General features: G+C 32.9%; 1 protein-coding gene across 1 annotated transcript; it reads left to right on the top strand.

Moving 5' to 3' along the window:
- The first annotated feature begins 40,585 nt into the window (after positions 1-40,585).
- On the top strand, positions 40,586-41,404 carry LOC108909924 (uncharacterized F-box/LRR-repeat protein C02F5.7-like). Its single transcript, XM_018714398.1, has one exon. It carries the CDS (start codon positions 40,586-40,588, stop codon positions 41,402-41,404), a length of 819 nt encoding a protein of 272 aa, XP_018569914.1.
- The last annotated feature ends 30,685 nt before the right edge of the window (positions 41,405-72,089 follow it).

Here is a 72,089-nt window from a genome sequence, read left to right as displayed (position 1 = left end):
CAACATCGTAAGTTTTGCTTCTAAAAAACAAGTGCTATCGATTATTATCAACAAATCATTAAAAATCAGTATACTCACGCAGCCATTTTGGTGATTGAATGTCATGACTAAATTTGACAGTCAAAAGTCCGAAGGTTACAATACTGGAAGTGACATTAGCCCGAAAATACGTTCAGTAGTCTCTACAAGCAATTAATAATACAACAACAAATTGATACGAGGTGAATTTGTAAAAATTAAAAACAAAAAAGTGACAAGTGTAATTTTAAAAATATAGTGTAGTGTTGTTTTCACTTGGAAAAGTTCCTGTGGCACCACAAAGGATACTTCGGCAGTTTCCGCTGCTTGACGTCAAACCAACGAGATAACACTGGAACAGCCCGACTACATGTAGCAGATTTCGCAACACAGCATAGTTACATGCTGATGGAAAAGTCAAAAACAAATATTTCACTGTAAGTGACGACATGTACTAAGCAAATTTAATAAACAAAGCGCTATATAAATTTCATATCAAAATTTCAATTGAACTACAGACATTAGAAATACACTCATGCACTGTTGTAGTATAAATATAAAGGGGGAATTTGTTATTAATAATTTAGTATAATCATTATAACAATTATTGTACATTGTGACAAAACCATAACCTGCCAAATTCTGTCAATATATTGAAATTTGTTAAATTAAATACACCTTTTATTTAAGAAACTTAAATTCAAAATATATCAGGATATAAAACGAAACATAGGAACCCACACACAGCATAATAAAATAACAGCAAAAATAATAACGCACACTGAGAAAGTCATTCATTCAAGAAACTGTACACAATCATATATAAATCCGAAAAATTACAGGAAAATTAGATGTTACAAGACCATAATCTCATTTCGATACTGTTTCAGATCCATTCCAGATAGAACCTTCCTTATAGTTTCTATCTTCAAGTATTCCAAACACAGGGCTTGAGCGAGTACTTTATGGCAACATATTTGAATTTAAAGTGTAAGCCGTGATGAAAATTGGGAATTTAATTTATACATTAAAAGTAATCCCTGACAGAGAGATGCCTATGGAAAAGTAGGAAGCCTACAGTAATCTCCTAGCGTGGCGAGATCCCTACACATATTTACCTTTGGATGCATTCGGCAGCGTTTCCCGGAGCCGGGATTACAGCCGCTCCAGGCAGAAAACGAATAAAATAGTTTTTCGTAAATGGAAGTGACTTAACCAAAGCAGGAAAGGGAGAAGTGGATTCCTGCGGCGTCTGCCCCTGAAATACGGCATTTCCTGCAGCACTGTATTTCCTGCTTTCTTAAGTAACTAACGTATAATTCTAACTCGTATTGCCGCATTTGTGTGCGCCTTTTAAGAGTTCCCTAAATCATCGAGAGAAGTAAACAGAAACACGAGGGGAGGAAATATTAGAATGACATCTTCATCATTACTTGTTTTTTAACACATTTTTTATTTTTATAAAATCAATTCAGATTACGTAGTAAGTAGTATGGTGAATGTATAGTCAAATTCTGGTAAATTTAAGAAAATAATGTTTCTGAAGTCAAAGTGTCATCTCTTTACTGAGACAAGACTTAAATAAAGCAAAAAAGTTACAAATGTACACTACTGGATGAAAAAATAAAATTATAATCAAAAATTTTTTGCAAAATTACGCACCATATCATTGGTTATTTTAACGCCATTGTAGGTAAGGTAAAATTACATTATACAAGTACAATGTTGTACTAAGCATGTAATTTTACACTTTTTGTAATTTTACTAATTGTAAGACGCAGGAAAACTACATAGTTTTTTTAAGAAGAAAAAGAAGAAAAAAAATGTAGGCATTATTATTTAGTAATATTTTTAGAATGATTATCTTTTTTACATAATTAAATATTTTTCTAAGGCAGGTTACGACGTACCTAAATGAGGGGAAACTTGGAAAAATAACATTAAATAATCTTAACGAACGAAAATGAGTTAATCGATGATCCCTTATTAATAGTAAATGCCTTTAGTAGGTTCTTCAAAAGTGTTTATTCTCTCCCTGACCCCAATGGTGGAAACTTAAATTTTCGAAATGATATTAATTAACGTAATTCAAATTAATTGTGATAACCGATAACCGATAACCGAAAACGAGATTTTGGAGGCGGGAAAAAAGTTGAAAAATAAAATGATTGCAGGACCAGATAAAAAGATTCTGTCTTTTTTTTTGAAAGATTGCTTAAGAGTGCTGACTAGTGCCTTGCAAATAATTTTTAATATAATTTTGAAAACATCAGTTTTCCCTGATGCCTGGAAAATTTGCGAAAATTTGCCCGGTGCATAAATCTCAGGATCGTACCTCGGTTAGCAATTATAGGCCAATCTCCATCTTAAACAATGTTGCAAAAGTCTTGGAGAGTGTACTTTACAACTGCATATATACAGCAGCAACATGGATTTATGCATTACAGATCTACTACGAGTAACCTTGCAGTTTTCAGAAAGTTTTTGTGTGAATAATGGAGGGCAAGCGAATGCGGTGTACACGGATTTTTCTAAGGCTTTTGACAAGGATTGATCACAATATACTTCTTTGGCAAACTTTTAAGTTTAGGATTCAATAACACTTGTTTAACCCTGCTAAATTTATATTTACACAATCGTCAACAATATCTGTATTACAAAGGATTTTGCTCAAATACTTACTGTTCCACAAGTGGACTCCCACAGGGATCAAACTTGGGTTCCTTGCTGTTTTTATTATCTGTAAATGACATAAGTGATATATTAAACTGTAATGTCTTAATGTTTGCTGAAGACTTAATGCTGTACTCATCTATTTCTTGTTTTTTACCGTTTTCGAAATATTCAGTTGTTTGGACAAAATCACGATTTTTAGCTTTCTAAATGAGGTTAGATAGCATCCAATCCGTAAGAGTTAGGAATCTGCAGTTTTCACAGTTCGTTTTGGCATAAATTACTCTATCTTGTCATTTGCAAGCAAAACATGTACGTTATTCAGACTCGGAAATACTGAGACCCATATTTAATAATCCTACGAGTTGAAAAACTTTTTTTTTCAAATGAAATGACCCATATTAATTGTTATAGGTGAATGCAAAATTGAATGCCCTTTCGACTGATATATGGTTGTCCATACTTATCTTCAACAGTTTTCCAGAAAAATAAGGTTCTTTTCTAAAGTCCGAAAAAGTAGCTGTATAACAGCGTCAAGAAAGCCCTGCAAACAATGTTTATTGCACTGTTTGACATACTAAGCAAATTAAATGTCACTCTAGTTTCCTGTATTTTCCGGTAAACGTTTTAATGCGGTTTTCATTTATGATAAATTTTTCTGTATAAAAATTATGCCTTAATTGTCGCATCCAGGTAGAATCTTTGAACCATTCCGAGAGCAATGTCCAACATTAAACTGAAAGCAAAGTATAGTATAAAACAATGAGAAAAATGTGTCTTAAATGTTAAGCTACAATCTGAATGTCTGTGTATACGGTTATAAGATGTACCGAGAGATTTTAAATATTTGACAACGATGTTGTCAATGTATTGGAGTATTATTCCTAATAATTTGTTACTTTTGTTTCAAACTGTTTTACTAAATTAAATACATCCCTACCGACAGAATAGTCATAACGCTGAAAATAAACTTTTGATGTAAGTTACATAAGTTAAGCCCATTTTCTTACTCTGCTAATTAATTTAATCGCATTCATTTTAATTAGGTACTCCTAATTTAACATTTATATCAATTGATGCTTTTTTATTATTTATTTGTTTTATAAACATTTTAATATTAGTGTTTTTATATATTCTACGTGCTTTCTGCGTAATGTTTGTAGTTTTTCTGATTCACTTAAGAATCATGAAGATGTTTCAATAAGGGGCGAAACATTGACATTAAAAAATTTGTTCCTTTTGGAACTTGCTTTCACTTGATTCTATTACTATTATACTTTCTAGGTTTTTTGCGTAAAGAAATAGATGATAAAAATATTTAAAAATGGCTATAAATATAGGAAGAGTAGAATATATCTTACATTAAGTTTTTTACAACATATCCAAGATTTATTCTCTCGCTCAACTAATTTATAAGTAAAGCCGATCTTGCACTTAGTAATCTGTGCTACCTAATGCCACTTTAGCATTCAATATTTGCTGTTGGCTTAAGGTTCAAGCAGCACTGTAAACAGATCCTTATTATTGTTTATTAGGTAAAGTAAGACATTTAGTTTCTAAGATACACGGCATGAATATCGGCCCTGTCTGGTCATCAACAAAGTAAATGTTTACTTGGAGAATTACCCCTAGCTATGATGCTTATTAATTTGGAAGCATTCATCGTAAATACGAGCGCAGTATTATAGATCTGGTCACGTTTATTTACTGGAACAAATATGGGTCGAATATCTCCAGAGAAACTTCAAATAGCGAACGTTAAATATTATAGTATGTCTAGAAAACTACAATTTTAGATTTGTGAATATTTTTGTACAATGTTCTCATAACGATATATTTTGTATTGTATTAATTTGACTGCAATTGGATATTTGCTTGTTTTGTACTTTGTGTAAATTAACTAAAATAATACAGTCGTTTCTATAAATGAAATAATATTGAAGTTGGGGAATAGTGACGTTTTCATAATTGTCTTGTTCCCAGTTGACAGTGCCAACAGCGGCCAATAGTCAGGGCTAGTTTTTTAAATGCAAATCTATAATACTGTGGATTTAATCACACACACTACTGCCGTGAAATCAAGGATATATTTATTTGTCAAACTTTTCTTCCATCAGGATTTATCTAAGAGAAAAAATGGTACTTATTTCAAGATTATAATTAGACCAAGAAATAAAGGTGAAAAATTATGGACAACTCGTAAAAATTACTGGACGTGTTTCCTGGTTGAGAGGAAGATCCCCCCACTATCACTCCCTGAAGGGCTACTGCCGCGTACCCTTACTTTGACTGGCTCTGGATCAATTATGGTCAAATTCAATTAAAATTAACAGGGTAGAAAGTTTAAACCTTCATTTACAAAATGTTAACATTTCAGGTCTTAATGTTAATTACTCTGTGATTTAAAAAAAATTGCTAACTCTGGACCTATTGGTCGTAGAAACTTGTTTTTTTCTCAATTTGTAGTTTTTTTACGAGCTTTCGAATGGTGTACATAACTTCTATTTGGTATCAATTATATATAACTAAATTTGAAAAAAAATTAAATTCTTTTTAACTAGAGGATACTTGGTGTCCCTTAGAAGAAAATGAGCCCAAAAAGAATGTTTTAGTCATAACCCTGCCCCCGGAATAGTCATTTGAAAATGGGCCTTTTTTGCAAAAATGGGATAAATATATGTATTTTGTGAATGTTACGCCCCTGTAATATATAACATTTTTGTTCATTTATGATTACTCTATCTCATGCTGAAGTAGTCAAACTTCTTACACCCTGTATATCTTTAAAGTTGCTAGAAAAATAATTGTATTGTGCAAACTTTGACAAACTACGCTATTCGACACTGTAATTCGAAATGAATGTTTTATCCATTTTTGCCTAGAACCATCGAATATCAAAAAATGACATTTGATAAACTTTTTAAATCTTTTAGAACTACAGACGACTTTAATTCTATAGGCAATATTTTTGGAACTTAGAAGAATTCAATTAGAATATATTAAAAATGGATTAACAAAAAAATAAAAAGTAGGTTATAATTATTATTGTTACTTCGATGTTGATTCGGGAAATGGAGAAGATTTTGTGAATTTTAAATCAATCCAGGTTTTTTGGAGTACCTACTAAATATTGGCAAAAAGGTCATATACATTTTTGAATATGGTAATTTTTGTAATTTGACATTTAACGACGTTTTAATGACATTAGAGTACTTCTTTATTATAAAAATATTAGGCTAATTCAAACAAAATCTACAAAAATTTCCTAAATAGGTATTAAGGTAATTTAAGTTAATTAAAATTTTTTTTTCCTAAAGATATAAAAATAATTCGCGTTTTAACTAACTTAATAAACTTATAATACGAGAGTTAATAATAACATATATTTTTAAAACAGAATATTACATTGTAGCATATTTTTAATATATTTATACGAGTTCCATAAAAAAATTGAGATTCTCTTTGTTTACGAAAAACTTTGATTAAAATTTATTTGCTATCAATCGCTAATTGTGTTATTAATTATGTACCTATGTACGAGAAAGTTAAATCTAACACGATCTATTTCTAAAATACTTAGGAGGTTTTACATTTCCCTTTTAAATTTATGTTAACAACGAAACATTTTGAATACATTTAATATTAATTCTAGGCAATATGAATATTATTCTGCCATAATTGTTAAATAATTTATCTGCTCAAATTATGTTGTACAAATTATTCTCATACCTTTCGCAAAAATATATTTTCGTGTAAATTATATATAATTTCACCTATATTTTCTCCTGCCCAATGGCTGACAATAATGAATTCTTGATTCTGGATGTATGGTGTTTAATTATTTAATTCGCACCGAGTCATTTATTACCAGATCTGGATTCAACCTCGGAATGAAAGATAATAAGCTATAAACTTGTATAAATCTTTATTTTTACATTTTATAAGTTCGCTCAAAAGTCTCATAGAACCTCGTGTACGCCAGTCAAGATATTCAAGGCCAAAGGTCGCAAAACCCGGTTTTTTGTAAATACTTTGTTTCATTTGCTCTAAATGATATTTTAGAGCATAAAATTCTCTACAAATTTAGTCTTGGGCATATTTTATACAATTAAGCGTTCTTGAGGCAAAGCGCCAAGAGTTGGAAGCGCTTGGTATATATGATAGGGTTATGTCGTTTCTAGAATCTAGTACATAGTACACTTTATAAATTATTCGCTAAAAATATAAGTACACCTATACACAAAAAAAGAAGTGGTCTGTACCTTTGATTTGACCCGATAAACTTAATGTATTTTGACTTTTATTTGTGCTGAATATGAATCCGTTTAGCTCAAACACCCCCTAAACTTTGAGTAATTGGCAAAAAATAGTGAACAATCGCCGAAAATCACGTTAGTGAGCGCCAAAAATTCGAAAAAATTTGTTCTGCATTTGATCAAGTAGGTTTCTTATGTATCCCCTCCAGATTTTGCAAAATTTGCAAAATAATAGCAAAAAATCCTCAAAAATAGCGAAATATCGGCAAATATCACGTTAGTGGCGCAAAAAAATTCGAAAATTTGTTTTCTGACCTTGATCAAGTATGTTTCTTATATATTTTGATAGCTGAATTCAAGTCTGAAGTCTGTTAGCTGTATCCTCCCACAATTTTGCAAAAAACGCAAAAAATTGCTGAAAATGGCAAAAAATCATATTAATAAGTGTGAGAAAATTTCAAAAGAGGTTTTCTAGATTGGGTAAAGTGTTTTTCTCATAAATTTTAATAATTTTTATTATACTTTAATTAATACGTGGGAACTTAGAAATGTTGTATGTTCAGAGAATGAATTTCAGGCACTTTATTGCTTACGTAAAATGTAATCCAGTGGCTGGCTATACAGGGTGACACTGAAGTTGACAGAAACAGAAGGAAAAACCAAAACTTACATGAAGGGTTTTAATAACAATAAACAAAATAAACAAACAAAATAACAACACAACGGGCTCGGAAAACATTATTAATTACTTTATTGACTCCATAGCAAAATTTGGAAAAAACTTTATCCATTATTAAATTTAATTAACTAGCCCGAGACTCTAAAACTAAGTCGACTGCTCAATGTAGAACATAAGGAAGAACTGCCTTTTCGAGATCTTTCCTGAATTCGACACCTCGCTTCGACACGCCCATTTATTGGGTCCAGAAGTTTCTGTTCTTATCTTATTGGCGGGAACCCTGAATGTCGGGACGCTTTGGCATAACTATGCCATGTTAATAGTTACCTAATTGACTGGACTTAAAGCAACCCTATACCTTCCTCTTGTGACTCCACATAGCAATACGGGACGGATTAGCCATCTCATTTAATATATTCTTAATAGCTTGGAAAATCCGTCTAAAAACCAGCTATTTTACTTTCTTTTCCTCACAACATTCTAACAACCTATTCTTGGAATTCCTACGTTCTTTGGAATGCATTTTGCGTGTTATTTGAAATATCGATTTTTCTCTTTCTACTAGATGCTCAACACATGGCCCCAACAATTTAAGTGAACTTGTTAAAAAAAATATGGCTAAATTTCTCCGAAGGACGACACCATACCTACTTGAGAGCCATTAACTTTCCGATAAATTAGTGTTGACTGAAATATTGTACTTTTTGTCCCCTCCGTTCCGAGAACTAACAAATAAAATACCACGCGTCCCGACTTTTGGTACACTTTCATTCAATTTTCAATCAGTTATCGCTTGAAACTTGTCACCGTGTTTGTCCAGAGTTTTGACAAACTGTTTCATCAGACCGAGTTTGAAAATTCCGTTCTCGTTCGCCACTGTTTCTGAACGTAGTGATTTTTCCTATCCCTGCTATCCCATAAACATCTCAACAGAGCTCAAAGAGACTTTCGAGAATTTGCAGATAGTGTTGGAGAAAATAAACTACTCGGATCAATGGAAAGTATGCGACAAAAGTGCAAAAAGCTGTTCTATTGCGTAAAAATTTGCACAACGTCAATTTACTTACTGCACTAAATTTTTAATCCACACCCAAATTGTCAAGTCACCATTTTAGGTACAATTTGGAGAATCATTGTATACTAGAGGAGGAGAACATAACATACATTTCTCATTATGTAACAATGCATAGATTCAAAAATTGTGAAACATATCCTTTTAATTATTGGGCTAAGTCTTTCCGTGTCCGGCGTGACGTATTAAATTCTGATCGTGTAAACGTACCGCATAAATATCGGGGGTGCACATAAGTGCGTCCAGTGCAACTGGATTATGGAAATTTATTGTGTAACAAACCTGGTTAACCCTATGCCGATTATCCATGTATTAACATTCGACTAAATTTGCACATCAGATAAGGCTAATTTATTACCAATTAAATCCATCAATATACTTAGAATAATTAGTGCGTTTTGTACATATGGCCATCGATAAATAATGGCCGCGGTGACCAGCAGGACGAGGCTCTTGTTAATTGTCTAAATGTACAACTGTCGAAAACTATCTGTGTGAAGTTTATTAAAAAGTAAAATATATTACTGCAGTATAATGGAAAGTACCACAACTTGGAGCCTTGATCTGTTAAAATAAAACTACATTTTCCAAAGAAATGTCTAAGAAGCTACATAATTTTTTAATGTAAGTTGAGGAAATCTCACATTTTGTGTTTTTCTTGTTTGAAATTCATGTTTATTTTATTTTTTCCTTACCAAAAATACTTTAATTTAATTTCACCCATGTTTCCAATCCAAGAAATCGTCCAAAGGAGCAGTTACACAATATCGGTCGAAAATCAAGATTTTCATTGATCTTTAAAAGCTTCAAGGGTTTTTGGGTTTTTTGTTGGATATGATTTTTTTTAGGTTAGTGTGTACATTAATCAGTAAGACTTCATATACAGACAAGAGCGGGCGTACCCTTTCCGATTTACTGGTTCATGTGCAATTTTAGAGAAGCTACTATCAAATTTCAAGACACCCAGAAGGGCTCTTCGACAAGAAAATAAAATACGCTACTGGTAAGTCATCTCCAACTATCTTCTTTTTTTATTTGTATTTTAGATAGGAATTCATACAGTCCACTTCTTTCAACTAACCATAGCGTGAGAACAATGGCAAAAGAATTAGCGTCATTAATTTCTTTATCCATGACGGCAAGTATTAAACTCAGTATTATTTATATTTTTAAGTAAGACTGTAACCGTTAATTTTTTGAGTTGAAAAGAAACGGACTGTTTTAAATACGTATAAACAATTAGGTACCTCATTACTAATTTTGAATTATTCGCTACTTAGTGTTATTCTAAACAGAACTTATACATATTTTATGACTGTATATAGTAATACCTTTATTTTATTTAACAGGAAAGAACTCGTTCTAGAGGGAAATAATTAATTATATATGAAGGTTTAAGTTTATTACATTTAAACGCCATTTATTTTAAAACAAAACTAATCTATTTGTTTTGTTGAGATTTGTAAGTCAAGTCATTATTCTGAACCTGCGTAGTTTTTAAATCTTTCTAACAATCTGTATACCTACTAGAAGTAATATTAAAAACGGATTTCAGATAAAATTGAAAAAGATACTTAGACTTTGGTACATAGTAAACAATAAAGTAAGATTTCTATAGACAGATCATAAATAAATTGCCCATTACAGCAACTATTACAATACAAATAAGCTTCAGATGGCATTTATATCAGAATACGAAGTTAAGCACCAATTAAGAGACATTTTTAAAGTATCTTTAAATGTATTTTCATTTTCAATTTATAGAGCTTTAATAAAATTCAATGTTAACGTTATGCTTGCCTTATAGTCAATTTACTCAATTGATGAATTTTGAGACAAAAAAATTCCCAATTCATTGTTGATTCGCGACAGTAAAATATTTTATTCACAATCACATTATAATTGGACTTTTATCCACACATATGAACCATCTAAAGTGATACTTTATATATTAGTGGAATAAAGTAACTTTATTTCACTAATAGAATAATGAAAAAAATAATAAACCTATAATATATCATATTTAAATTATTTGCTTATTTACACATTTACATTTTGTTTTATCACATTTAACTTCCTTTCCGTTAATAACAACCCTTGTAGCATTGTTGCCATCATTTTCGGAACGCATAACATCTGCCGAAATTTGTGAAGAATTTGCACAAGTTGCGGATGTCTCTTCTTGTAAGAAAAAGCTTCCTTGCAATAGTAATGTATCTTAAAAAGAATCTGTCTGTTAGGCGAATAGGGCGCAGAGATTTTCTGCATATTTCAACAGCATTCACGCAAAATCCTTCTTCTATAATTGTAAATTTTCTTGAAATGCCCGCCTCGATGTCAGGTATTGAAACAAGTACGTAACTGCCAACATCTTGTACGTCACTAATTTTCAAATTTGTCAATTCGCAGCATCGACAGGCACCAGAAACCCCCATTATTAGTGCAACTTAAAATAATTCAAAGTTCACTATATACCTAACAGGTAAAAGGTAAAGAGATATTACCTTAATCATTAAATGTTCTTTATCGGAATCCCAAGTAAAAAATTCTTCAATATGTGCTCCTTCCAACACTGCAGCTTTTTTGCTTTGTATTTTCTCGATTCACTCTTCAAATAAGCAGTACGCTTGTTATATTTTCCAATATCTACATTTTTGTAGATCTTTATAGTAGCCTTCAACATCGAATACTTCGACCACAGATGAAATTGCATATTTTTTCTTCAAATTTAAAAAATACAATAGCACGACTTCTTCATATATTGTCATTACTCTCCGTTTTTTCCTCCATTCGTTAAATTCGACGAACACTTTTTCATAATGTTCCCTACATTTCGCTGGCAATAAATGGAAAATTCAAAAACAGCCACAGAAACACAATTACTTACTTGTATTTTTACCAAATTCAGATAGAACTGTTTATTAAATAATTGATAATAAACAACGTACCATAGCAACAAGTAGGTATAGTATAGCATAGTGTAGTATAACAACCCCAGGTTCGATCGAAAAAAAAATCATACAAAGTTGTGGCCAAAAATATGTGATCGTCATAAGGAATACTTACGTTGTGTGTATCTATTACATGTTATTAACCGGAAGGCGCTGGCTACTAACTTTTTTAGAGGGGATGTATGGTTTAATTATATAAAAACAAAAGCAGAGTAAATACACCTAACTTTTATTTACATACAACCATCTTCAAATTAAACATGTGACAAATATAAAGAACAACAAAAACATCAACAACCATTTAACATAAAATGAGAGTGCCAGGCTCACCTAGAGCTCCTGCAGGGAAAGAGCATGGCAGAGAAACCCACGATCGTTGCTCTTACTACCCAAATATAAATACAAAACAACCACTAACCAAAGGCATACATTAAGAACCTTTGCTAATGATAATTAAAACTGAACTTATTTAATTTCTAACTATATGTCATCTCTAATAACACTTTAAACACTTAATTTTCTACTACTATATTTTTCGCACTACACTCATCGTTTTACTTTTCACTCCGCGCTGTTCTCACTGCAACCGCCTATCTTCGACTCTCTACGCTTCCTTCCAGAATTCCCTACCTAAGTGCTTGTTTTTTTTGTGCTTCCTTCTACCGACCTTTAATATTACTTTTTTATTATAGTGCAACACTCATGTAACAGGTGACGTCGAAGTTGATAAGATAAGTACGGTTTTGCACAGTATAACAAAACCCACCACGTTTCATTGAGTACTAGTAAGAAATATCAAGCCGTGTGCATATTTTTTTGTTAAATTCCAATGGTTTTAACTCCACAAATATGATTGTGATGTGATTATGGATAAAACTACGTTCTCGCGTTTAAACATTCTTGCGTGGATAAAATGTTACTTAAAACACTTATACAATAAATAACTATAATTTTACAAACCGGGTTAATGTTAGTTACATATTTTATAGAAATATAAGGCTGTTTCCTCTTCTATAACTATTTTTAAAGGTTTTGCCCATGTCATTTTTTAATTTTCGATAACTTTACTGTTTTAATTTTCGATTATTGGTACTCAATTGATTGTACTTAATCATATAGCTTTGTTCTATAGGTCTTTTAGTCAGGTTGACATGTTAACAGAAAAGCTAAATCACTGATCAGTTTATTTTAGGTTGTGTTAATCCGTAATTGGTTTTTCGTTTCCTTTTCTAGTAATGATGTGAGTCATTATTATTTTTTTCTTGTTCACACATGGTTATAGTTGTTACGATCTCAATTGGAACCGCATAAAACCATTTAACTCATAAATTCTACGGAATCCATAGACGTCCAGAAAAATGTAGCCCTGTCTCGTCTATATATATTATATTCCGAGCTATATTACCATATAAATACTATACGATTGTCAAGTTTTTTATGTTTAAAATCGCATTTGCTTTGATGACCAGCGCGCCGCCGTCAATTCTACATCAGGCGGACTAGTTTACCAATACCGGACTTGCCGAATTGCTATTCGAGTATAAATTACGAGACACATCATGGTCAAAGCATAAGAAGAAATTTCAGGAGAAGTGCATACGGTCCTGTGCTTTAAGATTTACAGGTTCCAATTGACATCGTAACAACTATACCTCAAAGGCAAATAAATAAATTAACATGCCATATTTCAAGGCATACTATCATTCATCTGGAGAACTAGTAATTTAGTAGTAGACGATTATCCCCATATATCTGTAACTGCATAATTCGCGAATAACTTTAAGGGGTGAAAGCGGATAACAGCCGCCGCAAGTCTGAGATTTACCCAAGTACAATTACCAAACCGCCAACCTGCATCGTGCTCAGAAATCCCAATAGGACGTGTATGCAGCAGGAATCGCAGCCAACTACGGTTCTGGGAGCAAGCACGGTGTAATTGAATGAAATGAGTACGTCTCGTATATGGAGTTAATAATGTCAGAAAATTTCGGTACTCAGAGTTACACAATACGTTCTTGTAATAACAGTCGGGAGAACCTCAGTTATTAAAGAGCTTTGCCAGAAGTGTATGTGTAATATGTATCTGCTTAATAATTTCCAAACGAATCGTGCCGCGTTGTACTTTAATGATGTTATATAAAGTCGTATGCATTAAAATGAAACATTTAATTCTGCTCCTGTCATAAATTTAGTATTTGTATTGTACAAAGGTCTTTGTTGCGCCAAATTCCGTCTAGAACGGCTAAGTTATAGGGTAAGGTAAAGTCGGAAGTAAAGTGGGACGATATGATGAATGGGGCGTCTGCATAAAAAAATGTGTAGCGTTTTGTCACTGAATTTTATTCTACAATGTGAACTGTACATGGTCTGACATGACATTCCACCATAATATACTCATCTTTCTTATGCAAGATTTAATAAATTTTCTTGTGATGTCAAGAACGTAAATAAAAACAGTTGTTTCTGTAGGATAAACCAAACTTTTGTTTTTTTAAATGGAACACTGTGTATATTTGTCATTTTTTCAAATTCCCCGTTTTTTTCTATTACAAAATGTATTCATATCATATGATCGACAGTTTGCAAGATATTTTGTTTTTTTTATATTAACTCTCCACAATGGATAAAGTCGAATTTTCTATGAAACCAGTGCGTATACATATGCAGGGTGCCTCACGCTGAGGGCAAATTAGAATCATTTCAGAGACTACTTCGAATTGAATTTTGAAAATTTGGGATACCGGGTTTTCGTGCATGCCCTTCTCAAGTAAAATAATAGCGTCCACGTACCACTTCCGGTTATACCTGAAGTCGCCATCAACTTGCTTATTTTAAATGGAACACCCTATATATTATTGCAATTTTGGATTCTACGTGTTATTTTAGGTGGACTTTTATGAAGTTTCCCTATTCCTAAAATTAACCGTTTTCGAGATATTTAATTTTTTTTTTTTTTAATGGAAAGAAACAGTGACTAGCTTAAAACCATGTCTATTTTATAGTAAGAAAGATAAAGCAACAGTATTTATAGGGGGATAGCTAGACCCCTAAGCTTTCCATCCATACTTTAAAAGTGGCTTAATTGCTAGGGTGCTAGAAATTTAATACCGAGTTTAGTTAACTTCAAACCCTCATAAGTCGGTTTTTTAAATAGAACACCCTGTATGTTTTTCTATATTCTGATACATTTTGTTCTCTTTCGAACGGTATCAGGGTTCTCTGTACTCTTCTAGTTTTTAAGTTATCTACTATTTTTTGTGTAATCACCTAAAATCACGTAATTTCCTGCGAGGATAGATGTGGAATTTTTAGAAGAACTTCAAAACAAACAACTAAACTGTCAATTTGTTGTTAGTCTCTTGCAGTGACAGTTTAATTTAGTGTTTATAAGAAATAGAAAACAATACATATTCAAATGCTGATATTTTAAATTTATTATTCATTCGGAAGAAGAATTTTAGCAAATCAACTAGAGTATGGTCGAATTTGTGCAGAAAGAATTTTAACAAAACCAATAACTAAATGAAAATAATGTCTGTGAATAAATTATAATAAATAACATTTTAGTTGTTTGTTTTGTTTTTACTAACAATTCCATAGCTTTCCTAGCAAGAAATTACATAATTTTAGGTGATTACACAAAAAATAGTAGATAACTTAAAAACTAGTATAGGGAATCCTGATACCGTTCGAAAGAGAATAAAATTGTGTATCAGAATATAGAAATACATACAGGGTGTTCCATTTAAAAAAACGACTTATGAAAGTTTGAAGTTAACTAAACTCGGCATTAAATTTCTAGCACCCTGTATGTAATTAAGCCACTTTGAAAGTATGGATGGGAAGCTTAGGTGTCTAGCTATCCCCTTTATAAATATTGTTGCTTTATCTTTCTTACTATAAAATACACATGGTTTGAAACTAATCACTGTTTCTCTCCATTTTTTTGAAAAAAATTAAACATCTCGAAAACGGTTAATTTTAGAAATAGGGAAACTTCATAAAGTCCAACTAAAATAACACGTAGAATCCAAAATTGCAATAATATATAGGGTGTTCCATTTAAAATAAGCAAGTGGATGGCGACTTCCAGTATAACCGGAAGTGGTACGTGGACGCTATTATTTTAGTTGAGAAGGGCATATCCGAAAACCCGATATCACAAATTTTCAAAATTCAAATCGAAGTAGTCTCTGAAATAATTCTAATGGGCCGCCCCGTGAGACACCCTGTATGCTCTTCCCTGTTAAATTTATTAAACAAACTTTTAAATTACTGGAAAATATCACATTATGAAATCATTGTGTTATACCTATAAATGATATAATGCCATATGGTAAGAGTTAAAAGAATGTCCTTTGTTTAGAACATAATATATGTTATATGTTTTATTTGACAGTTTACACAATATTTTGCTATAGCCACTGGCTATGCATAATGGACAGTCATGTGAAAGCCAAAACAATGGTAAATATAATGTGAGTTCTAATGAGGTAACAATGGTTGTGCTTGAATTTCTATTAATTAAGCTTAGTCAAAATGGTGTATTATATCTATAGTATTAATAAAAAATACATTAAATTACCAGTGTTGCGAGAAGCAACTACTCCGAGGGCTATATGCTCCGACCGGCATTGAATTATACTCGCAACACCTACTACAACAGCTGGAATAGTTCGTCAGTTTAACCCACCAGACGTAGACCGGTTTCGGACTTATTGGTCCTCATCGTAGGTGAGACAACCGAAGAACGATCCAGTTGACAAGAAAATATGTTACACTGAGCGCAAATGGCTGTATCTACTGGAAGTAGCGCGATAGATGGAGCCATTTGCGATCTGTGTATAAAAAAAATACATGGTGTTAATGTATGAATGTGATTTAAATATGTTATTTGCATGCGAGTCGTTACCCCTAAAGACAACAACCGAATCAAATAACAGGGCAAAACACTGTTTAAAGATAGCGGGACACCAGTAGGGTGTCAACTTACGAAGGTCCTGAGCCTGAGCCGCAGTACCCGCGACATTGCACGTGGAATGGGTGAGTTGTATGGCGTGTATTAGCAGAGCAGTTAATCGCACCCTTCCGTTTAGGGATAGAATAGAGTGTGTACCAATGTCCATTGTCGACGTGGCATATCTTCAATAGCGTATTTTCCCTGAAGACAATGAAATTGGATGCGAGGTAAATTTCACCGTGGCTTAGAAGTACGTTTATCAGCTCGCTAAAATAACTCCAATCAATATTTGTTTCAACCGGGAGCCCCTAAAAGTGTTTTAAAGTAAACATTTCGACTAGCAAAAAACGTTGTCAGGCGATATCATTATAGCTGCTACGTGCACTCTACACTGTAAGTAAATCGTTCTGAGTGAAAGCTGAATCCATTTTGATAATTTTACACGTTTTTTTATAGTATTTGAACTAAAACTGATAATTTCACTCATAAAATTTTAGTTCTACTTACTCATACTAATAGAGGAAACTTTCATTCAATCGGGTGGGCAGAAATTGATACATTTATTGAGTGAAATTGAGTGAAAATAAGTCCAATTTTTCTGTACTGTACACAATAGGATCGGTTTCAAAAGTTTCTCTACCTTCGTTTTATCTCAAAGATATTCTAGAAAACAAATAGATGATTTCACGTCCAATATCCTTTGAAGGAACACGCTCATTTATATGAAAGTCGTAGAAAATAATATTCCTACACTGATCATAAATAAAATTAAAACTGTTACTCTTTGCGGTTTCAACTGATTTTAGAAACAATTATTAATTTTGCAAGTTGTATGCTTTATTATTTGAGTATTTATCCTAATTTTTATGATGTTTCTAATCAGTGTTGGCATGCAAATAGACATGTAATAGATAAGAAGAGAACCAACACATTTTGTTGGAGAAAGCATATCAGTAAAGTTACAGAACTAGAAAAATATATAAAGAAAAAACGTTAACAATGCTGACCAAATATTAATACTAATTACTTTTGTTTTCTTTTTAATTTGCCTAGAGATTTACTTACAACTTTTAAACGTACAGTAATTTAGTTCTCTTCAATACCTCAAATGTGTTCGTTGTTTATTTTATAATTGATTGATGAGAAACTGTCTCTATCTTGGTGCCATGTATACACTAACATGTTTATCTACGTCGACGTCAGTTATAACATGATCAGCTCGCACCAAGAAGCAACAAATCCCCAGAAAGTACAGGGGATATTTCGTTCAGGATGGGTATGCGCAAAGAGACTACTTCGGTAAATTGCTTCAGGCAGCAAATGACACATTTTATAAATTAATATACAGGGTGATTAATTAACAATGGGAAAGTCAAAAGCTGTAGATACTACACGTGAAATGGTGACCATTGACGCAAACGTGCATTATCCGAAAGTTGATAGTTTCGGAAATACAGGGTGTTGAAAGTTAAAATTTTAAATCGTTTTTTTGCGATTATTCTGAAAATATGTAGGTTAGGAACTTGAAAATTTATGAAATTATATTTTTTTAGGCGACGAATGAGATGCGTGTTGTAATTTCAGCATTGCTTATAGAGGGCGCCGCTTACGACCAATTTTACCGAAAATTGAGTTAATAACTTTTTTCCCTGTATGTCTAACATGAAACTTGATTCAAAACCTGAAAGAGCTATAATTTTTCCATTAATTATGTACTCTTGTTTCATTTCGGTATCTCGATCCGTTTTCGAGAAAAATCGATTTAACGAACACTATGTTTTGATAATATGAGAAATTAAAAGCGAAACAAACCAAGTGTTTTTTCGTGTTATTACAACAATAAAACAAATAAAATACGTAATTATCATTTAAAGTAATTGTTCGAAGAATCCACCGTTGAAACTGATACACTTTACACGTTTTCTGAGAGACCTTCGAGTTTGAAACAACATATTGGGATTGCGTCTGACTTCGTTGGCAGTGATTTGTATTCTTTGCCACAACTCTTCACATGAGTAGATTATTTGTAAACTATATATTTCATTCGAGACCAAATAGAAAAATCAAGAGGATAGAAGTCCGGGCTTCTGGATGGCCAAGCAAAAATGCTTAGATGGCCAATCCAGCGATTTGGAAAAACTGGCATCTAAATATGCACGCACTGGCCAAGAAAAATGCGGTGGAGCTCCGTCGTGCATGAACGACATGTCTCTTCTTAAATAAAGTGTAACTTCTTCAAACCGTGGAAGCATTTTTACTTGGACACCCAGAAGTCCGCACTTCAATCCTCTTCATTCTTCTATTTGGAAGAATCTATTGGTTCGTGTGAAGAGTTGTGGCAAAGAATACAAATCGCTGCCAACGAAGTCAAACGCAATTCCAATATGTTGTTTCAAATTCGAAGATCTCTCAGAAAACGTTATGTAAAGTGTGTAAATGTCAACGGTGGATTCTTCGAACAGTGACTGGCAGTTTACATAATATTTTGCTATAGCCACTGGCTATAGCAATGGACAGTCATGTGAAAGCCAAAACAATGGTAAATATAATGTGAGTTCTAANACTGTCTCTATCTTGGTGCCATGTATACACTAACATGTTTATCTACGTCGACGTCAGTTATAACATGATCAGCTCGCACCAAGAAGCAACAAATCCCCAGAAAGTACAGGGGATATTTCGTTCAGGATGGGTATGCGCAAAGAGACTACTTCGGTAAATTACTTCAGGGTACGCTAGGGGTATGCGAAGGTAATTCTAGGAGCATTCGATTACTGTGTTCAAATCTTGGTCACAATCTCGCTCTATCAGTCACGCTATCAAACTGATTCACATTAAGGTCATGTTTTTGTACAGGTAACTTGTTACAAATAGTTGAAACATTCTTAGATAAACTTGTTAACAACAATATTGACCGCATCACGTTTACCTCAGTTATTGGCAAAATAACCTAAGTTACGGGAAAATAACATCAAATAAACTTAAGAAGATTTATTAATGTAGCAAATGACACATATTCTATAAATTAAAAAATAAATTTCTGAATTATACCTAAAGATAAATAATACATAATATTATTTAAACCATTAATTAAACCGCTTTTTCAAAATAATAGTACAATGAAGAACTTGGTATAGCAAGTCTGTTAAATATTATTTAGTAACATTTTTTGAAGCATTTTTCATTTAATAATAATTATGAGACGAGCAGAAAAGGTGAAATGGTATTTCTGAAGCTACATTAGGAGAATTTGTAATTCTGAAATGTGAAGTTTTATCCCTCGGTAAACCTCAGCACCACTTTTTATTTTATTTACAACAATAACGGCTGTCATTAGAGTTTTTCTTGCATTAATTTGGATACACAAATCCCCCGTAATGAGCTCGAAATTTCTTCTCGCTTGTTATAATTTGTCTTTCGCTTATACATATTTCATATCTGGAATTTTAATGTGGATTCTCATTCGGGGAAATAACAGAATTAAATTGAACACAGCCTGTTTTTATTCACCTAAACCGCAAAACACATTTTTCTTGATTAATTATGGAGGAGAATGAAACTTTTGTTGTTTTCAGCAGAAGAGATGCCCTGACAACGGAGATAAAATAATGGCGAGCCTATGCTCTTTCATGGAACAAACATACACACGTTATAAATTGGACTGTTTTTTCGGATGATGCCCCTTTATTCTTGGTATGACTACCGAAAATTTTATTTTCCACCAATAATGATACTAGCCCACGCGATTTATTCGAAGAGTAATATATTTGATTTTAATGACATTGATGCTAAGATAAATATTCCAACTGAAAAAACATATTTCTGGACCTTCACGCTACTGTAACAAAAGGTAGAGCGCGGGACAATTTATTTGTTGTTTTCTGAAAGGTTTGGCACTTATTCATACGGTAATAAATATCAACCTCTTCTAGACAACAAATACTGAAAAATAAGGGGTTTCAAGTAGTTTTTAAAGTCGCGAAATATAGTATATTAAGTATTAAAAACGGTAAGGGTAACTTACCGTTCGAAGCCTCCAATTTTGTCGGAGAACGGTATAACTCTTAAAGTTCGTGATGCTTATACTATTTTTTGCACGATCGCAATAAATGAAAACGAAATTATACGTATTTAATTTTTTTTTCAACACTTGTATATAATGATACTATAATTTATTTGGTTTTAAAGGAATAATGTGGCCTATAAGTCACTAGTGAGTTATGACCTATAACCCACTAGTGACTTAAATAAATTGACTCTTCTATAAACCTTCTGCCACGGTAGATGACTTCCGTCCACAGTGGCGTTTGAGTGTTGCAATATCTCCTCCAGCATTGGCCAAGAGAGTTGCAGATGCGCGACGCAAGCCATGCCCTGTATATAAATTAGAGTCTGTCAAGCCCAAAAATCGCGCAACAACATTAGGGATCTTTGATAGCTTATTAATACCAACACATTGACGTGTGCATTTTCCCTTTTGAAAATTGCAAAAGAACCTTTTATGCTGCACATTTTGAGGCCTTCGCTTAGAATATTTTCTAATTAAATCAATTGGATTAACACAAAATCTTTCATTTAACACAGCGAAGCGTCTTGGTTTGTTCGTTTTAGTATTTGAAGTCATGATGTCGATATACTGCTATTTGTCCTCTATATTGTCTATGCTTAGATGGGTCAATTCCTCGCAAAGGCAAGCGCCAAAAACTCCTAAAAACAACAAATTTAATAGATATAAGTCAGTTAATCTATTCAGTAGAACCTACCATATTCATAAGATGACCGACTAGGGCTTCGCGCAAAAATTGTTCGATTTGTTCTCTTTCTAAGGCCATGGATTTTTTTGGTTGAAAATGTTTGTGCTTAGACTTTAGAAAAGCCACTAGTCTTCTGAATTTAGAAATTTCAATGTTCTTGTAAACTCTCAAAGTTGACTTCAACATGGAATATTTCGTCCAAAATTTGGATGGATCTAATTTCTCACTTAAATTGAAAAAATAAGTCAGCAAGACATCTTCGTTTACGCCTTTCACCTCTTCTTTGATTTTCCAACCTTGAAATTCCTTCAGTTCTGTGTTGTATATAGATTTTGATTTCTCCGGAATGATGCCTGCGGGAGTCGCATTAGCTTTTTCTAAAATTTCAGATAGAATTTCCACATTTTCCATTTTTTCAGTCTTGGTAGGATTTCAATGTGATTTCAACTCAAAAAATATTGTTTGTTTACTGACAACCCTTGGTTACAGACACAATTTAGGTTGACACTCCCATCGTTTGTAATATTTAAAAATACATTCATTTCGTTAAATTACTTTTTTTGACATTGACAACTTGAAATTTTAAGTTATTTTTTATTTATTATTAAAATGAAATTCTATGAAAGTGTTGGATAAAATTTTGTATGGTACTCGTGTGTTACGTCATATGTCACTTGGGAATATTAGCCCTCTCGGTCTACGGCCTCTACATTTAATTTCGATATCAATAAATGGATTCAAAATACATCTTTCTTGCGATGTTAAAAATGTCTATTATGACAATTATGTAGGTATTTACCGTTCTAGAACGGTAAGGAAATTACTTAGCGTTTTGTTAGCTGTTGCAGCCAGTAAGCCCATGCTACTGTCGTAGAAACAAACATGGTAAGTGAACAAAAAAGTTTGTAACCAAAAGTCATAAATTTACAAACCTTAGCCGTCGCTGCCACTTAGAAAAATGATGATGATTCTAAAAATTAGAAAAAACATATATTGAATCAGTATACGCGCAAATATTTTTGGCTATCTGGTAAGCATGTTTCGGGACAATAAGAAAGGAAAAATCGAACTTTGTTTTGACTGGACTTCCATGTATGAATAATTCTGTGACTAACTGAACTTACAAGTAATCTTGCACCTTTCTCTGGTGATCTCGTACCGCATTCTATTGTTTTATAGCTGGGAAAAGATCCCGTCGGAAAAAACAGATTTTCATATATCTTTCTTTTTCAATTATCAATTTAACAACTTAATTTAATTCTAATTTGGAATCTCTACGCCTTTCTGTGTTTCACGTTATTAGAAATATGGATTTCTTTCTTCCGTCCTAGACTAGGTTGGCCCTAGATGGCGATACGTCTTCAAGTAGTTACTTCGGAAGTGTTTTGGGATTTCATGGTCTTGTTCTAATTACCGGTTTGTAAATTTATTAGTCCCCGTGACAAAAAACTTCTCAGACCACCCTCGAAATACATATACGTCGCCTATACTACTTGACCTTTGTCTGACAGTGGTTGTCTCTTAGAAGGCCTAATAGAACTATTGAGCCCCAATCTTTCTGAAAACCGTCCTATAAGTTACACGTATCTGGCTTTTATTACACGGGTAAATGCCCTCCATGGCTTTGCTAGCACATACGAACTTGACTACTTTGTCAAATTTTCCACGACCGTTTTGCATAAATGCGACTGAATTTCGTTGATACAGCACACAATTTCCTCCTTCAAGGTGTGGACTTGTTGACAGAAATCTTAGACTTCAAAAAAACTCCAAAGAAAAATGTCCAACGACGTTAAATCGCACGATTTGGTCGGCTAATTCTGATCACCAAAATGGGAAATTTCACGATTAGGAAATGATTCATGCAGTAATTGATCTTTGATATCTTGCAATTTAGATACAAAAAACATAATTGTCATGTCGCGGAAGCGAGCACCATCAACTGTTATTACCTGAACAACAATTTTGAAGAAGGATGGTCCGATGATGGCTCTATTTCTAAATCCGCCCCAAACAGTGACACGTTGTGGATGCTCTTGTTTCTCAACAATTACTCGTGACTTTCTGAGCACCAAATGCGATAATTCTGTCGATTAACGAAGCCATCAAGATGAAGATGAGCCACATTGCCGAAGACGATTTTTTCGCAAAATTTAAAGAATTCTCTTCGATCTGCGTGGTTAATAGGCTTAAATTCTTGAATCAATTGAACTTTGTAAGCATGAAGACCCAAATCTTTCGGAAGAATACTCTGTAGAGAGGCTAGCTTCTCGAAATATCCAATTTTTGACCACGGTACCGAATTGATGTTCCTAGACTCTCAGCAACACTCTCACGAACTGTCTCGATGTTTTATGTTGGACGAGTTGTTGAAGGACGGCCAGAGTGTTTAAGATCACTAATTGAATTTTTCAATTAACCTCTTCACAGTTGATAATATTAAATCTCTATTCTAACCATATTTTGAAAATATTTTTTTTCGGCAACCGTCCGTGAAGTGGCTACTTCCCGGACGCTTTTTCTTTGAGAAAGTAGCATTTTTTCGGCCTAGTCCGGGAAGTACGCACTTCCCGGACTAGGCCGGGAAGAATCACATCGTTGTTGTCATTGTGAATATGAAAATCTTGGAAGGTATGATTTTGATAAAGGCAGTTGAACATTACCATAGCAACGAAATAACAACTGACAGCTATCTGAAGTGAAATTAGTTGACATTTTAATTTTCGAAAGTTTGCATGGTTTTTGGTCGCAATTGTCGCAATAAACTATGGTAATGCAACAGCGATAGTGAGTTTGAAAATATACCAAGCATTTCAAACAAATTAAACTCTTTCAATATTAGCAATTGCTCAAATTTTACTATAAATCTTAATATAAATAAGAATTAGAATGTTTCTGTTAGTACCTATCTTCTGTTCGAATTTCAATATTTAATACAAATAAGAATTAAAATGTTCGAAATTTTGTTCTACAAAAAATATAATAAGGAAATGTGTCTCATTAATTTGTTATTCTACATGGTTGCCGAAAAAATAGTGTACGCAACACGTCCGAAAACAGTTTTTTTGAACTCGCACACTTCCAGGACTCGCCTACGGCTCGTCCTAGAATTTTGTCAACTCGTCCAAAAAAACAGTATTTTCCGGACTTGTTACGTAAATAACTATAATAACCCTAAACTGTCAGCTGTCATGCTATGTTGACAATACTTTACAGCACAAATGTCGAAAAAATTCAAATCTGAATTTTGAGACACTATATAATTACGTATCTCGGTATTTATTTTTCACCAGGTGTAGGTACTTATAATAATAATTAATAATTCTGGACCTGCAGAGTAAAACTTATAATTTGTAATTTAGCAAATTTCATGGTCATTATGCCTTTCCTAGATTTTCGATTAAGGGAGAGATTCAAGAATACTCATTATATCGTCGCCCCCAAGATCAAAGAAGGCCATCTCTGCTGAATTAACCAGCGATCGGTGAATTTTGGAATATGTAACTAATTTTTTTTTACTAAACTCTGTTTTTCCTTCTCCTTGCAAAAAAGCTCTTGTGAAATTTTCGCTTGTATAAGTCATCTCTTATCTCTGTTCATTACATTTATCTATAATTATTGTCTGTTGAGAAGAAATCATTTCATATATACCCACAATTCAACCATACAAAACCTCAGGGTAATGCCCTGATTCATATGACAGTCGTAACCGTGACAGGTATCAAGATGAACGGATATTGCTTTGCCATTACACTTACAATTACGAGTACGAATATTTACAGCCGTTATAAATAGCATAATATAATTTGATTTATGCGTCCACTACTCCGCAGAATAATAGACCGAATTTATCTATTGAGGCGAGGGAAAATTATAGTAATTTTAATGCCCAAAGATAGCGGGCGTCTGTGCTGGATTTGCAATATCGGTTTGTTTTGCGAAATGTAATTAATCCTTTGATAGCTCTTTAATTGAGTTCTGGTGCATATAATTAGAAAGCACAGAGCTGCCATTTAGTGGAAATATAGTCCGGATTCTCTACAAGGTTTACGCAATTTATAAATTAGTTGTAATTGGGGAATAGTGAAGCTATTTTGATTTTTCTGATATGTTCATTGGGACCTTCGTCAAAAATATTTACCTCATATTCTGTAATTGTTTGGTTTTCGATCGTTTTGCGTAAAAAAGTTGCAACGTATTTCATATCAAATTACTGTATAAGATGACGTGGTTTCTTGAAGTGTAAACAAATGCATTGTTAATTTTATTTCAGTGACCTTAAGATTTAAGTCGCTAAAAATAGTTGAAATCCCGAAAAATCGAGAAAAAGCTAGTTAATGTTTTGAAAAAAGTTATTTGAGGCGGATAAAACTTTAATCTTATGTATTTTAATGTTCTAAACACTAGCTAGTTTTCTTGCTCCTTCCGCAATTGAGTTGTTCGAGAAGTCACCGGAAAAATACGAAAAAGAAGAAATCGGGATTTGCACCAGATAAAGAAATTTATTTGAACCAGCCCAAGTTTTATCACAATGCATTTTGACATTGCCGAACACGAATCTGACAATGGTTAACTTTCCTGGGTCCTCCTGAAAAAAGAAAGCCGGAAATGATTGAAGCCCCAGTTTGATCATCTAAAATTCTGCAGTGAATGGAAAAATTCAAACTCCAAACTACTTCTAACATCATCCGCCCAGGAACTGAAGCCCATCCTTTCACCACCAATCACTTCTGGTATCTTAATTCCCAATATTATACTTGTGAAGTGAGAATACGAGGTGGCCGATAGTAATCAAGCCGCCTTTCAATCGCAAGTTTTAATTCTCAAGAATATTGTGACAATTACGTATGGTGCTGCATGATAATAATTAGGAAGTTATATGCGTGCTTTTCTGGTAGCCATGTATCAAACTGAGCAAAGGCTTTACAGACTGTTTAAAGATATGTTGATCTGTATTATCAGCCAGTATAACGCAGTATAATGTCATGTTCCAATTGACAGAGAAGGGAATTATTATCATTTCTTGTCTCCTCAGTAGGACCTGGTTCAAACCAACGACAGTGCCATAAACATAATTTGTGCGCAATTTAAACAAATCATGAACATGAAAGTGTAAAAAGTCATTCTTTATAACATGTACGGTTTGGTTAAAAATACAAGTAAATCCAGATAACTTTTTAACACCTGTCTCGTACAACATTTTAAATCGAATGGTAAATTTTTCATAACTATTTGTAATTTTATTAATTACTTTTTGTAAATGTCGCTATTACAACTAGTATTGTTCCAGTGTCACGACTGAATCTATACATTACACAGCCCCACAAAAAAAAATTCTGTGCATCGGACTAGACCATTATATCCTTATGTTTGACTGATTTGCTCCGTTTGACCTTTTCAGATCAGGTTAAAGGTCACTTCAAGGTCAAACCGAGAAAAATCCCCTACGGAGGGGGCAACCATGGTTATATGTTTTTGGGGTCGCTGAGTCCGAGGTCTATTTGGCCATGTTAGGTCAGGTTCAAGGTCATTCAAAGACCAAACCCAAGAAAAATCTACTATAGCGCGGGCAACCAAAGAACTAAATGTTTTTTCGGGTCGTTGAGTCCAAATTAGGGTTCCTTTTGTCTCTATCGGGTCAAGATCAATGTAATTTTGAGGTTAGGTTAAACTGGGTTTAGTGGGAACACTCCAGGTCAGTATCGGAGCGACACTGGTACCTTCAAAACAGGTTACTTTTGGCATTTGGCATTTTTGGCTGAATCGAAGCTATTAGACATGAAGAGACCATTTTTGGATTTGAAAATTACTCTTTCAGCCAATAAGTATTAATACATTTGGGAAAATATCAAGGGAAATTGACAGATATTTTGGAATGCTTAATCCACAGGAATATGTGCGTCATAGTTTTCTGCAACCATGTTTACAGATGCAACTTAAAGAGACACAGCGGCTGGAACGGTGGCATCAACGGTGGCAAGAATCTTACGTAGTAAGTTCAAAACAAAATTGCGATATTAAATCAAATTTTGCATACAGAGCCGCCTAAGGAAGCAATCTATAACAATGCTATTACCTATACTGATACGTTACTATACATCTACATCAAGAGTTATAAGTTTCCTAAAATTCTTATTAAAAATTGCGATCATAATTGTGTACATTGCTAGAAACGAATAATGAATAAAATACTATTGTTCTTCCTGGTAGAAATTTAAACTGAACATTTCTTATAAAAACGTGCAATTAAAACACAGATAGGTACAGCAAATTTCGTGGATAAAAACTATAATCTTTCGACTTATTTGAGGAAGGAATATTGTTTATAGAGCCCCACGTCATTCACTTCGTGTGAGAGTATTCTTAGCATCGCTTCGAAGATTCGGATTGCTAGAACTGAATTTAACAGCCACTGTTCAGACGTCTGGCATAACTAATTACAAATTAAACTGTAATTAGGTTACACCCAGTGCGACGTCTCTCCAATGCGGACTCTCGACCAACGACCACCGATGCACTGCAGATGCCGAGATGTGCACCAAGAAATTCCTAGAACTTAATGACAACATTTGTGCCATGCCAGATTCCAAATTACCACCTCGATTCACTACCAAAGTCTAATGAATTCGCTGCTTAAATGTTAAATGACTCAAATGTATCACGTTTGACCGTCAGGTATTACATATGTAGTTAAGATGAATTATGTTTTACTTGGAAGTCTTGATTTCACCATTGTATAGTTATGTTAAAAATTCGTTAAATTGTTAAGAATAAAACATATTTATTGTTACAGGTTGTTTTCTGAACATATTAATATGCGTATCAAAAATATCACTTTTTCAATAAAATGTTATTATAATGTATAGTGTACCCCTATAAGATCAAATTAAATGAGAAATTATCCTTTTTCTGCAATAGAAATTAAAACATTTTACTAATTTTTGAGTTAGGTAAGAAATAAAAATTTTTATTAATTATTTGCTCGACCAACATTCTCCATAAAATATGTGATAGTCGATTTTCAATTTTTTTTTAAACTTTGATGGGGTTCATTTTGAGCAGTTCAACCATTTGTTTTCAACTACAAGGATTGAATAACTTTGCAGAAATCAGAACCAGTTATAAATACAGAAAAAGTACTGTATGAGTACTGAATATTCTGTTGAAAAAATTATCCATGATTACTTGAATTTGAAATACAACATTCAAAGAGTACTCAAATCGAGAATGTTTGTACCTCTGAGAAGTATTTCAGTCCATCAAAGAGATAAAATACTGGATCTGTTTTGCCTCTGAATAGGGATATATTGGTGTGGATTTTCTGACGCCCAGTGATGTGAATTCCTTTTAATAAAAACGCCACTTGTTGTAAAAGTGGCCTCATCAGTCCACAAGATATAGCATCTAATAAATTAATTATAAAAACAAATAATAATAGCAATATCAAACATGGTGGCAGTGGTAATAGTAGTAGTAGTAGTAGTACCGTTGACGATGGTGATACTTAGTAATAGTAATAGTAGTAGTAACAGTAGAAGTAGTAATAGTTGTTGCAGAAATGTAATAGGTAGTGTCAATAGCAGCATTACGAACCTATAAATTCTTCATTTTGTAAATGTCTATCTAGTATTATTTGGCAAAACTCGCGCCGCCGATTAGTGTCATTTCCATATAATTGTTGTACCAGGCGACAACAATATGGTTTATATTTGTTTACTTTTAATACTCTCTGAATCGAACTTCAGGATATTTCCAAATACCTTGAAGCATCTTGAATCGAATGTTTCGGGTTTTCTTGAAAGTAAAGTAAAATAATTTTTTCCATATTTTCAGTTATAACATTGTGGGGTTTATTTATTTTTTCCTTATTTTTTACTGTACCAGTATTTCTCCAATTGTTGTAGATATATCTGATATATATTTTATGAGGTATACGTCTTGCGGGGAATCTTCGTACAGACTCGCGTCTAGTGTGCATGGCATTCTTCTCACAAGAAAGAGAGCATTCAACAATATTATTTTGTTCATCAATACTATAAAAATTATACACCATTTTCAGTATGGAGGAGGAGGAGAGGAGGAAAATAGTGTTACATGTGTCAAAATTTCGGTTCTATGAAAACATATTTATTCTACATAACGATTTTGATATTTATTGTTCATGGTGAGATTCAGTCAGAATATTGAGCAAATTATTGCGTAAACCTACAACATATATACATTGTTGGAATCAGGAAGAGGCATAGATTCCGAAAATCGAATAATATACGGGGTGTTCCATTTAAAAAAACATAAGTTTGGTTCGTATCTTTGGAACGTCCCGCATAATTTCTATTTCCATAAACTCATTAAACTCACAGTAACATTCCCTACGACTTTTATTTTAACTATTTTTGCCTAACTCTAAAAATAAAAAAGTTAATAGGGGTAAAATGTGCAACTGGACAGGAGTCACCGCTTTTTTACAAAAAAACCTATGCCACTGCATTTTTTACAAGTTATTGTATCTGATTTATATTCTAATACACAAAGTACGTAAAAAAGGTAACTTGATTTTTTTCCGTAAGATTCGCCGTTCTCAAGTTATTCATACCAATACAATCCCCTTGTGGCAGACACTTCTAACCATCATATTACAAGAATATTTATGTTTATGCTTAAAAGTGAGTGCAATTTGCAAGCACATCAACAAAATTATTTACACTCCTTTCTAACCACTTGTGAGGTAGTGATCCAGGCGTGTTTTAGTTTCCCTGGAGGCCTAATACTCTTTACGAATAAGAACAATTTATATCAAAATAATAATAAAAACATATTTAACAAGTAAACAAGAAACTTAATTAACGTTGCGTATTTACAACAATTGTTCAAAATGCTAACCACCCACATCGATATATTTCTGACATCTTCTATTAATGGAATTAATTGAAGCTAATATCATGTGGTGGTTTTCTTTTAATTGATTACACCCGTCTTCTATTCGATGCAGTAGTTGTGGTCTTGTATCTGTTGGAGTAGAATAAACTTTACTTTTCAGATAACCCCAAACATAGAAGTTCAGGGGGTTTAGATATGGCAACCTGGCTGGCCAAGACACTGGACCCTCTGCAACCATTATGGTTGACAATGGCATTTGGTCTTCTCCCCATATAATTTTCATTCAGCCATTCTTATATCTCCCTGAATGCGCAGCAGCCCCATCCATCGTATCTAGCTATTTTGTCATACATTTAATGGAACATCCTCTAATAATTCAAATAGATGGTTTTCTAGAAGGTTTAGAAATGACTGAGAATTTAGACGGGGTGGCAAGAAGAAAGGTCCGTAAACTTTATTGCGCTGCAGCGTTGCGCTATGAAAATAACATCACGCTGTTGTACTATCTAGCTCTTTCCGTGCACCTAACCCCCTACACTATAGGTCCCATAGCGAGCGCGCGTGATAGAAATATAATTGTAATATTATGGTTAGAAATGTCTGCATAAGGGGATTGTATTAGTATGCATAACTTGAATCTTAGGGAGAAAATTCAAGTTATCTTTTTTACGTATTTTGTCCATTAGAATATAAATCCGTTAAAATAACTTGTAAAAAATGTAGTGGCGTAGATTTTTTTATAAAAAAAGAGATGACCCCTGCCCAGTTGTACACCACTGGTTGAACCTTTATAGCTCATATTTTAGGGAATATAAGGCTTACTGTTATAAATTATTTGTACCAAATTTTATTGAGATCGGGTAATAGATTCCTGAGATATAAACAAAAAAACAATTTTTCTTAACAACTTCAAGACCCTGTTTCTTTAAAATGGAGCTATTTCAGACCAATGTTTATAAGGCAAACACATATTATTTTAAAGAGGTCTATCTGCCCTCAAAGTTTCATGCATAAAATTTGGACCACCCTGTATACATATAGCACCAGCACATTTTTTATTGAGAAAAACAAAAAATTCTTGATAAATCTAGTGCTCCAATAAAAAAGTATCGAAAAAATTACCAATTATACATATTCGCTACAGGCACTTGTCCAGTTAGCAAAAGCACTGAGTGCGTTCTATAATAAAATAAGAAGAAAAAGTGTACACGAATGATAGTAGTCTATATTTAATATGTTAAATATACACAGTGATTTAGACATAATGTCATTAATTTTAACGACGTATGCGAAATGCTTAATAAAGACAGAAAATTAAAAAAAAATAATTTTTATCCGACCTTTTATGAGATAAGCAAATTACATTAACCCTCGTTAATTTGGCGCCCTACTGTGCATCACATTTTCTGACCCGGAACGTGCCGGCGTATCACAGAGTGTTCGAACGTTGAAACGAAACAGCTGATTTTCGCAGTCGGCTTGATTTTTGCAATTGGTTTCAAAATCAAAGTGCAGCAGATCCCAACTTTGTTATCAAAATGCTATGGTCGGATGAGTGTTGTTTTAGTAGTATATTTTAAATACGTATGTACCATACTACTCTTTGAAAGGCAATAAGTCACTAGGTATATGTACTACAAACTGAATAGTTAATTGATCATAATACTAAAAACTCATATTCAATTATAAAACATAGTGAAAACGCTAACAATATTAAAAATACCAAATTGTAATAACCTAACATTCGAAGACAATTATTATCGTGACATACTTTTTGTCTTTATTAACAAATAAATAATACTTGTTAATATTTAAAATGTAAAAAAATATCTTATTCATTCATGTGTCTGGGTAAAAAGATCTGTTTTTTCCTTATCGTTCACAATGTATTGAAAATGCCGTAACAACTAGGTTAGTGACCGAATAATACAGTAGATCAAGATTCACTGTCGATAAACCTTTGTGGGTTAGGAGCGGTCCTCAAAAGGGTTTAAATAATGATTGAAAATATTTTTTCAGCGTAAATATGCATTTTAGATTTTTTTTAATCGCGTATTTATATTCTACTACACTGTCTATAATTTTGAGATTACTTGCTTTTTCCGAGATACTTTTGACGAATTCTGAAATAAATTTCTAAAATATACAGGGTGTTAATGAATAGGTGTTACAAACGGATATGGTATGTAAAAAATCCAAAAATAAGTGCAGTTTACTTAATAAACATATGTCCTAAAGCGGCTCATTTTCGAGATACAGGGCGTTGAAATTTAAAAATAATAAACTATTTTTTCCTGTAGCTCCGGTATTAGTTAATATTTCTTTATCAAACTCAACAGACAGATTTACTAGCTTAAAGGATGCATAAATATGGCAGAAACCATTTATTGGCTTCTTCTAGTGGCGTGCGATAGGTGTCGTTTCACCTTTTATCCCCCCTAAATTGTGCGGCACTGTACAAATATTAGTTTTTCGTATGTTTTTGAATTTGCTAGTATTTTTTACGTAAATAATGTATACTTGTTAGACTTCCATAAAATGAGTATTATCAAGTTATTAACATTTACATTACTGAGGTCACCTTATGCTCCAAAAACTATGTTTTTCTATGCTATGCTAGTTTTCGAGATACAAAAAGTTAAAGTTGTTTAAAAGGTATTTTTATTTTGCACAAAAAAATTACAGTAAATGCTCAAAATTACGGCCACCAGTAGCGATACAAGCGTTAATTCTTCGAAGCATATTTGTGTACATTCGGTCAAAAGTGCCAGGCGTCGTTTCGATCTCCTGCGCTGCAGCTAGAATGCGTGCTACCAAATCTTCTTCTGACTCAACAGGAGTTTCATAAACTAGACTCTTCATATGGCCCCACAAATAAAAGTCAAGCGGGGTCATGTCTGGGGAACGTGGTGGCCACGCCATAGGTCCTCCACGGCCAATCCATCTTACACCGAATTGTTGATTAAGGTGATCTCGGACAACAAGCGAAAAGTGCGCTGGCGCACCATCATGCTGCAGCCACATTTCCTGTCGAATGTTCAATGGCACATTTTCTAATAATTCTGGAAGTACTTGTTGTAGGAACGTTAAATAAATAGGACCTGTAAGACGATTTGGAAGAAGGTGCGGACCAATTAAGCGCCCGTCAATTATACCAGCCCAGACATTGACGCCAAACTTCTGCTGAAATCTAGTGGAGCGAATGGTGTGAGGGTTTTCTTCAGCCCAGACATGGTTGTTGCGAGAATTAAAGATCCCTTCTCGTGTGAAGGATGCTTCGTCTGTAAAAAGCACAAACCGCGGAAAATTTGCTTGCAACTGACACTGTTGAAGAAACCAATGGCAAAAGTTTAGTCGTGGCTGAAAGTCGGCGGGAGTTAAAGCTTGAACCTTTTGTATATGATAAGCGTGAAGCTGTTGCTCGCGTAAAACTTGCCAAACGCTTACATGGTTTACATGCATATTCTGAGCAATACTTCGACTGCTGGTGGATTGGTTTTCTTCTATCCTATTAAGAACTTCTTCTTCGAACCTTATCGTTCTGCGGTTTCTCCTTACCCCGCAGTTAACCCTATTTGTTGTAAAAGTTCCTGTTTCCTGCAACCTGCGAAACACTCTTCCAAATATCTTATGTGAAGGGGTTGGACGATTTGGAAATCGGATTGAGTATAACCGACGGGCAGCCCTGCCATTACAACGCGCTTGACCGTACATTAATATCATGTTTGCATAATCAGCAGAAGTATATTCATTCATGATGTATGAATGTTTTAAACGAATGGATAAAGATATCTATCTAATAATTAAAACTTACAAACTAAACTTTACACTAAAATAACAATAATAATTAAAAACTGCCTCGTTTCACAATCGAAAATAATTTGACATTAAAATACAAGTAATGTCAACGGCAAATGTTTTTTTTCCAACATTTTAAACTTGCTTGAGGAATACGGAAACCTTGAATGTTTTGTATCTCAAAAAGAAAAAGCGACACATGTATGCATTTACTAAACAATTTCGTGAAAAATTTACTCAACATGTCACTTTTTAAAAATTTTTGGTTTTTGGAGCATAAGGTGACCTCAGTAATGTAAATGTTAATAACTTGATAATTACTCATTTTATGGAAGTCTAACAAGTATACATTATTTACGTAAAAAATACTAGCAAATTCAAAAACATACGAAAAACTAATATTTGTACAGTGCCGCACAATTTAGGGGGGATAAAAGGTGAAACGACACCTATCGCACGCCACTAGAAGAAGCCAATAAATGGTTTCTGCCATATTTATGCATCCTTTAAGCTAGTAAATCTGTCTGTTGAGTTTGATAAAGAAATATTAACTAATACCGGAGCTACAGGAAAAAATAGTTTATTATTTTTAAATTTCAACGCCCTGTATCTCGAAAATGAGCCGCTTTGGGGCATGTGTTTATTAAGTAAACTGCACTTATTTTTGGATTTTTTACATACCATATCCGTTTGTAACACCTATTCATTAACACCCTGTATAACATATTCTGAAATACAAATGAGTTAATCAAAATATAATTTACATTTTCTGAATTAAAATGAATCAATCTGAAATACAATTGACTTTTTCTGGGAAAGATCTATGACGTAGCACAAATAACGAGAAAATAATTTACAATGCATAAACCGTAAAGCAATCAGTAACCTACCAATAAAAATATTACCAGGGCAAATAGAATGCCGTGCTGATTTATTCGAGAAAAATGTGTGTCCATCTCTAATAGCACTTTAAATTTGAGGTCCATTTTAAATCTTTAAATCTTCTGCTCACTGAAGATGAAATATGTCGCACGGACAGACACGTATTACGGCGAAATGAAAAGTGTTGCTTAAGGAAAATGAAATATATGGGAGTGGGTTTTGGGAACGCAGAATACAGGATATTCAAGGATAGGTTTCTTTTTGTGAAGGTATACGAAATCTCCACAAAAAGCAAATCAAATTCAGGGAGCGCAAAAGAAATGAAATACCGACCAGTGGTCGAATAACCCCTAATACGTATATCGTGTAACTCGGCTGCGTGAAATGGAATCTTCACGTTGAAATATTGCAGCAGTTTTTATTGTTACCCTTTTTTCACGTATCTGCCTTTTACCGCGCCACGGCATTTATCATATCACCGAATATTTTGATAGAGTTTGGTATTTTATTTTATGTGTCACACAGCTGTCCTGCGGTTTGGTTGGCATAAATCGATATTTCACGGATATCCAAAGTTACTTAGTCCACGTGTTAGTAAATTTACTTTTTTCTGTTTATGGGGCATTTTATTCGTTTGGAAATATTTAAATATAATTAAATTAAATCTGTCGCAAATAGATCAATCTAGGGTTATTTATACTGAACTACTTTTCTTAATTAAACATATCACATTGAAAAAAAAAAAACAAACAAACTGAAAACAGAAGTCACACACTTCAATTATAATTCTGTATAACGTTTCGAAAAAGAAATATATTTTTATTATTTAAACTGGGACAGTTTATTTTTCTTTGTCTATCTGATATCACATGGTGTTTATTATTACTATGTTCAATATTTGTAGCCAACGTTAAAGCAATTTGATCTTTAGGAACATGTATCAATAGTTTATTTTTTAAAATTATTTAGTATGTATTTGTTTATCATTTTTTTCGTAACTTTCTTAGCCCGCCTCTGGATAAGCTAGTTCAAACTATGGCGCGCTTTAGTCGCAGAGCATGCAGAATTGGGAATTGGGCTGTGCATTGTTGTCAGATCTTATATTTAAAAAAAAGGTTATTAAAAAGCAAATTTCCCACAGAAACGAACATTTACTTCTTTTATATAAGATAAACTATGAAAAAATATTTAACAAGTAACCTAGCAGGAAACTCAAGCAGTAGTCTATAATGATAAATGAAATATACAAAAATAAATAAATAATGTGTTTAATCATCTGATTTTTATAACACTTAAGATTTTGTTAAATGTTGAACGAATCTGACAAACATTTTCTTATTCGTTACTTATAAGTCGGCGTAATCTATCTGATAGATAGATTTTCTTTGCTCTTGACAAAAAGTCGTCTCTAACTATATCAACTCCTTCTTGATTCGTATTTTACAATAAAAAACATACATATTTGTAAGTAAAACATATTAAAATAAAAAAAATTATATACAAGATAAAAGTTAAAATTTTATAAACATACAATCCAAAAAACTTTTAGCTACCAAGTTTCTGTTTTTTTTTCTTTGAGTGTATTACTAGTAAACTGCTTTTCAGCCTGGTTTTTTATCTGTTCTGAAACTATTTTTAACTGTGAAAAATTCTTGTGTTACAATTAAAGTGGTGCCGTCGGCAAATAAAATACATTTTTCAGGTGATAAAAAATAATGTGTCATTAATAAAAATTAAAATTAATATTGGTCCAATAATGGATCCCTGCGGTACACCGTGCTGAATTATTTCATACTTTGGATGCATAATTATTACTGGACGTAACACATTGTGATCTCTCCTGTAGATAAGACTTAATGCCAAACTCCTTACCCCATAATGTTACAACTTTTTTAACAAAGGTTAAATGGGAGGTTTCTATAAGATCATGATTATTGGATGCTATGACTACAATTTATTGAATTTCCAAAAATTTTGCTCTATAATTTTTCTGATAATACAGAAATATATGGAATTTTTGTTGTGTTGGTTCTTTTTGTTGTATTATAGAATTTGTTTTACTTGCAGTATTCTTAATATCTACAAGATTTCCCGAGTATTGACTTTTTGGCTCTAACATATAAACATTTACTTACACCTTTCTTTTTAGCGGTATGACGATAATTAAAATTTAGACTAGACTTTTAGATTTAGACTTTTTGGCTCTATCATATAAACATTTACTTACACCTTTCTTTTTAGCGGTATAACGATAATCAAAATTTAAACCAAACGCTAGTTAAGGTGAGTTATTTTCCTATAAACGCCTGTTTCGAAAGAATTTTCATTTCTTTTAATTAAAATGTCTAGAAAGGGTAATTAACATATTTATATTTTCTATCTTAAAGTGAATTTAATGGTTGATCTTTTACTATTAATATACCTAATTTATCAAATACGTAATTCCTCAACAGTAAAAGGCAAATGCAAAAAAGAAATTGTAGTTATCTTATCTAAATTGTTAATGCAGTTTTCATAAAATTATAAAAAGATGCTTAGAATTGGCATAAATGATGCTCCTATAATCATTAAGAAATTTTGTTGATCAACTTCATCACTGACTGCTATACTTGCTTTGAAATGTCGGAAACCGCTTTCCAAAGTAGTTTGCTGATAGTCCAGTCGTCCTAACCAAAATTGTATTTAAAGTTGGCATTAATTCATTTCTTAAGAAAACTATGTGGGATCTTCGCGAATACAGCTTAGTAGGCAGTCGAACTATTTTATAAAGTTAATGGGACAACCAAATTGGCAAATTGGGTAAATATTTAGCAATACCGAAATGTGACAAGCATTTTGTATGAATCGATCCTGGCAAAAATTATCTTGTGTTTTATTTCATTCATATTTTTAGGCTATATAAAAAAGTGGAGCCATCACTTTAGCCTTTGTTCCTCTGCATGTTTGTGAAATTCTCAATATTTTTTATTTAAGAAATACGTTTCTTTGCAGTTTTCCGACCATTCCCCCGAATGTTTCCAGTCCGCTTCCGTACTGAACAATTTTTTTCCTTATCTATTAACAAATTACTAGTCACCTGCAAAAAATTGTGCTCTTCGGAATTATTGCCGTCACAAAACCTCATACTTATGACCAGTCTATACTGTCAAATATATGACATCCTCAGTCTCACGCAGCAATACTTTCTAGGTTTGCAAGACACTATCCGATAAACTATCTTCTGAATGACAGATGTCCCAGATCTGTCACACATGGAATCCCGGTGTCCTTGAAACAATGACTTGTCACCTTCGCATGATCAACCGCTGTCAAATTTTAGTAAAAACTACAATAAATATGCAGAATGTTCGCGCAAACCAGAAATAGTTACATATTACGCAACCAAAGCAAAGCCCACATGCCCTACTCGGAAGCTTTCATCCCGGCGAAGCGTTTACGAAACTGCGATTACTCCGCCAGTCTGCCAAATGAAATTCTGCTCTACATTTTCTCGTTTTTGTCGCACAAGGAATTGTACAAAATCGCTCGTTGTGTTTGTAAGAGATGGTATATGTTAACATCATCACCTGTCCTGTGGAAAAAAATTACCGCTCAAAATGAAGTGCCGTCTAATATTTTGTGTAAGTGGATCGAAAACTCACCATTACTTAAAGAGGTTAACCTTAGAGAAAGAAGTGACATTAATACTGTTACAGAGAAATTGTCCAAATACTGCAAAAACTTACAGTCGCTGAAAATTGAGAACTGCAGGGGGACCANAAAGTGGTGCCGTCGGCAAATAAAATACATTTTTCAGGTGATAAAAAATAATGTGTCATTAATAAAAATTAAAATTAATATTGGTCCAATAATGGATCCCTGCGGTACACCGTGCTGAATTATTTCATACTTTGGATGCATAATTATTACTGGACGTAACACATTGTGATCTCTCCTGTAGATAAGACTTAATGCCAAACTCCTTACCCCATAATGTTACAACTTTTTTAACAAAGGTTAAATGGGAGGTTTCTATAAGATCATGATTATTGGATGCTATGACTACAATTTATTGAATTTCCAAAAATTTTGCTCTATAATTTTTCTGATAATACAGAAATATATGGAATTTTTGTTGTGTTGGTTCTTTTTGTTGTATTATAGAATTTGTTTTACTTGCAGTATTCTTAATATCTACAAGATTTCCCGAGTATTGACTTTTTGGCTCTAACATATAAACATTTACTTACACCTTTCTTTTTAGCGGTATGACGATAATTAAAATTTAGACTAGACTTTTAGATTTAGACTTTTTGGCTCTATCATATAAACATTTACTTACACCTTTCTTTTTAGCGGTATAACGATAATCAAAATTTAAACCAAACGCTAGTTAAGGTGAGTTATTTTCCTATAAACGCCTGTTTCGAAAGAATTTTCATTTCTTTTAATTAAAATGTCTAGAAAGGGTAATTAACATATTTATATTTTCTATCTTAAAGTGAATTTAATGGTTGATCTTTTACTATTAATATACCTAATTTATCAAATACGTAATCAGTAAAAGGCAAATTCAAAAACCAAATGGTAGTTTTCTTATTTAAATTGTTAATGCAGTTTTCATAAAATTATAAAAATGCTTAGAATTGGCATAAATGATGCTCCTATAATAAATCATTCCGAAATCTTGTTGATCAACTTCATCACTGACTACTCTACTTGCTTTGAAATCTCGAAAACCGCTTTCCAAAGGAGTTTGCTGATAGTCCAGTCGTCCTAATCAAAATTGTATTTAAAGTTGGCGTTAAATCTTTTCTTAAGAAAACTATATGGGATCTTCGTGAATACAGTTTAGTATAGTAGGCAGTCGAACTTTTTTACAAAGTTAATGGGACAACCAACTAAAACAAATTGGGTAAATATTTAGCAATACCGAAATGCGACAAGCATTTTGTATGAATCGATTCTGGCAAAAATTATCCTGTGTTTTATTTCATTCATATTTTTAGGCTATATAAAAAAGTGGAGCCATCACTTTTGCCTTTGTTCCTTTGCATGTTTGTGAAATTCTCAATATTTTTTATTCAAGAAATACGTTTCTTTGCAGTTTTCCGACCATTCCTAGAATGTTTCCGGTCCGCTTCCGTACTGAACAATTTTTTTCCTTATCTATTAGCAAATTACTAGTCACCTGCAAAAAATTGTGCTCTTCGGAATTATTGCCGCCACAAAACCTCTAGCAACTAGACTATGATGTTATGACCAAAACAGGAACTGATCTGGAAATTCTGATTTTAAATTCAAATTCAGTCGAAACACTTTAAGATTAATTGGTTCGGTCTATGACCCACCCCACTTTTTTGTGACGCTGTGTTATTTTACAAATCAGAAATGAATTTTTCTAGGAGAGTATCAAATTTATTATCGGAACGTACTTAGGAACCAATCGATACGATATCTGAGGCATACTTATAACCAGTCTATACTGTCAAATATATGACAGCCTCAGTCTCACGCAGCAATACTTTCTAGGTTTGCAAGACACTATCCGATAAACTATCTTCTGAATGACAGATGTCCCAGATCTGTCACACATGGAATCCCGGTGTCCTTGAAACAATGACTTGTCACCTTCGCATGATCAACCGCTGTCAAATTTTAGTAAAAACTACAATAAATATGCAGAATGTTCGCGCAAACCAGAAATAGTTACATATTACGCAACCAAAGCAAAGCCCACATGCCCTACTCGGAAGCTTTCATCCCGGCGAAGCGTTTACGAAACTGCGATTACTCCGCCAGTCTGCCAAATGAAATTCTGCTCTACATTTTCTCGTTTTTGTCGCACAAGGAATTGTACAAAATCGCTCGTTGTGTTTGTAAGAGATGGTATATGTTAACATCATCACCTGTCCTGTGGAAAAAAATTACCGCTCAAAATGAAGTGCCGTCTAACATTTTGTGTAAGTGGATCGAAAACTCACCATTACTTAAAGAGGTTAACCTTAGAGAAAGAAGTGACATTAATACTGTTACAGAGAAATTGTCCAAATACTGCAAAAACTTACAGTCGCTGAAAATTGAGAACTGCAGGGGGACCAAAAATTCCAGCCTAGTGAAAAGTCAAAATCTCTGTCGTTTACTGACTAGGTGTAAATACCTAAACAACCTCTATTTTAGTGGAATCAAGATACAGTCGTGTAAGTTCTTCAAACTGCTTTCTAAAAGAAAACATTTCGGCATTACAAAGAAATGTAGTTACTATGGGCCTGTCAGTCAGAAGCAAATGAGGGCACTGATCGAATCCATTGTCAGTAGTAACACTTACGACGCAGCAACGTTGTTTACTTCTCACAGAAAAATATCCATTAATGAACTGTTCAATATTGGGAACAACAATGCAGTCAACGTACCAGTTACTGTAGACCACATTTGGGAGGATATTGTAAATAACAACATGGAGGAGGATGACGACGATTATGATGCCCAAATGGACATATTTTAAATACCTAAGTTACTTTACGTAGAATAACCTAACTAGTCTAACGGTATAAAATGTTTTATGTTCCATTTCACCGAAATTGTAACTGTAGCTATAAGCAATAATAAATAATTTTTCATCAACAAATTTAAGAAAAGAATAAGCCAATAACACTTCTGTTATCGGAACTACTGTAAGAATTTAAGAATAGAGATAAGAATTTGCTGTTAATTCCAAGAAAGTGACGCAGGGATCTTCTTGGAATTCTATTTCGACAAATATTGTACGGACTGTAAGCTAAGTCACGAACAAGAGGATCAAGGACAACGTTGTCAGATCTAAGAAAGCATGTCTTAAAAAGGGATAAATTGTTACTTAAACAGTTATAATAGGATACTAAGACCCGGTACTTTGAGTCTCGATTAAAGCTTGATTAACTGATCAGGCGATTAGACTGTACATGTAATGATCACAGTCTAATCGCCTGATTAGTTAATCGAGCCTTAACCGAGACTCAAAGTACCGGGCCTAATAGTATTATATGTACCTAACCAAAAATAATAATAAATGCGTAATTTGTTAGATCTGAAGGCGTCGATTGAAATGCCCCCTAGATCCTGATAGCCGTACAAAAGTCAAAATTTGTAGGCAAGCCCTTACTTTGAACTACCTTAGCGTAGCTTACAAAATCAATTAGCTTATAAAATCAATGGTAATATGTAAAAATAAAAACTAGAGTATTATTACAACAGTACGTTTGTCCTTACAATGGACGACATCCAATCATTTTAGGTGGATTGTCGTAATATTATTGGATGTACTGAATTGAACATTCCAAAGGTTACATTACAAAATGTCGTAGACTGCTTAATTTTTAAGAGTTGAAATTAAATAAATATGTATCACATTTATGTAAATAGGTATCTCTTAAGGAGGTTTATCGGGTACGGAGGTACATCTAAAGTCTAACGAGAGTTTCTGTAGATTCGTTAGTGACTAAAGTAGTAAGCCTTTAGATTTGTCAACGTTGCACTTGGCTGGCGCGCTTGACTTGGCGTTCGCTCGCTCGCGTTCGATAATTCTTTTTGCTTGGACACCTGCAAATTTCTAATAATACGCTACATCGAGACCGCGGCGTTGCCGCTATCACGCATATTAAGGATAAGTTAGTCAACGACAGCAGTTTGAAGGAGAATTTATTATAAATTATGTATCTTACAAGTACCTAATCGATTTATACGAGCTATAATATGGTTCCTTAGATATCGGTTTCCTATTTATACAAGTTGCTGTAGAACTGTTCGTCAATTGTTGCGCATTCTAAGTGGAAAGATCAAAAAAATCTGCATTCTCATAAGTAAATCGTGAATAATTATTTTATTAATATCTCGTCTCATAGGTATCCAAACTAGTCATAATTTTGTTTGAGGATTTTTTAAATTATAGTGAACTGAACTGAATTGTTATATTTACTTTAGAGCTATACAGGGTGTTTCATAATGATGTATAAATATTTTAAGGAGGTGTTTAGAAAGTAATTTATGAAACATCCTGTATATTGACATACTTCTGCTAAGCATATTTATTACACTTTTTCTTCCAAGTCAACATTTATTGGAAACTTAAATTTTGATAAAATTTTTGTGTTTATGAAACAGGCTGTGAAACCTTTTAGTCACAAACACGTTCCAGCTTCACATATCTTTGGTCAAATATTGCTCTGCTTGGCTCTTACATTACACTATTTCCATCTCCTAACATTAAAAAATATATTGTTAGAAATCGAGCGAAGACCGATAATGTGAACACTTAACCCAAGAGGCAAGGGCTAAGTAAAATAAACAAATTCCTCGGCTAGGGCAGATAAGACACATGGAACCATACATTCACCATTCAGCATTCGGCATTCAACATTCGACGGCAGACGCCCTTATTAACTAGCTGTTTTAAGTGCTTTATAAACCTTTTATATTGTAATTTAAAAACTTGTATTTAATGTAACATATTATAATATTCGCTGATAATTAGTGTGTTTCTAACAATATAAAACAACATTACCTGCCTTTAAAGATTGCGAAGAGAAACATGAAAATTCAAAAAAACATTAATTTCCATGGAAGAAAATTTGTTAAACATTTGAAATATAAACTTTTGAAATATTTTAAATACTTTTTAGGTAGAGATATATATTTATTATTTAGGGGTCGTTTCATTGTTATAGTGAAAAAATAACTTTTGTTACTGCAATAATAGGTGCAGTTCCTATATTGGCTTAATAATATTAAATAGTTTTCAAAACAACATAAAAAAAATGTTTTAATTATGGAATAATAACATACAAAAAAATATACACACATACATTTAAAATATCTTAATTTTAACATTCAGACAGTGTACAAAAAAGGATGTTTGGTGTACATAAACCAATTTAATACAAAATTGACATTAAGAAACATTATCAATTTTTTTAAATAACGTTATTACTTTTTTACTGAAACAGAAGTGCTCTTCTTTAATGTTTTAAATAACATGTTTTCTTTATAAGGAATTGTTATTGGTATCATTTGAAATTGAAACAAATATGTTAACTTAGCTACGAGCAAATAATTCGGATTTAATAAAAATTTTTATGAAAAATGGAATGAATATTTAGGTTGTTACTACAAATTCTCACACTAATATACAACAAATACGTAGTATTCATTTAAATCAACAATAGATTTGCAAGAAAAGTATATTTTCAGTAAATCAAATACTAAATTTACGAATACGGAAATTTTGCCTAGTTATATCTTCATTTTTTTTGCAATGTCCTTAAATTCCAACACCTTGTTCTCGAAAACAAAGCGTTCGACGACATAATTATGTTTGTATGCATAAGATTTTGCTGATAAAGACAAAAAACATCAAGAATTCATTAATGAGAGGTAAATGCTTTGATGCAGCTTCATTACCATTTCTATACCCAAAAACCCCCATATCTCATTTAAATCATCTACAACAATGAATTCGGTAAAGCTTTCATGCAGTTTGCATGCACGTGTGTCCGATTTGTGACACTTATTACAAATGTAACTTCAGCAGGAAGTTCTGTGGTAGGTGGCTTGATGATTACCGAGCTGGTTGCCACATAGTCGGTTTAGGAACTCAGAAATTATCCAGTCGCTGACGACCCCATGAATGACTTGTAAATCAAAAGTTTTGTAGACGATATTTCGACATAAAACGTACAAGAGGGTGAGAGAATTTGATGCAAACTTTGTCAAGAATAACATGAGAAAGTGTGCGAAGGTGTTGAGGTTGTGTTTAACTTCTGGCGAATCATGTATTCATAACTACAGGATGTAAAAAGTAGAAACATTAATAAAACAATAAAGTCGACTGTAAGTCATTAGTAAAAACTTTACTATGAAGTTAATTAATTTGCAGTTAAATATCCACGGGTCCTTTCTAATTTAGGTATATTGATTTATTACTGTGTTGCGTTTTATTCTATAATTTTAGACGTTTGGATAATTTTATATTAGGAAATGGTGCGCCTTTAATAATTGCGCATATGCCAAGAAGATAATCCTTGACTCAAAATATGAAATTATTACTTAAATTGCTTAGATGAAATGTGCCTCCTTACTAAGATCCAGGGTGTTATAAATAAGGTGGATTTTGTTAGAAGATCTCTGCGAACCCATCAAGCAATGTGATCGAACATCGACCCTGATACCTTGCAGTTCACTAACCTGGAATGAATCCTGGCCAGTACATATTGTACGACAATTAAATACATACTCAATTTGGGTACTTCGTCAAGCATTTTAATTATTAATTAATATGAACTAAATTAGAATGCAAATGCACAAGTGTAAATTAAAATTTAATAGATTTTTGCCCAATGTCAAAATCAGAAAACAATACAATAGAAAAAGAAGTTTTCTATATCACATGTTGTGATACTTCAACGAACGCTCTTGTGTTAAACTAACTTAAGAATAGTCGTGCAAGGTATGATAAAGTTTATGATGTTTTCAAGAGTTGGTGCTCAGAGAGGTGTTCAGAAAGCTGTTTCTGAAACTATTGTTCTGGCATATTTTAGAAAAAATGACAAAATCAAAAAGCTGTCAACACTTTGGTCCATTTACTCAATGTTGCTTTCTACTTTAAATATTAAAGATAAAGTGCATATCTCCAAATTTTCGAAATTATTGACATTTCTGAAACAACAAAATCTGGGATATGTATCCAAAAAGTCAAGCACTTTCTCCAGTGAGAACACTGCGGCGTTTTTGAAGAATGCAACTATATAAAATGAAATTGACTAATTTTAATATCGTGGAAAATAAGATTCACATCGAAATTCCAACATCAAAAACTTACCAGCCAAGAGTATTTTAATGAAGAATGGGTAAAGTTAATTAAAATATATGCAACACTTCGTTTAGAATGAAAACTCCTTTTTACAATTAAGATTCGGTAAAATCAGTAGTCAGCCATTTGGCCACAACTCGATAAGTCAATTTCCCAAAAAAATTGCAGTGTTTCTAAAGCTTCCCCATTGTGAAATATACACGGTACACTGCTTCCGAAGAACGGCAACCACACTAATGGTAAATAGTGGTGGTAACATTCTCCAGTTAAAGAAATTAGGGGGGTGGAAATCTTCCAGCATAGCGGAAGGGTACGTCGACAAGTCTACGGATTCTCAGGTTAAAATTGCCGCAAAATGCCAAACTCCACTACCAAAAACGTTATCATTTCTACGCAGGATGTTCAGCATGGATTAACAATTTCTGTTGCCGCTTATAACATATCGAATGTTAAAAAAAGGTAAAGGCAATGAACTTACCAGCAATTAGGCCATGCTTGGCCCTTTTTGCCTGCTAACCTACACTACCCTCCACCTTAACAATCACAAACATCCATGGTACGACAGGAAAATTCGAAAGAATTTTCCTGCCGCGTGCGGGATTCGAACCCACTACGGTTTTGCCGCACAGCCCTGGCTCGCCTCTGTAGGCAAGCCTTGGCCGCTTCGGCTACCGCCGCGCCACCTATCGAATGTTACAATTTAGTAAAATAGTTTGTAATTCTTGATATGAATAAAATTTGTTGAGAATGTTTTAATGTACAATAAGATATTTTTTGAAACAAATATTTTCGTTATTCAATGAATGTTGAAATTTACCTGGGTTAAGAGTGACATTCGTCTGGTAAATGTCACTTTCTATCTGGATATATGCCAAAATCAGAAATATGTTTCTTTGAAACTTATTGTAAGTTTGAAATATCAACATTAGATATATGGTTGTAAATAAAGTTTATTCCACATCATTTAAAACGTCGGATTTTCCTTGATTTTACTATAAACGTCAACCAACGTAGATATTAGGAAAACAGGATTACGCAGCTTTACTAAAGGAAATCATTCTAGAGAAGAGAAGTCGTTTTTAAATTACGTATAATCTAAGCTTGTCTCCATAGGGAAGATTACACAGATATACAGGGTTAGTTTTTTCGATGTTTAGTGTAGGGATCTGGGAAAGTAGCAGAGATACAAAAAAGCTGAAATGAGGAAAGATGTGCAGTTTTATAATCCTTATTAAATGTTACTTTTATTTTTTAAATAAACGTCATGGCTGACTAGATATTTGGAAAAATCCGAATTCGGACAATTCTTTCAGCTGCTATTTACTTTACAAAAAAAAATTAAATTACAAAGTATCAGGTTTTTGCAGTGTTAATAAGATAAGATTTCGTTTTCAAGTTATAACATAAACTTCAAGTTTTTTAAATGTAAACCATAGTCAGCTATGAGCTAGAAAAAAAATTCTTTTTTTATGCTTAGGGAATGCAAGGCCTACTATCATAGATCAACTGTAAAAAAAATTATTGAGATCGGTTAAGAGATTCCGGAGATATAAACCAAAAATCTATTTTTTTAACTTCAACACCCTGTATCTCTAAAACAGGGCTGTTCCAGATCAATGTTTATAAGGCAAACACATATTATTTTAAAGAGATCTATCTGCTAATAAACTATTTTAGTTTCTATATGTATTGCACACACATACAACCATGTGGTCAAACTTTGCCCCAATAATTTAGTATACACAATGAATATAATTTAATACTGCCATCATGCTGATAAAACTATTTTTTTAAATTTCATAATTTCATAATTTAAATTGCACTTTTGCACTACGGTCATAGCCATTTTGATTTTCATACACAGAAAAACATTAAAATATGTACACGTTTCTCAGAAATTTAAGCCATTAAATATACAGGTATATTACAATTTTTATGTACTTTCTGAACTATTGGGAAACACCAACATATTAATTTAAGCGAATTGAAAGCATTTTGAATCAAAGTCATTAGGTTTTGTATACACAAGCAACAAGCAAATGTTTGAACTCATTGGTAATTAAAATGACCATAAACAATTCAACGCAATCAGATTTAGGATATGCAATGAAATCATTAACGGTCAAAATTGTTCCAGTTTGATACACTAACTATAGTAATAACGAATGGATTATAAAATTGCTGTATATGGAAGGTAATTATATTATATCTAAATTCAGGAGACAATATGACCTACGATTATAAACAGAACAATTTCCTTTTTTTCCAGTATTAATCTGTTACTAGGAATTCTTAACAAACATTAGTTCGTATCCTTATTGTATCGTATCCTCTTTTACAGTTTAGAAATAGTAAAAAATTCAGAATGTGTGAAAGCTATGTAAGGAACGAGACAATGTATAGCTTTTATATGAACAAATATTTATTATTTAAATATTATTATTTAAATTAATATTAATATTATTATCTATTTTAATAGCTTTCGTACACAAGAAAAAATTCTTATAACGACCCTGATCGGCGTTTTTCCATCCAAGGACATGTGATTTTTTTTTCAATTTAAAATGTAATGTTTTAGACCAAAAGTTGCTTATTATTGTGCCTTCTATCACCCTTTTCACAGAACGTCCTTATTTCAGAAACACCCTGTAAAACTAAAATGTTTGTAAAAAATCATAAACCTTAACATTTTCTGAACAGTATTTGTCGCTGATAATAATTTTTTAAATCTTGGGGCGGGATAATCTCTAAGAAGCTTTTGATTTTCTGCCTTTAACTGAACAACGCTCCGTGATATTTCTAAAAAAAACTTTGGATAACAAATAATGAAAATAAATCAAATGAAACGAGCTCGCCACGCATTGGGCCCATTTTGCAACCAACCAACTTGGCAAAAACGCTCGTCGGGTTTATAGTGACATATTACCGAATTGTGAGGGGTGTCCTATCTTGTTGAAAATGTTACAAATTATGTCTCTTTTCGCAGGATAACTCATTCGTATCCCGCTCTCTGCGGCTGTGATATCACGGGTCTGCTACTAAACTATTATAAAATAAGGTCCAATGACTGTTACATCAAGACTGTCCACCCATTTATTAAAAAATACTGTTTTTACTACCCTTTCTAATTTACATAAAACATAACAAAGTAAATATTTTACATACTTAACAGTACATATATCTAGCAACAAGAGAAAATATATTTTTTCATAAATTGTCAGGAGCCCCGTTGATTGATTTTTTTGACTGAATTTATACAGGGTGTCCCATTTTAAATTACGCTTCTGCATATCCCGTCAGGGAAGCTACCAGCTCGAAAATATCTCTTACGAAAGTTGTGGCGTTGGCAGGGGACATCGGACGGTGATTTTCAATTCAACCTTGACATCAACCTTCAAGGTCATTTGAGGTCAAATATAATTTTTTAAATAGGAACCTTTATTTCAACCATGGATTCGGAAAGAGCGTGAAATTTTACGTTCAGTTAGGTACTTAAGGTTCTTCATTGAAATGACCTATAAAGGTTATTTCAAGGATACGAATATCTCGTCAAGCCACCAATCCGAAAATAACTGTTACGAATGTTATTGGGTACGTAGGGGACATCGGATGGTGATTTTCAATTTGACCTTGGCATTGACTTTCAAGGTCATTTGAAGGTTGAATCTAATTTTTTAAATAGGAACTTATATTTATAACCCCGGATTCGGAAAGAGCGCAAAATTTTACGTTTAGATAACCTTACTCTTCCTTGATTGACCTCTATAGGTTGTTTCAAGGACATAATATTTTAAATTGCACATCTGAATATCTCAGGGAAGCCACCAATCCGAAAATAACCCCTACGAAAGTTGACCTAGACGAAGAACCTTAAGTACCCATGTAAACTTATATCTAAACGTAAACAAGCCTTAACTAGTTATCTAAATGTGAAATTTTGCGTTCTTTCTGAATCCTTGGTCAAAAATAAAGGCTCCTATTTATAAAATAGATTTGATCTTCAAATGACTTTGAAGGTTAAGGTCAAGGTCAAATTGAGGGTCACCATCCGATATCCCCCTTCAAACCCAACAAATTTCGTAAGGATCATTTTCGGTGTTGGCGGCTTCCCTGACGAGATATTCAGGTGTGTAATTTAAAATATTATGTCCTTGAAATAACCTATAGAGGTCATTCAAGGAAGAGTAATGTTATCTAAACGTAAAATTTTGCGCTCTTTCCGAATTCGAGGTTAAAAATAGAAGTTTATATTTAAGAAATTATATTTGACTTTCAAATAACTTTGAAGGTAACGACCTTAAAATGACTTTGAAGGTCAAAGTAAAATCCAAGGTCACCATCCCCTCCGAACCCAACAACTTTCATAAGGGTTATTTTCGGATTGGTGGCTTCCTTGACGATATATTGAGGTGCGTAATTTAAAATGGGATGGCCCTGTATATTACTGAAAATAGTATGTAGCAATTACACATTTCTCAATTTCCTTCCATTTTCTTATCAAAGAAAATACATTTTCGTTGACATTTTAATCAACTTTGTACAGAAAATCGTCGAATTATAACTAAAATAATCGGTAAGTACAAAAAGTTTACAATAGAAAAGAAAATTAAGTTAAAATAAGAACTGAAGATCTACTTCAAGAACAAAAAAATGCAATTAAATGTATTAAGGCGAAATTGAGGCTTTTGGAAATTAAATATGTCTGTAATAGAATAGTAAAGAATTTCAAATAAAAAAACAAAATACCAAAATAGGCAAAACAGATATAAATAAACAAATAATTAGAAATATAAATAGTAACGATAATATTGCACAAAAATTGCTTTTTAAAGGTAAGAGCTTTGATGAAACTCAAGTGGAAAATCCAAGAAAATCTGGAGAAAGTCCCTTAAATGTAAATATTTAAGCTCCGGATTATCTCGAAATTGTTGCCCTTAAAATTACATAATATTATAACGCCAAAGTTGTGTTTCTTGGTAGGTACGCTCAGACAAATCTATTTCAAGCAGTCCAAAAGTAACATTAAATTCTACTCATAAGGTATTGACATGAAACCATTTTACTATTACGATTTTAATGTAATGGGTGATGTTTAAGTACTTAACTGTCTATAATTTTTCTTAATACTTTTTTAAATACATATTAAGAAAAGCACATTTACTTTACAATATTTTCATATGTTGAAAAAACTCCTTACATGACGTTTAACTTTCAAGTGACTATAGCCAAGTATCATACTGTTTTTACAATATTGATATTCTTAATGTTTATACAGGGTGTTGGAAGTTTGACTGCCTTAATTTTAACAGACGATAGAATACATTAAAATAAAAAAACCTTATATGACATGGGTCCTAAACTCGACCATTTCCGAGAAAAAAATTGTCAAAATCTTCAACTTGATGTACAAAAGTTCAATTAGGGAATATTGACATAACTGCGTGCATAGAATACCATAAAATACAATGTTTATCACTTTTTTGAACTTCTTTATGCTTAATTCTAAAAATTAATTAGCGTTGTAATAAATTTAAAATTCGATAAAATTCATATCGAGCAATGTGACAACGGCGTGGCGGTTTATTAACACGAGATACTTACGCAATTACGCAATTCAGTTGGTATCTGGATTCGACAGTGTCGGAGTATTTTTTGCGTACCACTATTTCCTTTTCTTGAAGTGTTTTCCAGCTCTAGTTTGTTTAATGGAATATTGCTTGAAAGAGAGGCGTCTGTAAGTTTATAGAAAAATACAGTCTTCAGCGCTGGACGAATCATGGCTCTTCNTTGCATATTAATAATTTATTTTTTATACAGGGGGATCAAAAACCTCAAAAACATTAATCCAACATTTATTTTGAGAACACAGCAGAATCAGTATGTACGCGCCATTACAAAACTATTCTACATAAAGTCCGCCAAGTTCAACACACCTCTCCAATCTTTTTCTAAATACAGTCTAGGTCGAATGTATCATTTCTTCATTTACCTGGGCAACAGCTTCAATTATCCTGCTTTTTAAGAAATCAACATTGTGTTGCACTGGTTCTCTGTACACTCTTTTTTTCAAGAAGCCCTAAAGGAAATAATCAAGCGGCGACAAGTCAGGGGACTTTGCTGGCTAACAAATAGGACCATATCTTCCTATCTACTTCTCTCGAAATTCTCTGTTAAGCCAATTGCGGACTAGAATTGTTGAGTGAGCGGGACATCCGTCTTGTTGGAAATACGCTTTTTGTCAATATTCCAAATGTTCTTCTTCTAATTCTGACCAGAAAAACGTGTTTAACATCTCCAGGTACGTAAATTAATTTTAAATTTGCTTCAAAAAGTATGGCCCAGTTGAAAGTAATCGCGCACCAAACATATACTTTTTTGAACCTTTGATTTCTTGAAGTAACTGTAAAGGAAGGATTTCCTTGCGACCAAAAACGACAATTTTCCGATGATACCACTCCATTGGTAGAAAAAGTGGTTTCTTCGGAAAAAATTATATTTTTGTGAAAATGTCTATCTACCACAATCCTTTCTCCTATCTCTAAACAGAACTCCAAACGATGTGCATTATCACCAACTACAGTGTGAATTACTTTTGGTTTGTAAGCCTTAAACTTATTTTCTACCAAAATCCTCTGAATATGTGTCTTGCTAACATCGATTTGTTTAGATATCTTCCTTAATGACAGTCTCCGGTTTTGTAATGGCGCGTACATACTGATTCTGCTGTGTTCTCAAAATAAATGTTGGATTAATGTTTTTGAAGTTTTTGAACCCCCTGTATACAAAATAAATTATTAATATGCAAACATGTGTATCTGTTTTTCAATAAAGCAATATTTTTTAAATAGAATGGCTTCTTCGAAAGTATTAAAAAATATGTAGAGTCCTAGAATATCCTAGAATGTCGAGTATTAACTAGAAGGCCATGCTTTCATATTTAAACATAAAATTTAGTTCCAAGCAACTTTTCCCCATTACTTTTTCAAGTAGCGTTAAGATTTAAGGTACTTTACTCTTCACTGTTTCTACCTTTTCCAAATTTTTGAACACCCTGTACATTAAATTGAACAAATTACTATCTTGCTAAGGGCTTCTGGGCAATCAAAAATTTTTATGAAAAATGTTTTATTTTTGACAATTGAAATTTTGTGTTCATTTCAGGTATAGGCAACCCGAACTGGGGACACCCTGTATATCTAGCAACAAGAGAAAATATATTTTTTCATAAATGGTCAGGAGCCCCGTTGATTGATTTTTTTTACTGAATTTATACAGGGTGTCCCATTTTAAATTACGCTTCCGCATATCCCGTCAGGGAAGCTACCAGTCCGAAAATATCTTTTACGAAAGTTGTTGTGTTGGCAGGGGACATCGGACGGTGATTTTCAATTCAACCTTGACATCAACCTTCAAGGTCATTTGAGGTCAAATATAATTTTTTAAATAGGAACTTATATTTTTAACCCCGGATTCGGAAAGAGCGCAAAATTTTACGTTTAGATAACCTTACTTTTCCTTGAATGACCTCTATAGGTTGTTTCAAGGACATAATATTTTAAATTGCACATCTGAATATCTCAGGGAAGTCACCAATCCGAAAATAACCCCTACGAAAGTTGACCTAGACGAAGAACCTTAAGTACCCATGTAAACTTATATCTAAACGTAAACAAGCCTTAACTAGTTATCTAAATGTGAAATTTTGCGTTCTTTCTGAATCCTTGGTCAAAAATAAAGGCTCCTATTTATAAAATAGATTTGATCTTCAAATGACTTTGAAGGTTAAGGTCAAGGTCAAATTGAGGGTCACCATCCGATATCCCCCTTCAAACCCAACAAATTTCGTAAGGATCATTTTCGGTGTTGGCGGCTTCCCTGACGAGATATTCAGGTGTGTAATTTAAAATATTATGTCCTTGAAATAACCTATAGAGGTCATTCAAGGAAGAGTAATGTTATCTAAACGTAAAATTTTGCGCTCTTTCCGAATTCGAGGTTAAAAATAGAAGTTTATATTTAAGAAATTATATTTGACTTTCAAATAACTTTGAAGGTAACGACCTTAAAATGACTTTGAAGGTCAAAGTAAAATCCAAGGTCACCATCCCCTCCGAACCCAACAACTTTCATAAGGGTTATTTTCGGATTGGTGGCTTCCTTGACGATATATTGAGGTGCGTAATTTAAAATGGGATGGCCCTGTATATTACTGAAAATAGTATGTAGCAATTACACATTTCTCAATTTCCTTCCATTTTCTTATCAAAGAAAATACATTTTCGTTGACATTTTAATCAACTTTGTACAGAAAATCGTCGAATTATAACTAAAATAATCGGTAAATACAAAAAGTTTACAATAGAAAAGAAAATTAAGTTAAAATAAGAACTGAAGATCTACTTCAAGAACAAAAAAATGCAATTAAATGTATTAAGGCGAAATTGAGGCTTTTGGAAATTAAATAGGTATGTCTGTAATAAAATAGTAAAGAATTTCAAATAAAAAAAACAAAATACCAAAATAGTCAAAACAGATATAAATAAACAAATAATTAGAAACATAAATAATAATATTGCACAAAAATTGCTTTTTAAAGGTAAGAGCTTTGATGAAACTCAAGTGGAAAATCCAAGAAAATCTGGAGAAAGTCCCTTAAATGTAAATATTTAAGCCCCGGATTATCTCGAAATTGTTGCCCTTAAAATTACATAATATTATAACGCCAAAGTTGTGTTTCTTGGTAGGTACGCTCAGACAAATATATTTCAAGCAGTCCAAAAGTAACATTAAATTCTACCCATAAGGTATTGACATGAAACCATTTTACTATTACGATTTTAATGTAATGGGTGATGTTTAAGTACTTAACTGTCTATAATTTTTCTTAATACTTTTTTAAATACATATTAAGAAAAGCACATTTACTTTACAATGTTTTCATATGTTGAAAAAACTCCTTACATGACGTTTAACTTTCAAGTGACTATAGCCAAGTATCATACTGTTTTTACAATATTTATATTCTTAATGTTTATACAGGGTGTTGGAAGTTTGACTGCCTTATTTTAACAGACGACAGAATACATTAAAATAAAAAAACCTTATATGACATGGGTCCTAAACTCGACCATATCCGAGAAAAAAATTATCAAAATCTTCAACTTGATGTACAAAAGTTCAATTAGGGAATATTGACATAACTGCGTGCATAGAATACCATAAAATACAAAGTTTATTTCTTTATGCTTAATTCTAAAAAATAATTAGCGTGCTAATAAATTTAAAATTCGATAAAATTCATATCGAGCAATGTGACAACGGCGTGGCGGTTTATTAACACGAGATACTTACGCAATTACGCAATTCAGTTGGTATCTGGATTCGACAGTGTCGGAGTATTTTTTGCGTACCACTATTTCCTTTTCTTGAAGTGTTTTCCAGCTCTAGTTTGTTTAATGGAATATTGCTTGAAAGAGAGGCGTCTGTAAGTTTATAGAAAAATACAGTCTTCAGCGCTGGACGAATCATGGCTCTTCAAATGTTTTGTCACTTTAGTTTTTGTCACAAGAACTTATAATACGTTTACACCATAGACAAAATAGACTGAACTGTAGAAGCAAGTCGGTGAAGCCAACCGTCAGCCCAACCTCAGCCCAGCCAGCCTCGCCTTCTCAGTCCCTGTTAGATATTCGATGTGCTAACATTGTTAGTATTTTATTAAATATATTGTTTTTATTTATGATATCATGGGGCAGTGTATCGTTGACGATTGTAATAGCAGTTCTGATCACAATAGTGTTGAAATTTCATTCTTTAGGTAAGTATTAACATAAAAGTATTTTATGCCATTTCGACGGCTTCGCGCATCATTCTCTATCTCACATGCACTTATTTTCAGTGTTGGCTTTATGTTTTTTAATGCCACGTTATTAACTGATGTAAATATACAGGCTCATATTATCAACCGACTATTTACAATTAGTTTTTTTGTCACAATTGGTGTTTATTTTCATGATGGCTATTAAAAATAATTGTAACTATTGAAGCCTCAACATATAGTTTCAATAATAAACATACATTAATGTTAAATTACAGGTAATTAGTTACTGAATAAAATTGTATTAGGTACCCATTTTCTTGATTTTATTCTCAGGTTTTCTAAAGAGGGTGGAAATGAAATAGAAAAGGGTCAAAGCCAATAAAAAAAAGATTGGGCGCCCTCAAAATCGTCTGTTATATGTTCTTTACATTTTCAAGAGAAGTTTATTATTATTAATACAAAACGGCGCTAGAAATTTATCCAAAAATGCAGTGCCAATTTTAAACTTGCCGAGTGATAAGCAAACTGTAGTTTAAAAAATGAAAAATGACAATTTAAGAAATAGAAATAATAATTTTGTTTAATAACTCCTATAAAAACAGTACACCCAAGCTACAGAAAAATAAAATTGTGTATCATGCATTAAAAAACTTTTTTAATGTGAATTTAATTTAAAAATATGGATGAGAACTTGTGAGGACTGTATGTGAAAAGTATATGAAGTTAAAATATTTAAATCAGTGAAATCTACTAAAAGACAAATATTAAATAAACTAACATTATTTAGAGGACAATAAATATATTTAAATTATGTTGTAGGTTTATGTAAACAAAACATTAAAATATATTGTTTTCTAAATTCCAAACTTGAAAAATGAATATTTGTCATAAGTGTAAATATACTGTTTAATCCGGACCTGATCAAAGCATGCGCGGCCAGATTACCTCACACACTCCACTTCTCCGCAATTTGGCTTCATCGGCATCATCCCATGCTTTGGGATAGGAAACGTACACTCTAGGTGCTCTGTGGTTCACACACAGTACAAAACAGGTCATTTCCTTTAATACGTATGTCTCTGTAATCTTTGGGATCACTGTCAAACCACATTTGAAATAATTCCCCTCTATTTCTTTTCTCTTTTGACATTTTACTTCATTTATCCCCCCTACTAATAGTTATTAATGTAAATTATGTTATTATTTATAAATAGTTAATTAAATATACACGGCGAATACAATTTACAGCAGACGTAAAAAATAAAGGTATCGACGCGACACGAACTACTACAAGGTTCCACAAATAACTGAACAAAACGCGAGTCAGCTGTGAAGGCCAGCGACCCCCGCGCCGGCTGTGTTAGACTCTGCACGTGCACTAAGTGTAGTTATGAGTTGCCTAGAAATTCTTATCGAAAATTGTGTTACTTGCAAAGTGATACAAATTGTTAAAGATCAATAAAAACCTGGGTACTTACTGAAATCATGTAAATAATCGTGTCAAAGCTTTCACTGCACAGGCTTTTATAAAAGCCTTCAGTAATAGTGACCCTTCCAGTTCTCTCATTGACCAACTAGATTGAATATACAGAAAAAAGTATTACGCTTGTATATGTAGGGAACTCAAAGTAAAGCAGGGTATTTATGCGACTATTCAGACGTTAGGGGTCTCCAGCACCGTCCTCACGCCGCTAATAAAGTCATAACTTTGGCAAAACGGTAAAAGCCGGATCGTAGATATTAATTACGCCCCCGGCCTGCCTCAGACAACCACAGTAGTTCTGTCGTTTTCTATTCATACTTTATGACTTATTGCACCTTTATTCCACATCAAGGCGTGGGAGTCTTCGTGCGGAATTTTATCCCAATCTCGAGACCCGTTTTCACCTGGGAAAACCCAAATGCCGAACGTACAACAATCGATTTACAGCCACAGGTAAGATATGAACCTGAATGTTGTAGCTGATATGAGCAAATATGTATTTTGTCTTCTCGTTTTAACTTTTAAGAATTATATTTGTTAGAAGGCCGACGATGAAATTCGACGATCAATTTACTGGAGAAAAAGTATATCTTACTATATTACACTAAATAATCGGTGTGACTGAAAGCTATAAAGGTAAGGAGTGAATCCATTTAGTGAAATGATTTGATGAAATGAAATGATGGTGGACGAGTGTTAGGCACGTGTTTTTTGTAACAGTCACTACCATTGTGTATTGTGAGCATAGAGCGGCAAACGGCTTGTACCCAGATTTCAGATTTAGTCTATTTCTGCTACTACAATGCGTATTATTGCTTACTAGCATAATATAAATTACTACTGTTTATTTATTTGATTGTAGCCACAAAGTTTCCGATGTTTAATAATTATATATCTAAATGTTGTAAGCTTCATAATTCTTTTGACTTATGGTCAATGGACTAATTCCTTATATGCTCCACATGTTTTTGTTTTATTTTAAGTTTAAGAAACTATTTTTTAAACTTTTTCTTAGATTTTCCTAGAGTCCAAAGTAGTGTTTAAAATACATACAAATATTAGTGTTCAATTTAAGCAATCACTCATTCAAATAATTGCATTTAAAAAAATTTAGGAAAAATTTTTTTATATTTTATAAGCAAATGGTAGGCAACACGTAGTACAATAATTTGTTGGACGCGGTCTAAATAGTAAATAGGATCATTGCGTCATCCGACCAATGCTGGTTTTTGACTAATTTTGTAAAACTCAAACAGAAATACGAAAGCATAAATGAAGATTGTTTTTTTCTTTGTTTCCCTATTTTTAACCATCATTTACCCCCGCCACAGTTATTAAGTTTTATTTTTATCATTACCGTCTAGTATTATCAATGCTAGATAAGGAAATGCAATTTTAAACTACATATTAACTTTATTTCTTAAAATCCATAGGTATGTTTCTAACTGGATTTCAAGCAACTGGTCAAGAAACGGGTAATCAACCTCAAATTCATCTGTCTCTTTTTATTTAATTATGATAAGATACTTTCTGTTTTACTTTAATTCACTAGCATTATTGTAATATGACATCCAGTTTTCTACCACTATTTTGGAATTCCTTCATTTTTTTATTTTTCAATTAGGTAATCAAAAAATTGACCCTTTTTCAACCAGCAGATTTTATATGGGTTTTTAATTTATTTAGTAGGCATTTTTTTCTTATTCTATTGAAATATGTTCTTCCAGTTGTGGAATGTCTTCAGAATTGCATTTATTCACATATTCCAAAGATATTCTCCAAAAAGTTCTTTTTTACTTTATTGTCAGATTTATGATTCTTATTTTTAACAATTCAGGCATGGACAACCGTTTTCAATTAAAATTATCCAATATAGGTCGAAGTTGAGCAGCAGTTGGCAAAAAACAGGTTGAAAATAATTATATTTCCAATTATTTTTTGTTTCAAAAATCTTTCAGATCATAAAAATAGAATTATTTTTATATTTCGTGAATAATTCGTAACAAAATGATCCCACAACAAACAACTTTGATGAAGTTGTGAATATGTCGCCAATCCAACCCGTGATCAATAGCATTTGGTATATTTCTTCATCCTTTTCAAATCATTTTGAGCTATTTTTTGGAACTATACTCGTTATAAGATATTTTAAATAAAAATTACGAGAGTTACTCACCCCATAACACAAGATGAAAATACACCTTTCAAGTCTACACCGCTTATTCCATATTCATAAAATTCCACTTAATTCTAAGTTATATAAATATATTTACCACAAATTGCCGTTTTCCAGGATTCAATATTACAAAACTCAACATTAAGTTGTTTTCCTCCATACCATCTTCCATTAAGAATCTTATAACCCTTGAGAGCCGATCTTGTAGAAAAATATTCAACATAAACGTTACCTCTCAAATGCGGTTCATGGTTGCAACATGTTTTAAATAGTTTAATTTTACCAAAAGTTTCCATTTCCGGGATAACATCATAGAAAAATTCTTTGTAATGATTGTAGGTTTCATAATTTTCGAATTCCAGACTAGTCACTTCCATGTTCATTTTCATTTGCTTCTAAGCTATAGTGAGTGAAAAAATTTGGAATTAAAAGAATTCGGCTTACACCTGGGCGAATGTGATTTCTTGAACAAACGTCATAAAAACGGCATGTAGAGGTTTTTAGAAAGAATGGGCAAGTCGGTTTATTGGGATTTGTCTCCATCTTGGTTTTTAAATGTTCACCATTAACTATAAAATCATTAGTTTTTTCGTTATGTATTTCTTGCTCTCTCAGTTTTTCTTCTAATTCTCTCTCTTTCTGTTCTAACAATCGTAAGAACTTTTAATCTGTTGGTAAGGCCCCCACAGACACACGTTCTTTTTGGCAGTTTTACCCGTACAGTTTTATCTGTACGGGTAAAACTGCCGGTGTGTGGCTAAAAACCGTCGTTCTTCCCCGCGTTTAAAAATATCTGTCCCAGCTTGATTAAAACCGTTCGTTTTGAACATGTTCGTTCAAGTCGGTACGTGTGTGTGACGACGCGGTTAAAAAGGACGTTTTTTTTTCAGTGAAGTGCTAGAAGTCTTCTGCAGTGCATTTTTTGTATTTTGCGACTTCACTTTAGGTTTTTTTTAGGTCTTCGTAATTTCTGCCAGTAGCAAGATATCTAAGTGTAGCGGTAAGACGCTCATGCGGTGTAATACTTTGCCTCATTAAGGTATCTTGTTTTTGAATTAATGGTGTTACTAAAGTAAGCAGCTTTAGATAAGTTTCTTCGTCCTTTCGCAAATAATTAAACCAATCTCCCGGCTCTAGTCATAATTCATACAAAAGATTTACGTGTGAAAATTGTTTTCTTTTAAGTAACCATTCTTTGACCCTTGAACGTTTTTTTTTTGTTTTTTAGCTTTAAATTTTATAGCAATTGCCGCCGCCACTGCCAGTGTTGTCGTATATTCCATCACAGAACGGTAGATGTTAATGACACCACGATTTCAAAAAAACTGAACAAAAAACACGTCTAGTGTGTGGCTGTTAAGCGCCCCACACACTTTCGGGCTTCGTGACAGTTATAACCGAACGTGATTACCCGGCCGGTTTCCCGAATCCTGCTAGGACACACACACTCGTTTTCTCTCCGAACTGTTTTAACTGTTCCGTTTTAGTAGTAAAATGGCGTCCAAACGTATTTTGCGTTTACTTGGAATCACGGTACAACTTTTAAAAACGAAAAAGTTGAAAAGACAGCGTTCTAGATGGGTCAAGGAGTGGTTGTTGCAGAGGAAAACAGTACAGCTTTAAAATCTATCCGATCTAATATCCAACACGCGGTCCAAACACGTACAGTACTCGGAGCGCACACACTCTCAGGAAAGCAAACAGGCCGGTGAATCACGGCATCCGGTCCCGACGAAATTCAACTGGCACCTGATGTTATTCGGGATTACCCGTTCAGGATAATTTTATTCGGGATTGCACATACACTTCCATGTTTACCCGTACGGTGTAGTCACGTTCGGTTATAACTGTCACGAAGCCCGAAAGTGTGTGGGGCGCTTTACCGTTGTTCGTGTTTACCCGTACAGATAAAACTGTACGGGTAAAACTGCCAAAAAGAACGTGTGTCTGTGGGGGCCTTATATACTTGTAACGAAAACAGCTGATATGATATACAGGGTGTCTCAGAATAACGTGTACGTACAGAAGACCACAGATTCGTGGAATAACGTGTAATTGGAGTGTGGACATTTGCTTTCAATCTACAAATTTTGATGTTATACAGAGTGTTTTTTAAAACTCGCAACTTCTACAAACTTGTTGCATGCTGATAAATTCCCTTTATAACTTTTTCCTCTTTCGGGCAATAATGACAACTATTTTTTATTTGATAGGTGATACCATTTGGAAGTTTTTGGGCCTCTTGTAGAATTTTGATTAAATGAGCGGTTTGGGTAGGTACAAAAAAATATTTTTCAAATGTCTACATTATCTTGCCACCCATATTACAATACTTAACAGTGCTAGTAGGCACTGATTTTGTAGGTTGCCTGTAATTTCAATTTGATCTTTAAGTCATTGTACCTGCCAATTTTTAATGAGTGTTTACTACGATAAGATATAACACATGTTACTTCGATATGAACACACACATACATACGACGAATTTTTTACAACATGCCTAATTTAACGCACCGATTGACATTATTTCGATTTGAAATTTAATTGTAACATTTATACAGGGCGTTAGAAGATTGACTGAATTAATTTTAACAGACGATAGAATACATTGAAATAAACAAAAAAACCTTATATGACATGGGTCCTAAACTCAACCATTTCCGAGAAAAAAATTATCAAAATCTCCAACTTGATGTACAAAGAAATATTGACATAACTGCGTGCATAGAATACCATCAAATACAATGTTTATCACTTTTTAACTTCTTTATGCTTAATTCTAAAAAATTATTAGCGTTGTAATAAATTTTAAAATTCGATAAAATTGATGTCGGGCAATGTGACAACGGCGCAGTGGTTTATTAAACGAAGTACTCCAACAACCACCAACACGCAATTCAGTTGGTATCTGGAACCGTGTCGGAGTGTTTTTTGCGTACCACTTTTCCTTTTCTTGAGGTGTTTTCCAGCGAGTGCGCGAAAATTGGATTCGAAGGTGTCGTGCGTGCGTCGAAAATGGTGATGGACATTATAAGCACATGTTGTAGTTTGTTTTGTACTTACTGCTAAAAATTTTGCTTTTAGGTAAGTACCTAAATTATTTTTAATACGTATGATTATTTGGACCACGTGAATCTTTGGGTACTTTAATTACATATTTTTCAAATACATAATTTGGTTAAAAGTTAAGTTCCTGTTTTAAGAGATTCATAATTACTAAAATTCCAGCTAAAATTTAAGCAGAACACTATCTTCGTACCACAAAATCGATAGATACATTTTATTTTATTTATTTAAGAACTGGTAAACAATTGTCTTGAAAATTACAAATTGTTTGTATATGAAAACTTTTGTATCGTTTAATCCATTAATAGTTAATGCAAAAATTGTTAATTCTGTTCTACTTTACTCTTTACTACAGTTTTCACTGAAGACAGCACGAGTGAATAACTAAATCTAATATAATTAATTGTATTTACTACAACACAACCACTTGCAGTGTTAAATGTTCAATTTCTTATCAAAAATTTAGTAAATTTGGTATTACGATTTTGTTTCGGAATGTGTTATAGAATGGAACCCCAGAACGAACCCGCAAATTTGCCACACAAGGGTCTTAACCGCCGATCGCTTAAACTTTCCGCACTTACTGAAGGATAATCTTATTAATACTTGGCAATTTCATATATCTGCATTACTGCATATGAATGGGCATAAACACCGACAATTAGTTAGGCAGCGCGGTTTCACAGGGGTGGCTCTTAGCCAATTAACCCTCTGTATAGTGTGTCGATAGGAATGCGGAAACCTATCGACGCCAGCTCAATAGCCCTGTCGGGTCCTTAATGGCACGGTTACCCGGAGAGCTTCAGCGAGAATAGGGCGACCGTTATCGATTTAAATGTGGTTTGAAAAAGTTTTTGGCATATTTTATGGATACATACTCACTGGAGAAAACTTTGCACAATTTTGTACTCAATATTTAGTTTAAGCTCGGGTAGAAACATCTTTTTTAAGTGGCGGCGTTTCTATTTGCATATTTTTTTCTTCTTGGACAAATAAATGTAGGAAATTGTACAGGGTTATTCATATAACATTTTACACTCTTAACTTTTTATTTTTTGAATTAGATAAAAATAGTTAAGATAAAAGTTGTAGGGAATTTTTCGGTAAGTTTAACGAGCTTATGAAAATAGAAATTATACAGTGCGTTCCAAAGCTACGAATCAATCTTATGTTTTTTTAAATGGAACATCCTGTATATTATTCGATTTTCGGAATTTCTGCTTCTTCCTGATTCCAACAGGATATACAGGGTGATTCACTCGTAATGTCATTAATTTTAATCACGTATTCGGAAGACTTAATAAAGACAGAAAATCGGAAAAAAAAATTTTTACTCGACTTTTAAAAATGAAGGAAATCAACCCATAACTCCCGCTAAGAAGGCGGCCCTGCCAGATGCCCGGATGCTCGGGAAATTTTGTAACGTAATATCACGAACAAATCGTCAGCTGAAGCGAACAGCGTTGCCAAGTTCACATAATCTGTGTTCACATTTAATTAATCCGGTTTAGTATACGGATACATATGTACGAAACCAATAAAATGCAAGTAAATAAAGGATCATGCTGCATTTTATTATAACTAATTTTAATAATTTAGTGCAAAATGTTTTAACAAGCCTGACTTCTCGAAGTCAACTTTCGTTAAAAGAAAATAAATAAAGCAGAGGTTTGTAGGCAAATAAAAAAGTCGGCACACTAAATACCCGAATATACAAAATAGACTACACACGGTTACAAAACCATTACCTACCAATTTAAAGCGTTTATTCAAATCTACCACCCTCCATATCTCCCGCATTTTTTCCGCAAAGGAGTTAACATAACACATTTTCAGAAAGTTCAAGCTTTAGAAGCAGCTAATTTCCCCAATCGTCTTGAATTTTGCAATTGGTTCCTAAGTGCAGCAGAACTTTATTAACAAAGTGCTCTGGACGGATGAATGATGTTTTACTCGTGCTGGCATTTTAAACAGGTAAAAAACATAAGTATTGCTTTCTCAAAAACAATAAGTGGTTACACCAAAGTTTAGATTTACACTAAAGTTTACATTTATTATGTAAACTTTGGTTATACGCAACTGCATATTGAATAATAAATTGAAATACTAAAATTGTGTATTATTTAACATAATAAATTATAAAACGTGAAAACGTTAATAATATTAAAAATGATAAATTGTAATAACCGTACATTCGAAAACAATCATCCCTACTCATTGATGACACGATTTTCCTTTGATAAAAGACCGACAACTTTTTGCTCTACTTTGCATGGAATACGATCCTATTACAGTCCATATTAGTCTAGGAGCCAGATCAGGTTCCGTGTACTAGCTATAAAAATACACTTTTTACAGCCATTTAAACATCTAATTTGTTGATAACAATTAATCTGACCACTTTCAGGCTTTGTGACCAAGTTTGTTTGATTCAGGAGGTCAAAAAAATACTTTAGAATAAGTTATTTGCAGCCGTGGGACTCTGGTTGGCAACGGAACCCTATCTGGCTCCTAGACTAAAGTGCACACGTGCAAATTAGAAGGTTATTGACCTCGACACAGGTTAGCCTAGGTCGGAAACACGTACCGAGTTGTTTATTTGTCTCCGTCCGATTGTATTTTTATCTTCTATTACTTAAATTCAATATTTAAATACTACATACATTTCACCCTCTCTTTATAATTTATCTAGTGAGTGTTGGTTTTTATGTCATTATTTCTGTAATGAAATTGAAATGGTTATGAAATGAAATTTAAATTATTTGAACTCTTGGGGTTTTGTAACTTCAATACTAAATTTTATTTAAAGTGAAACAGAGCTAATTTCTTTGCAGCCATAATTTCCTGATATATTTCTTTCAGGTGATGTACATTATTTGTTCTCTCTTGATAGACTCTATTCTTTAGAGTATCCCAGAGAAGAAAATCCATAGGGGTCAAGTCTGGACTTCGGGGAAGACATAAAATTGTACCGTTGACCTCTATCCAGTCAATATACTCGTAAGTATTGTCTAGGTGCTGCTTAACGGCATTTATTCTGTGTGCTGGAGCGCCGCGCCGTCTTGCTGCCAGACAATATTTTGCACATCAAGAGCATTTACCAAATTACATATTTGTCCTTTGAGAAGTTTAATGTATTTCACTCCATCAAAAAGATAAAATGGACCTGTTTTGCCTCTGAATAGAGTAAGATATATTGGTGCGAATTTTCTGACGCCCAGTGATATGAATTCCTTCCATGTATTAAAAACACCACTTGTTGTAAAAGTAGTTTCATCAATCCACAAGATAGAACCTAATAATTTATAAAAACAAAAATAATAATAGCAATATCAAACATGGTGGCAGTGGTAATAGTAGTAGTAGTAGTAGTAGTAGTAGTAGTAGTAGTACCGTTGACGTTGGTGATATTTAGTAGTAGTAACAGTAGAAGTTACGGAAATGTAATAGTGTCAATAGCAACTCTACGAACCTATAAATTTTTAATTTTGTAAATGTTTATCTAGCCATTATTTGGCAAAACTCGCGCCGCCATTTCCATATAATTTTTGTACCAGGCTATAACAATATGGTTTATAATTGTTTATTTTCAAAACTTTCTGAATCGATTTCCAGGATATTTCCAAATACCTTGAAACATCTCGAATCGAATGTTTCGGATTTTCTTGAAAGTAAAGTAAAATCATTTCTTGCATATCTTCAGTTATAACGTTGTAAGGTTTATTTATTTTTTCCTTATTTTCTACCGTACCAGTATTTTTCCATTTATTGTAGATATATCTGATCTATATTTTATGAAGTATGCGTCTTGCGGGAAATCTTCGTGAAGACTCGCGTCTAGTGCGCATGGCATTCTTCTCACAAGAAAGATAGCATTCAACAAAATCTTTTTTTTTCATCAACACTATAGAAGTTATGCACTATTTTCAAATGAGTACATCTGTTGGTTTCGGTTCTATGACAACATATTTATTTTACATAGCGATTTTGATATTTATTGGTCATGGCGAGATTCATAGTATTTCAAATAAGAATATTGAGCAAATTGTTATGTAAACCCACAACATATACATTGTTGGAATCAGGAAGGGGCAGAGATTCTGTTAATGGAATAATATAGGGGGTGTTCCATTTAAAAAAACATAAGTTTGGTTCGTATCTTTAGAACGCCCTGCATAATTTCTATTTTCATACACACGCAGAAAGATTCCCTACAACTTTTATGTTAACTATTTTTGTCTAACTCAAAAAATAAAAAAGTTATGGAGAGTAAAATATTATATGAACTACATGGTATACATGTGGTATACCACAGTGTGCGAGGTTGAAAAGGGAGACAACTTTTTTATTTTGCATTTTATGAAACAGTCATCGTAGATAAAAATTTCTACATCTGTTCAACTGTACAGAAATGTAGTTTTAAGTGAGCCAACATATACAGGGTGTCCTCCATTAAGAAATGATTAAGAACAAAGTTGATTTTATCCGCAGAGCTCGATGAAATACAGCTCATTTTAATAGTTAGGTATTAATGAAAATTGGACATTTTAGGGAACGAATCTGCTTGGTTAATAAATAATCCTTAACATATTTTTATTTATGACTATTTAAACTTGTTTTTTCACTCCGCAGGTACTGACAAAATAACTTTAATATCATCGAATTATATCAGTATGCTGACAGTGTATCAGCATTGCCATCAAATTAGGTATTGTACTGTCAAAGCTTTAAAATACTGACAGTAATATTAATCATGCGAGGCCTACTTAAGAATTTAAACCTTCATTTTATCAATTTGTCTTGTCTCTCAACTATGTTTATAATTTGGTGTTATAGAAAGCTGCGCATGTTAATATTGCTATCCGAATCAGAAAGACGTTACTATTCGTAATAGACTGATTGTGAATACTGACAGACACAGATGGTTGCAGTCCTTTGCGGTCAAATATAGCGGATAACCTCGACGCTCAGTTGTCTTCATAAAATTACTTGCCAATTTGTTATCGCAACTGTCAGCCACATTAATGCAACAATCACATAATATGATGACAAATACTTAAATAGCAGAAATTGTTGCTTATGGCATTCTTATAGTACGTTATATTTTCCAACAGTCCTTAATTTCTTACACGTTTAGTCTTTTCACAAATTTGTGGACACCCATGTGCGAAATTAAAAAATCATAGAAGATATACAGTTCCTGGAAAATTTGTGATCTACAAATTAGTATTTGGCGGTCAATATCTCAAAATGGGCATCAGGAAGTGGTAAAGGTTTGTTAATCCGTATTTTTTGTCCCTATATGTGAAAAAATACTGCAAAACTAGTGGATGAGTGACCTTTAAATATGTCATATTGGTGAGAACTAATAAGTTCGAAATCGGTCTATGTCTGATGATTCTCCTGACAATGATCCTAACTACTTACTACTATCAAATAAATGAAATAGACCCCTGAGTTTGGAAACCGATATTAAGAAAACGCAGGGGCAAAAAAATTTGGACTATATATAGCCTCACTATTACTCTATTGTGTGCTAAAATTTCAGTTAGTTTCGTTATCCCATTTTTTAGTTATTAATGAAAATGTTGAAAAAATCTCGGTTTTCTGCCTACAAAATTGATCTCACTTTAACTCGTCGTAATTTTTTTGTTAATTGATAAAAAAATTCCAAATTTTTATTGACGATAAATCGAACAATTGTCTCTAGTAGTGTGAAGGTCATTTGTCTAAAAAGCTCTTCTTTTTTTATTTTTAAGCAAAACAGAAGGGAGTATGCTGTCTCCGTAAATATTGCGTTTTTTAAAAAAGAAAAAAACTGACTTAGGTAATAAATAACTGTAAACAACTATCTGAAAAAATTTGTTAAAATAATACAGTTATAAATATGATATTCTTAAAAACAGTATCGGAATGGTCAATTACGTTCACGGTCCGATGCAGGGTATAGAGTATAGCCTATATTTGAGAATTGACCCCCAAAAAAATCCTTTTGATTTATTTTGCTGAAAGGTACATAAATTATTGTTCTAGATCTCATGGAGCTTATACTCAATACATGCTGACCACAAAAAATATGGGCATTGGCAAATTTAATTTAAAAAAAAATATTACACAATAGGTAATTTATTTAGTTGTTCTTGTCCCTATGGTTAAGTTCTAACGCGGCATTATCAGGCCTATTGTGCATCCTACATCCTACTGAAAATATTACAAAATGATCTATTTAGTTAGTTATTGTTATTTGTAATTGTATCTAGTATTTAGAATTGAGTTTAGTTCGTAGTGCCAGTCACAAAATATAGTGTACGTTACATGATGGAAAAGCAGTGTTTGGCACGTCTGTCGAAGCTTCCAGGAATCTACTTGACTCGACCTACAAAGCACAATTTCCGGTCTTGTAACGTAAATTACTATCTGGTGTGAATTTTAACTAACTTCGCATTGCCTCTAACCATTTTCATATGTAAACCTCCAACACAGCGCATGTTCTTCCACACATCCATCATAAAAGTTACACTAATTATCTTTAGTAATGTTTGTGGTTCTATACAGGATGTTGAATTGTTTAAAGAACAATTATTTTTAAAATATGTCGAAAATTTGTAATATAATGAGTTAATTTCTCATTTGTTTATATTTTAAACAATAAATAATATTATACTTTGATCGGCTATAACTACGTAATTAATTAACCAATCGATCTGTTTTTTTTTTAAAGAAGCGTCTCTTTAATAACTTTTAAAACCTGCTTTAAAAAAGATTGAATATTCACAAAGTTATTCTAATTGTTTATAAGTACAAAAATTCGACCAATGTTTAAACAAGCGCCAGAGCTCTCCTAATTGACGGATTCTAATTTTTCAAAAAGCGTTTGAAAGTTTGAGAGCCCTTCTATATGTTAAATATCTAAGAGCCTTGGCTTTTGATGTGCAAAATTTTGAAAATTTGCAATTTTTTTTTCAAAATTTGGACTGCAAAATTATTATGCAAAAGCTATCGAACCGATTTTGATGAAATTTGGTGTGAAGATTCTACATAACATGAAGTTTTCTTGAGCCAAGTATGAAGATCCTATACCCAATTTAAAAACCCCAAAAAACAATCCTCAAAAAGTACCTAATATTTTTCCATTTTTGGCGATTATTTCGATTTTTACAATAATAATCATGACTCATTCGATTTGTAACTAGTCATATTTTGTAATATTTAATTACAAACATTTCCCTCTTCCATTTTCGCCTAAAATCAACTCTTGAAAAGATACATAATTAAATAGGAAGAAAAATATGACATTTTTCGAATTTTTTAAATATATTGTGCCGCCAAAAGTTAAGCCCACGTTTTTTTTATGCGCATAGAAAAATTTTCATTTCTGGTGATATTTGAAAGCCAAAAAGCCAAAAATCTTAGTGGATTATCGATTCACCCAAACCAAAACAGATACCACCTAGTCTATACATAATATCTACATGCAGACTAACATTGTATTCTTCGCTCATATAGTGTCTCGTTTAATTAATACTCGTATGGTTTATTCTAATAATGAAGTAGATATTTTTTCCTCTATTACGATTCTTAACAAATCTGTAAAATACATATTTCAGTATTTTAATTTTTTTTGCACTGTATTTTTTTTAATCTTAATTTGTTGACTGCTCTAATTGTTTCTGTAATACGGTTGTTATATCTTGTATCTGTACTTATATTTTTATTGTTTATATTGGTCAAGTTTGATATGACGTGCTATATTTAATATTGTGTAGGTTAAGTAGTATTTCCATGTGATTAGGTTAAGACTTGTTTAGAAATTATATAAAAAAATTGATTATTATTAATGCATTCTAACTACCCCTAAACAATCATTTTCAAGTTTGACAACATTCTGTACATTTACATTTACATGCTAGGCGAAGCTTAAGATGTTATGGAAACGACAAGAAGTTTACTGCAATGTCTACCGTTCTGTGTAAAATTGCTACCATCGGACTCTCATTTATTCCTTTCCTTTCAAAGGAAATTTTTAGTATGTGAAGTTTGCAGATGATAATGAAGCAGTCGATGTTACACAAAATAACTCCTCTAGAAAGCGCTTTGTAAAGGAACATCTATAAGCTTATGGTCGTGTAGACCCAGTGTATTATGATGAAACGATTCCTGTCAGTTAATGACCTTCCCTGGACATTTAAACTCATATCGTACACGTGCTGTCGGTATTTCAACGAATGTTGTGACTTGAGAAGACCAGTACCGACTTTAATTTAACTCATATCAAGAAACTGCAGTTGCTCGTGTTTCTCTCTCCGTTAAAACAACCCAACTTCCAGACAAAGCGACGCGAATTTTTTGCAGCGCACATAAGGGGAAAACTTTAAACCTAGTTATATAATAAAATTACAGAGGATCCCTTTACAGTTATTCGAGAAGTTGGAGGATAAAGTAGAGCGCCTTTAAAATTTATTTTGTTGACTGTACGGCCAAGAGAAAAATAATAACTTAAGTAAATCGTGATACAGTTACTTTTAAGAGTTACTGTAAGTTAGAAGGTGTATCTGGGATAAGTATTATGAGATTATTTTTAAACTAGATTATAGCAGAAACGTTGTTTGTAAAGATATTTATTCTGTTTGAATAATATCTGAAGGAGATTTTCTTTAAAAAAAGTTGATATAATTACAAATTATACATACAGGGTGGCCAAATGAAAACGAAACAGAGCCATTTTCAGGAACTGCGTCAAGACATTCTTTGCTGGTATTTTTGACTCCGCAACTTTCACCCCCAAGCAAGGGTAAGCATCACCTCAAAATATTTAAAGGGCATTTGGGGTTGAGTAATATTTCTTTTGAAAGCTCTTACAATTCTCTTTACAACAGACATTAAATTTTATAATTCCGCCCAATACTTATTAAGAATTTTGATTTTAAAGTTGAAACTTATGTACAAACAATTAGTAACTGTAAAAATGTCAGTCATTCGAGTTAAGTACGCCAATGGTATAAATTTAGTATTTCTTGCGTTACATTGGTTTTTGGCGATTTGTTATCACTTTCGTAAAAAAAAACACAATTGTAAAAAACAGAAATGAATGCTATACACACACAATGAACGTAAAATTAGTGGATTCCAAATTATTTTCTAGTATTATTTGGAAGCGTTGGTTGGTAGTTTATTTAATTGTGTTTTTGAAAATTAAACACTATGGTTTATTCCATTGCGGAAAGGGTAGATATCATTTCGCTTTACTTTATGAACAATAAATGTGCGAATAGAACAGCTCAGCTATTTAATGAACAACATCAAGATCGACATGTCAGGAGGAAGTATGTTCTAGAGTTAGTAAAAAAATTTCAAGAGACAGGGAACGTAGCCAATAAAAAACGAGAAATTGAAAAACCTATAGTTAATGAAGCTAGTGAAGTTGCAGTTTTGGGACAAGTTCATCTTGATCCTACATTAAGTACGAGGCAGCTGGCATCTGTGTCTGGGATCAATCGAACTAGCATACAAACCATTTTGAAGAAGAATAAATTCCATCCATACAAAATACATTTAGTCCAGGAACTTCATGAGGATGATTATGACCGCCGTTTGCAATTTTGCGAAATAATGAGTGAGCGAGCAGGGAACGATCCACAGTTCCTTTTTAACATCTGTTTTTCTGATGAATGCAGTTTTTTCTTGAACGGGACGGTAAATCGTCACAATTGCCGCTATTGGTCCGATTCAAACCCAAGAGTTTTTCACGAGGTGCATACACAGCAACCGGAAAAATTAAATGTATGGGCTGGAATTTTCGGTG

The sequence above is a fragment of the Anoplophora glabripennis genome, unplaced genomic scaffold, assembly GCF_000390285.2.
Source record: "Anoplophora glabripennis isolate ALB-LARVAE unplaced genomic scaffold, Agla_2.0 scaffold408, whole genome shotgun sequence".
Taxonomy (NCBI): domain Eukaryota; kingdom Metazoa; phylum Arthropoda; class Insecta; order Coleoptera; family Cerambycidae; genus Anoplophora; species Anoplophora glabripennis.
This window is presented reverse-complemented; position numbering and strand designations above follow the sequence as displayed.

Bases quoted from the DNA above. Each gene is read 5' to 3' on its own strand.
- LOC108909924 (XM_018714398.1), top strand. From the start codon at position 40,586: ATGTTCGCGCAAACCAGAAATAGTTACATATTACGCAACCAAAGCAAA.